Source organism: Arachis hypogaea, chromosome 10 (genome assembly GCF_003086295.3).
Source record: "Arachis hypogaea cultivar Tifrunner chromosome 10, arahy.Tifrunner.gnm2.J5K5, whole genome shotgun sequence".
In the NCBI taxonomy this organism is placed as follows: domain Eukaryota; kingdom Viridiplantae; phylum Streptophyta; class Magnoliopsida; order Fabales; family Fabaceae; genus Arachis; species Arachis hypogaea.
The window spans coordinates 7,663,900-7,734,728 of NC_092045.1; the positions used below are offsets into that span (position 1 = coordinate 7,663,900).

General features: G+C 33.3%; 6 protein-coding genes, 1 long non-coding RNA gene, 1 other non-coding gene and 1 pseudogene across 17 annotated transcripts; 5 read left to right on the forward strand and 4 right to left on the reverse strand.

The window, feature by feature from the left end:
* Positions 1–3,718: 3,718 nt before the first annotated feature.
* LOC112715029 (uncharacterized) lies at positions 3,719–6,575 on the reverse strand. Of its 3 annotated transcripts, XR_011866263.1 has the most exons (4): positions 6,325–6,575; positions 4,747–5,095; positions 4,311–4,672; positions 3,719–4,223 (listed from the first exon to the last, which is right to left on the reverse strand). XR_011866263.1 is itself a non-coding variant. In XM_072204004.1 (2 exons), the coding sequence occupies exons 1-2, from the start codon at positions 6,531–6,533 to the stop codon at positions 4,669–4,671; spliced, it is 1,791 nt and encodes a 596-aa protein (XP_072060105.1). In that variant the 5' UTR covers positions 6,534–6,575; the 3' UTR covers positions 3,719–4,668. The 3 variants fall into 3 exon arrangements, 1 of the variants encoding a protein (XP_072060105.1); XR_011866262.1 differs by having other exon boundaries at positions 4,747–6,575; XM_072204004.1 differs by having other exon boundaries at positions 3,719–4,672; positions 4,747–6,575.
* Positions 6,576–7,864: 1,289 nt separating this feature from the next.
* Positions 7,865–12,385, reverse strand: LOC112715030 (ATP-dependent (S)-NAD(P)H-hydrate dehydratase). Of its 6 annotated transcripts, XM_025766765.3 has the most exons (13): positions 11,599–11,742; positions 11,337–11,346; positions 11,036–11,187; positions 10,475–10,551; positions 10,253–10,362; positions 10,053–10,167; positions 9,482–9,544; positions 9,208–9,371; positions 9,006–9,067; positions 8,725–8,791; positions 8,404–8,469; positions 8,159–8,287; positions 7,865–8,073 (listed from the first exon to the last, which is right to left on the reverse strand). In XM_025766765.3, exons 3-13 carry the CDS (start codon positions 11,130–11,132, stop codon positions 8,046–8,048), a joined length of 978 nt encoding a protein of 325 aa, XP_025622550.1. In that variant the 5' UTR covers positions 11,133–11,187; positions 11,337–11,346; positions 11,599–11,742; the 3' UTR covers positions 7,865–8,045. The 6 variants fall into 6 exon arrangements, with proteins under 6 accessions (XP_025622550.1, XP_072060652.1, XP_025622551.1 ...); XM_072204551.1 differs by lacking the exon at positions 11,337–11,346 and having other exon boundaries at positions 11,595–12,385; XM_025766766.3 differs by lacking the exon at positions 11,337–11,346 and having other exon boundaries at positions 11,599–12,229.
* Positions 12,386–17,925: 5,540 nt separating this feature from the next.
* On the forward strand, positions 17,926–20,500 carry LOC112715034 (protein trichome birefringence-like 11). Its single transcript, XM_025766770.3, has 4 exons — positions 17,926–18,624; positions 19,211–19,600; positions 19,684–19,842; positions 19,917–20,500. Exons 1-4 carry the CDS (start codon positions 18,185–18,187, stop codon positions 20,257–20,259), a joined length of 1,332 nt encoding a protein of 443 aa, XP_025622555.1. The 5' UTR covers positions 17,926–18,184; the 3' UTR covers positions 20,260–20,500.
* Positions 20,501–20,538: 38 nt separating this feature from the next.
* LOC112715031 (3-dehydrosphinganine reductase TSC10A) lies at positions 20,539–23,415 on the forward strand. 2 transcript variants are annotated; one of them, XM_025766767.3, is made up of 4 exons: positions 20,539–21,352; positions 21,571–21,718; positions 22,246–22,536; positions 23,110–23,415. In XM_025766767.3, the coding sequence occupies exons 1-4, from the start codon at positions 20,816–20,818 to the stop codon at positions 23,130–23,132; spliced, it is 999 nt and encodes a 332-aa protein (XP_025622552.1). In that variant the 5' UTR covers positions 20,539–20,815; the 3' UTR covers positions 23,133–23,415. The 2 variants fall into 2 exon arrangements, with proteins under 2 accessions (XP_025622552.1, XP_025622553.1); XM_025766768.3 differs by having other exon boundaries at positions 20,624–21,352; positions 23,113–23,415.
* Positions 23,416–23,534: 119 nt separating this feature from the next.
* On the forward strand, positions 23,535–27,143 carry LOC112717258 (ATP-dependent (S)-NAD(P)H-hydrate dehydratase). Its single transcript, XM_072204075.1, has 11 exons — positions 23,535–23,973; positions 24,380–24,439; positions 24,683–24,692; positions 24,841–24,992; positions 25,471–25,547; positions 25,660–25,769; positions 25,855–25,993; positions 26,064–26,170; positions 26,424–26,489; positions 26,604–26,732; positions 26,819–27,143. Exons 1-11 carry the CDS (start codon positions 23,865–23,867, stop codon positions 26,844–26,846), a joined length of 987 nt encoding a protein of 328 aa, XP_072060176.1. The 5' UTR covers positions 23,535–23,864; the 3' UTR covers positions 26,847–27,143.
* A 4,367-nt stretch (positions 27,144–31,510) lies between these two features.
* On the reverse strand, positions 31,511–33,212 carry LOC112715032 (nuclear transcription factor Y subunit C-3). Its single transcript, XM_029289580.2, has 2 exons — positions 33,108–33,212; positions 31,511–32,415 (listed from the first exon to the last, which is right to left on the reverse strand). The coding sequence occupies exon 2, from the start codon at positions 32,385–32,387 to the stop codon at positions 31,668–31,670; it is 720 nt and encodes a 239-aa protein (XP_029145413.1). The 5' UTR covers positions 32,388–32,415; positions 33,108–33,212; the 3' UTR covers positions 31,511–31,667.
* Positions 33,213–46,448: 13,236 nt separating this feature from the next.
* On the reverse strand, positions 46,449–46,556 carry LOC112718544 (small nucleolar RNA R71). Its single transcript, XR_003160879.1, has one exon. It is a non-coding gene; the product is annotated as a small nucleolar RNA R71 (small nucleolar RNA).
* A 12,857-nt stretch (positions 46,557–59,413) lies between these two features.
* Positions 59,414–65,285, forward strand: LOC112715035 (U-box domain-containing protein 6-like; annotated as a pseudogene).
* A 2,196-nt stretch (positions 65,286–67,481) lies between these two features.
* Positions 67,482–69,145, forward strand: LOC112718155 (uncharacterized). 2 transcript variants are annotated; one of them, XR_011866264.1, is made up of 4 exons: positions 67,482–67,963; positions 68,059–68,133; positions 68,577–68,653; positions 68,737–69,145. It is a non-coding gene; the product is annotated as an uncharacterized lncRNA (long non-coding RNA). The 2 variants fall into 2 exon arrangements; XR_003160656.3 differs by lacking the exon at positions 67,482–67,963 and having other exon boundaries at positions 68,015–68,133.
* The last annotated feature ends 1,684 nt before the right edge of the window (positions 69,146–70,829 follow it).

Genomic DNA, 70,829 nt, shown 5'->3' on the forward strand with positions numbered 1-70,829 from the left:
ACCAGTGGAGGAAGAATGGAGGATAGAGCACGACCGGATAGGACAGCAGCTTTCCGACGAGTTCTCCTCCGACGGCGACCCAGCAGCTCAGCGACGAGCTCCTTTAGTGACGATGGCAACCACCGCGACAGCCCCAACAGTGACGGCAGCGTCACTGCTCTCTCTCTCTCTCTCTTTCCTTTGGTGTGCAACGACGACTTGGCGAGTTCGGCAGTGACGCAGCAGAGCGTGGTGGCGCGAAGCAGTAGCAAGGCGGCGACGGCTATGCGACGACAACTTGGCAAGTGCAGTGACGGCGGCGACGAGGCCCACCAGCGCTGCTGCATCTTCTCCTTTCTCTCTCTCTCTCTCTCTTGGATATCACTCTCTCAGATCTCCCTCTCTTCTCATGTCAACAGCGGCGGCGACGGTGGCAGTAACACCCACCGCGCCGCCTTTCTCTTCTCTTTTTCTTTCATTGGTCTCCCTTCACCTCTTCTCTCACCCTTTCCTTCTTCCCCTCTTCCTTTCTTTTTTTTTTCTTTCATTCTCAGCTGCTGCTATTAGGTGTGTGTGTGTGTGTGTTGCTGAAAAAGAAAGGGGACTAAGGTTTCTTTGGGGTAAAGGGATAATTGGGTGTTAATTAGGTTAGGGTTTGGTAAAAGAAATAAGGGTAATATAGGAATTTTAATAAAATTGGAGGGTTGGATAGTAATCAAAGAAATCAAATGTAAAAGTTTTTAAAAAAAATTCAGGACATTACACTTTGTGTAGATCCCTCCACACTAAAAGCTAGGAGCGAAGCCGAGCTGAGATTATAAGGCATGTTTTGTTTGGTTACTTCAGTCATAAAATAGGACTTTTTGTGCACTTAGAAGACTCTCGTCTCACTCAGATTCAGAACAATGGAAGAGATGTTGTGTATTGGAAGACCACCATAAATTTGTTTCTTGATGATTACAAGCCTGTTCACGGAGTCATGATTGCTCATTCCGGTCGTTCCGCGGCAACACTTTCCAGGTTTGGGAAAACATCTATGAGCCACACCAAAACAAAGATGGAAGAAGCATGGACACTTGATGATTAAAGATATTGCAAACTACACACTTGATCTTAGTTAAAAGGAGTCTTTGAACAATTACAGAAATATAAAAAAAAAACATTCATTTAATATGAAAAAGACATCCTAATACTTAACAAAAGAAATATCCAGTTATATTTTAGCAAAAATAATTAAATATCTATAAAATTTTAAAAAAATTATGAAATTCTTAAAGAAATAGAGACATTCATATTTGTAATAAAAAAAATTTTAAAAATATATAAAAGAACATCCATTTAGTATGAACAAGAAACATTCTGATACTTAGCAAAAGAAACATCCATATATATTAACTCGTAGAGATTTTGAATTCATACAGAGGTATTTGGCTGATTTTTTATTAATACCCTTTTGGTTCTTAGCATTGTTGTTATACAAATACAATAAACCGTTTGGATATCAATGTGTAAAATTAAAAGATTTCATCCATGTTGGTGAAAAAACTTCGTGACCTTCAAATTTTTTGCGGCTATTCAAATAGGTATTTAACAAAAGCAAAGTTTTGTTTTATATATGGAAAAGTAATGGTAAACAATGTGAACAATAGATATGTAGAATATTTAATTCAATAGGTATGCAAATGATTATATTCATTATTTTTAATTAGATGGTTATTTTTTTTAATTCGATTTACTTATGTACAGTTAGTAATAGTTAGATGTTCAATTTACTAAGTATGCAGATGGTTATCTTAATGTTAAAATTTATGAAGTAATTTAGGGATGAAGTGTTTTTTTTTATTTTATTAAGTTAATTTTAGAATCCATTGTTCATATTGTTTACAAAACTCATTGTATACCTAACAAAACTCTTTATATATACTAGCGGCTCAACAGGCACTATCGTACCTATTTAGCCACTTTTCTATTATTTTTTATTAAAATATTATTAATTTTTAAAATTTATTAAATAAGTATTTTTTTATTATTTTAATATTAACTAGCTTTATTTATATTATATTTTGTTAAAATTAAAATTATTATAAAAAATCTTTAAAATGTTAAATTATAAAAACACATAATTAATATATATATATATATATATATATATATATATATATATATATATATATATATATATATATATATATATATATATCAGACAAAACATAGTTCAACAAATAATGATAATATATTATCCTAATTCAAAAAGATTATATATAAACCAAAATATATATTAGTTATTTACAAAAGATCATTTTTATTTAAATTTTATAGATATTTATTTTTGTCTTCATATTTTTTAAGTGATAGGCCAAAATATGGATCTAAATCTAAAAAGGCCTTCATTTTCCTATAAATAATAAAAAACAGAAGAAATAAAAATACTTATTTTTTTCGTTTTTAAATATCAAACTATAAGAATAATTAATAAACAAAATAGAAGAATATAAAAATTATGTACTTGAGAAAAATTTTCATAATTCATCATACATCTCCTTATCAATAACTTTTTGAGTCTTGAAAAATTGTCAGATTTATTGACCATAAAAATAACTATATAAACGATTCAAGATTATTCAATTAAATTGATTCCTTATTATAGGATGAATTCAATTAATTATAGATTTGATAAAATAATTTAAAAATTAAAAATAAAAAATATTTAAAAAATATAAAAATTTTATAAGTTATTTAACTGTTAGGACGTTAAAATTTAAAAATTTAAATTAAATAAGATATTAAAAAATTTATTATGTTGTTATTATGTGTAATAAAATCAAGATAAATATTTCTAAAGTAATTATTATAAACATTATAAATTTTATTTATTTATTTTTTTAACAGTGTTTAATTTGAAGTAAAGATAAAAATTTAATTCAAAGTATTTTTTTAATTTTATATTCACTAGTGGCTTAACAGGCATGTTCAGTCTCTTTTCTATTGTTTTTTAAAAAATTATTTTTATTTTTTTATTAATATTTTATTCATTTTTAAAATTTATTAAATAAGTATTTTTTATTATTTTAATATTAACGTGACTTTATTTATATTATATTTTATTAAAATTAAAATTATTATAAAAAATCTTTAAAATGTTAAATTATAAAAACACACAATAAAAAGGTATATATATCAGAAAAAACATAGTTCAACAAATAATGATAATAATATTATCCTGATTCAAAAAGATTATATATAAACTAAAATACATATTAGTTATTTACAAAAGATCATTTTTATTTAAATTTTATAGATATTTATACTTGTCTTCATTTTTTTTAAATGATAAGCCAAAGTATGGATCTAAACCTAAAGAGGCTTTCATTTTTCTATAAATAAAAAAAAATAGAAAAAATAAAAATGCTTATTTTTTTCGTTTTTAAATATCAAACTATAAGAATAATTAATAAAAAAATAGAAGAATATAAAAATTATATACCTGATAAAAATTTTCGTAATTCACCATACATCTTCTTATCAATAACTTTTTGAATCTTGAAAAACTAACAGATTTATTGACCATAAAAATAACTATATAAATGCTTCAAGATTATTCAATTAAATTGATTCCTTATTATAGGGATGAATTCAATTAATTATAGATTTGATAAAATAATTTAAATAATAAAAAATAAAAAATATTTAAAAATAAATATAAAAATTTTATAAGTTATTTAACTTTTAGGACGTTAAAATTTGAAAATTTAAATTAAATAAGATATTAAAAAAATTATTATGTTGTTATTATGTGTAATAAAATCAAGATAAATATTTATAAAGTAATTATTTATAAATATTATAAAATTTATTTATTTATTTTTTTAACAATGTTTAATTTGAAGCAAAGATAAAAATTTATATTCAAAGTATTTTTTTAATTTTATATTCATAATTCTAAAAGATAAAAAATATTTTATTTTTAAATTTTATTTTCAATTTATTAAATTATCTCTAATTTTATTACTTTTATAAATTATTAATTTATACTTTTAATATATCTTCTTATTATATCACACACTATTATTTTTTATAGAAAGATGACCAAAACTGAGACTTATCATCATCATCAGCAACAGCAGCATCCAAAGGCTCTGTGCCTCCAAATATACCATCATGTGAGTAACTTTTTGTAAGTGGAGGTCCACAAAGATCAAGATTTCCAATGTAGCTGAGTGCACCAAAGCCTTGAAGTTGTGTCCCTGATGGGATTTTTCCTGTTAAGTTATTGAATGACAGGTTCAAGTAACTAAGAAAAGACAAGTTTGACACGCTCTCAGGAATTTCACCTGAAAGTTGATTCCTTGATAAATCAAGGACTCAAGTTCTCTCATGTTGCCAATTTCCTTTGGTATCTTCCCCACTAACTGATTGTGGGACAAGTTCAAGGAGTGCAATTCAGTGAGCCTAAACATTTGTGCAGGCATTGTTCCAAGCAGATCATTACTTGAAAGGTCAACAATGCGAATCAAATTCCAGTCTTCATATTCTAATCCTTTACTCTTCATAAGCAGCATAAGATTTTCTGGTATGATGTAACGCGTACCGTCAATATAAAAGATGTAGCCAATTGCAATGACTGAACGAACATGGACAACCATAGCTGTGATATTGTTTATGCAGCTTGGTATGTGTCCTGAGATTCTGTTATCTGCAAAATCCAAGATAGTGAGAGAATGCATTTGGCATATCTGTGGTGGAATGGTACCAGTGAATTGATTGGACCTTAGTTGGAGAGCCCTTGCTTTGTGTGGAAGCCAGTTTGGTATACTTCCTGAGAAGCGATTTTCGCGAACATTCAGGATCAACAAGGAGTGGCAATTTTGTAGTGAGAGAGGTATGTCTCCAGAGAGATTATTCTCATGCAAATGGAGTGATGTAAGATTTTCCAACAATCCCATTGATGGGGGAATCTTGCCACTTAGATCATTGTTTCCTAGATTGATATGAAGCAACGATTTCCAATTCGTCCAGTAATCTGTAAGCCCTCCAGATAATTTGTTGTTGGACATGTCCAAGTACTCCAAATTGCTTCTTCTGTCCATGTCATGGCACAAAAGGGGAACCATCGATCCTGATAGAGAGTTGTTGTCTACCATGAAAATGCGTACACTTGATGATAATCTAGGGAGACCACCTTTCAAATTATTTGATGATAGTTGTATGAAAGAAGAATTAAGCAACACATTTGACAAGTCCCCATCTATTGAGTTGCCCACCAATTGGAGAAGTTCAATTTTGGATACAAAACTCCAAAACTTGTCTCCAGTCTCAAATGAAAATTTTGAGTTCGCAAAACCAAGGGACTTGAGAGATGTCTGTGTATACAACCATTGAGGAGGTTTAGGGCCAACAGGACCCAAAAATACACCATCAAGTTGAAAAGGAGGTATCCAATGTAAGTCAAAATCAAAGATGATGTTTGGTGATTCCACAAACAAGAACTTTAAATTTGATAGATTTGTGAAATGTTTTTCAGACACAACTCCTGTAAAGTAGTTAGACCTGGCCTTTAAGGCAACTAAAGATGACAGGTTTCCCAAATTTATAGGAAGAGGTCCAGAAAATAAGTTTGAAGATAAATCAAGGTATGTGAGATGCTCAAGTTTACCTAAGCAATCTGGAATTGGTCCATTTAAATCATTGTTAGACAAAACCAAGTATTTCAAGACTTGAAAATTTGGCATTGCCTTAGGTAACTCACCTCTCAAAAGATTATTGTCAAGGTAAATATACGAGATATCACAAGTAAGATTGAATAACCAATTAGGCACCTCTGAGTAAATTGCATTCACGGAAAGATCAAGAACTTCAAGTGCAGTAAAATTAGCAAAATGAAGAGAAGGACTCATGTTATCAAGATGACAATCAACCAAGTACAACTCTGACAACGATGGAAGCATAGCCATTAACTGGACCCAATTAGTTTCCGTGCGAAGATCAATACCACTAAGGTCAATATATTTCAATGAGGAAGCACTAGAAAGCCATTCCAAATTGTGAATTAGAAGGTTTAAATTACCTAATAGATCAAGGTAATGAAGGCTTGAAGAGTTTCCACACTGATAAGGAAGATTACCTAATGAAAGGTTATTCATGGAATTATATGTCATAGCTAAGAAATCATGGTTACTCAAATCCAAGTGTTCTAAAAATTCCATTTGCAACAAAGATATGGGAATGTCACCTGAGAGACAGTGTGATTTATCAATGAAGTTATTATAACCATAGCCATTTATAAATGAACAAGGGAGATTGAGTTGTGTGACTCTACTGGTGAAGTTGTGACACACAACTACATACCAATGGCAGCAATCTTGTTGAGAGAACCATGTAGAGAGGAGGCCTGATGGATCTATAGCTCCATTTTTGAAGTTCAAAAGGATTTGCTTGTCTTTCTCATTGCAGTGGATCTTGGAATCGGAACTGTGTATGCAAGTGGTGAACATGATTGCACATAATGACCAAGCTAGAATGCTTGCATGCTTGAAATTGGAAGGAAAGGAATCCATGGAATTGATGAAGGGTCTAACTAGGGATAGTGGCTCAATGGCTTCAAGGAAAGTAGTTTACATGTTGTTCCTGAATTCAAAGTTTGTATTTATAATTCGAGTGGAGTCTACATTGTTTGTTTCTAATAGTGAATAACCTGTAAGTCAACACCATATTTTGACATAATATATACATCTAATATTTTTTAGATAAGGTTTAATTTGGTCTCTAAATTTTTGCTTTATAATTATTTTAGTAATTTGGACATCTAATACTTGGTGTGTGTAATTAACTACGAATATAGCATTTTAACGGTTAGTCTACGTGACACTAAGGGTATCTAAAAGTATCGAACTCAATTTGGTTTTTTAGGTGACTTAATGGCTCAATTTAGTCTATTGAAGGACCAATTGAGTCTCAAGCCTTTAATAAAATATCAATTAACTATTGAGCTGCAACAATTGCAGTTAATTATTGCACACATACATATTCTGTTAATTAAGTTAAAAACGAAATGATCGACTTGACTTATGGTTAAATAAGAAACTAAAACTAAACATGTTTAAAATTCAACCATCATCATGGAGTAAATCTAGCGTTGAAACTTGAAAATGGCATAACCAGTTGTGGTCCATAGGAGATAAGCAACCCATCAATTTCTATTGTTGTAACACTAAAAGTGACTTGAATGTAAAATTATCTTATGATGTCACCGCTAAATACTACGAACCTTCCCTCTAAAGACCAACAACAGATGCTTAGCTACTTGTGGTTCATAGGAGATAAGCAATCCATCACTGTCTATTGTAACACTTAAAGTGACTTAAATGTAAAATTATCTCATTATGTCACACTAAATACTAAGAACCTTCCCTCTAAAGACCAACATCACATTGCATGACTCCAGAAATTGATACATGATTAAAAAAAGGTTAACATTGACAATGTATTTTAACAATTTTACTTTCATTTCAGTAGACAAATAGATTCTCTCTGACTTTTTCGAGAAAATATTTAACAATTCACTATTAGAAGATATTCAAATTCTTGTAAGCTTATTCAGAAAATCCAACTATACTAATAATTTATACCAACAATTAAATTCTTACTCTTGCATCATCTGACATCTCTTTTCAGTTTTTAATAATCCAATTATAACTGAATACATTTTATTTGATTTTCTACCCATTGACACCATTATTTTACCATGTCATAAGTATAGTAAGCACCAAAATATATAAATAAGTAGAGGAGTTTCATTAGCAATCAACTTCTGCGATAGACACCGGTAGATATACCTAAATTTCCTCTACTCTGATCAAATCATTTTCTATGGATCCTTGTATGAATATGTGCCAAACTATATCATAATTGATCGGGTAATTCATATCTAGATACATTAATGTAAGGAAACACAAAAAAAAAAAACAGTAACAAAGAGAAAGAGTAATATCTTTTCATGGCTAGTTCAAACAAGGCCTTACTTTTTGGGCAAGACTAACAGTAATTTCACATGTCTTCACAAAACAGCATTAAGTGGCAGGGCAAATATCTTCCAAACTGCATGAAAGAATGCAAGAGCTTAAGAATTAAGATCATTGAAAAACTAAAAATAGATAATGTTTCTTTGTAGAAGACTCTCTACCTTTCCCCAAGGCACTCAATAATGTCACCAGTGACTGTTGATCTTTTCTTATGGCAGAATGCAAGTGAAGCAGCCTTCCTCATCATTGCAGACCCAGCAACGCATCCCAGAACAGCTGGATTTTTACAACTGAAAAAGGAATTTAAAAAAAAAAAGGCTTAGGTTAATAGGGTTGGCCACTGCACCTAAGAAAAAATGAAAACATGATTCATTGTAGATTCGTAGGTAAAATAATGGCATATAACCTGAGATTTGAATTTGGATCAGCAGCTATGATATGTTGGCGTGCCCACGACAAAAAGACAGCGACACTGCAACAATGAAAAGAAAGGGTGTACTTTTACTTCAAAAATCTTGAATTTTGATCTTAAGGCCTGTTTGGTATGTTTGATAAGAGCTTATCCTATCAATTATTTTAATGTTTCTTCAATTTTAAATAGCAATAATTAATTACCTGGAAATAAAACTGATATAGTGATATCAATAAATGCAGGAGCCATCTAAAGATACAACACATTCTTTCATGAGAGGAATTTCACAAACACCATGAGCAAAGAATTACATACCTTCCAGAAAGGATATCACCTTGGCCGCCGCATCGTCTAGGAGAACCATATATGCTCACCGATTTGACTGCATGCATAATAACCAGAATCAAAAGAGTTACAAACATCTATGAAAACAGTAATATGGAGTACCAGAAGAACATCACATTCTTGATTGGTACAAGAAAATGTTGTTCAAGCAAAAGAAGGATGAACGATAAAATAATCTTCATCCTTTCAGCCGCCCTACGTTTCCGCAAAATTAAGGAACAACAAGGATTTCCTATATATCAAAATTGCACCTGTATCACCATCACTTATCAGATCAGATTTTTCTTTCTTTAAAATAGTAACGCCACCAATCCTGCCAAAGAAGAGTGGATAGTAGCATTTAACTGGTGTAATTAATAGCAAATAATGATTAGTCACTAAAATCTATCTGTAAATACACAAGGATCAATTGCCAGAAAATTGGTGATGTTCTAGTACAAACCAATGGCTTACTTTTTGGCAAGAGAGAGCACTTGCTGAGTAGCATCTACATCATTCACTTCTGAACTCAATACTTTCTCCACAAGACGCTTGTATTCATTGACATTTGGGGTTAGAACAGCTAAGCCATAACCGCTAACAAGGTCAATATTATTTGTCACAAGGAAAAGTCCATCCTGAATTTCCCCAAAAAAGTTGTTGAGGATAATCAATCAAATATATACAATCTTAAACGAAATCAGTCATATGATCATATGTTCGTAAGTCTGAACCTCAGTAGACATACCCCATCAATCACAATTGGGACATTTGTCTGTCTTGCATGTCTCATTATTTCACTCACACAATCCTAACAACATTGTGCAAACGTTAGAATTAATGATAATGAACAATGGCAAGGGGCAACAGTTAGATTGCACAGCATGCAATTTCATATAACATCAATGGGAAAAAACAATTCCTACATCAGAAGGGCAAGTACTAAGTAGAAAACAGTATGCTTCACAACTACTGAGCACATCTTAAAGCTATAAAATCTATGTACAAGACGTATAGTTAAAGCTTGTAGGATAGTGCAATTCTTTGAAATTACACCAAATTTGTTTAACCAAGGTGAGCTTGTTCATCTTTGCTATCTTCGACTTTATTACCAGAAAGCAACATATATTTTTTGAAATTTATGAAATTATGCTTCATCACATTTGAAACCAAATGAGCCTTCATGAGTAAAACATGTCTTATGGGTTTGTCTTAGAATGACTAGTTAATTGACAATCTTTAGGCCATAGTTATCCAATTAGAATCACATGAATCACATGCATACTGGAAAAGAAAAGTCACTCCAGGAGAAAGCATACTAGAAGGAATGGATCTCTTCCCAGGCCTGGACCAATGACAAGACAATCAAATCTTTCCATCCATTTGTCAACTTCGGCAAGAACCTTGCGAGATATGGTTTTCTTGTCCTCCTCCCTGAAATCAGTCTCTGGTTACAAACAACATCCACATAGTTCAGAAATGTGCATGGAGTAAGATGAAGGTTACATAGAAGCTGTACCTGACACTGTATGATTCTTCCAATACAGGGTGCACAATCAACTCTGGACTGTAGCTTTTGATGACAGGAGCAGCATCTTTTGTACAAAAAACATGGGACAGATCCGCACCCTGCGTGGGCAGAAAAATGGTTGGCATAGCATAAGTAATATAACCAACAAAACTAGGTTGAAAATTAAATGAGCAATAGAAGGCTAACGTAAGCACAAGTGCAGGTACCCACAATTTTTAAAGCCGAAATAGCAGCAAAATATGGAGCACCTGTGTATTCACGGCACCCTCCAATAACAGCTATTTTTCCTTATTTAAACCATAAGAAAAGAAAAATCAGATCTTTCTTATTTATTTGTCCAGCCACAAACATAAATATAAATATCACAGGATTAGTCCTCTAGTCATAAATGACATGTGACAACATAATTCTTTCTGAATTTTCTTAGATTGACATAACTCATCTCAAGATAGTAAAAGTTTAAGGCATATTTGCAATAGCTAAGAATCATTTTGTTACACGGTTTGTCTAGAAAGTAAAAGGTAAGAAATTAAAAGAAAGAACATATATACGTGCATATGAATAACAAGTCCCAATCGGATCACTGACATTCAAGACCTATTACTAGAAATCCAACTAATTGATCCGACTTGAGTGAGGTCTGAATAAGGTTTTCCAGTGAGGGTTTTTTTCATTTCCAGGTTAGAACCCTGAAACCTCTAATTCAAAGAAGGCATACTAATATTATTATTCTTATGATTATGATCATATGGAATAACAAGAAATGTGTACCTGCCTGGCCTTTATGTCTAGTAGGATCAAGGGCAGGAGTAATTGATCTAATAACACTCTCAGCATCAACCTCAACAGATCTTAAGTCTTGCTGCATATTTCTAGAATGGTCAATGCCACCTCCCAGAGACCTTATCAAGAACTGTTGCCTTCTGTAAACAGATGAAGAAGCCATAAGCATGCAAGTGTTTGCATAGCTCAACAAGGATAACTGTTGGGAACTCATCACATGTTTCATCAACACCATCCCCTATTCACAACCCAACCAACAATATTATTCAAAACCTCCAAAGCTTCTTACCTGCAAATGCCTAAAAAAATGCACCAATTTTCAATCAATCCATTAGAAATTAGAAATTCTGATACAACTCAGCTCTAAATTTCGTAATATAAATGCAGATAAGACTCAAAGGTCCAAACTTTTTAGTTGACGCAACACATTAACACAATCATCAGTGAATAAAGGAGTTAATTTTTTTTACTTCTTATTTTAAATGAATCAATTGAAGGAGAAGGCATGGAGAAAACAGTGGAGAGAGCAACATAAAGCACAACGCACCAACCTGAATGGTCAAATGCGGAGGAGGGCGTGGTTTGAGGAACACAGAAAGCTTCAAGACATCTACAAATTCAAAGCCACTGGTTCAGAAATCAGCGAGCTTTAGATGATCTAGCTTAAAAGTCAGTAATTAATATAACTGAAAATTGAGAAAATTTTCTTTCTTTCTTTTTTTATATTTTAAATTTAGCTGGTTGTCGTTATTGGATGAGTGCACGTGTTCCCAATTCGGTAGCGCTTAATAAAACGACGTGTCGTTTTGCAACATTTGTTATTTTCTGTTCCACTCGCCAAAGTTGTATTCTTTTTCAATCCTTCTCTCTCTCGCTCTCTCTTTCTGTGTGGAAGATTCGAGCTTTCTCAAGTTGAAGAGGCATGGCTCCACCAAGGGCAGATATGAAGATGAACGCAATTAGGTCAGGGATAGTAGTGTTGGGAGCGTTGGCATTTGGATACCTCAGTATACAGATTGGTTTCAAGCCTTACCTCGAAAAAGCTCAGCACCAAAACGCGCTTCTCCAATCTGATTCTGAACCAGAACAACCACCCTCTTCGCCTTCTCAGGAATCCTTCTCGTTCCCAGAACGAAGTTCATAGAATGCGCCTTTCGTTGCCCCAATTGGATTTTGGAAATCAAACTACTCTGATAGGGAAGCCACTTATTTAAAGGGTTTTTTTGTTTCAATTGAGGGTTTAGGGTTTATGGTGATAATCATTGTGCTATATGTATGTGTTTGGAGTTTGGATGAGACGATGTTTGTGCTCCTTACTTGACTAGTATATTTGAATTTGAAATGAAATTTAGCCTGTCGCATATTATGTTCATTAATTAGGATTAGGAGTATGATTAGTGCTTTATGAGTTATGTAGAAACTTTGATATTCTTGGCTAGCTAACCTCAAACAATTGCATGAGTCGTCGATCTTTATGGTTGCCATTAGTCTCTTAAAATAAGTAATTCAAGTTGTTCGAGTGATAAGTTAATTCATAAGTGTTCAGGAGTTTGAATTTTAACTTGTGCACATAGTAATTTATTGGTCAATGATAGATTCAGTTTTGAGGTAGGAACTTTTGCTGCAGTATGGAGTAGAAGAAGCTGGTGGATATGGAAATTAGGATCACTTTGAGCCTCATGGATTCAACTCAGTTGGCTGTGATTACTTGTCATTTAGATTAAGAATGAGTTTAATTTTGCATTGCACTAAAGATGAACAAACGAGCAAGGTGAACTAGTTACCTCTTTCCCTGGTTTTAATGTAATATTTAAAGAAAGATACTAAGATAGAAATAGACAGAGTTTAATCACTAACTACTAGTCTATTACAGATTTTAGGTTGGTTTGACTCAGCCTTGACTAAGATTAACACTGGATTCATCTGCCCAATCTTAACGGTAGCTTTGATAAGAAAAAACAATAGAAGTTCTTAATGTTCCAAACTTCATTTTAAACATATTTCTTAACTACCAAATAGAAGACACAAGTGAAAGTAGCAATTATATCATTTCCTCTAAGTAAGGCTTGGTTTGGTAAAGCTTTTCGAAGAGGTGCTTGTGCTTTTTAAAGCCTAAGCTCCTCATTTTGTGTTTGGTAAATAAAAAAGATCATGTGTTTGTGCTTGCAGCTTTTAAAAGATCGGGATACTTTTGAAAGTACCTAAGATAGAGCTTTTTAAAGCTGGTTTGTGCTTTTCAAAATTTAAAAGTCTAATATAACCTCATATGTTAACTAATTTTTCAAATTTAATGCTTGCATTTATGTCTATTATAGTAATTTTAAATTTTTAAAGCTATTTTACCAAATGCAATTGTTATTGCTTGTGATTATTAAAAGTAATTTTTAATTTGATTTACCAAACATAAATGTTACAACTTTTAAAAAGCCATCTTTTAAAAGTTAGCTTTTATAAGCTACTTTTGAAAAGTAAAAGCTTTACCAAACTAAGCCTAAGTCACATATGAGACGTGTGAACTTCGAAGATACCATGATCTGCTTCCTACATTTGATCATACATTTTAATCATTGAATTGTTGCACTGCATGACCATATTATTATCTCTTCCAATGTCAGGTGAGTCCATCTCATCTTCAAGTACTTAATCATAATAAAGTACTTTACCATGCTCCAAATTTGGAAGCGTGAACCCACGTAACTACGTGTCATTTGGTTGAATATCTCCCCCATTTTTGTTTCTTTTATTTTTTAATGTCTTGTGATTAAGCTCCTCAAATTTTACCGTGTGTTATTTGGTTGAGATAAATACAAATTTTTGTGATGTTCATTCATTCATTTTTACTAAGTGTTATCTTTTATTCTTTTCTCTTTATAGCTTTATCACTTTTTATTTTCATAACTCATTTTAGAAGCTACAATCAAACAAAACTTGGGATATCAATGATCATATGTTCAAAAGATTTAACTTCTTGAGTTGATCATATATTTTCATAACTCATTTTGTTCTTATTTTTATTTTGAATAAAACCCTAAAATAGTTGTTCTTATTTTCCTCCACCCTTTTATTTTTCGCTAAAAAATTTTATTATCAATAAAGACAGTGTGTTATTCAATTATGTTGGTTTTGCATATATTAATTTTTTAGTATGGGATTATGACATGTAACTGGTCCGTCCGTTTACTTTGTAAAAAAATTTCTAAAAAGCTTTTAATATTAAATCAGAGGATCCGTTTTATTTGTTATAATTTTTTTATTTTAAAATTCACAAATTGAATGATTGGATTTCTGTTTTTAAAAAATCAAAAAGTCTAATTTTTGTCCTCCCAATAATAAAAAAATCTAGTTTTTATATTTTAAATCAAATAATACCATATTTAAGATTAACACCCATACACAGTGACGGACCCAAAAAAATTTAGTTATGGGGCAAAAATATAATAAAATTTAGGTATAGATATATTTTTTTTCCTATGATACCCAACAAATTAAGGATTAATTATCAAAAATTTAAATTTTATTTAACAGGGCCAATGAGTTACTATATATACGAGACAAAATTCAAACTCACAACACTTTCTTAAGTAAACGACTAAGCTAATATAACTTAATTTAATTATCAGCTAATTAAATAATATAATAAAATTAATTATCATTTTTTTGAGTTTATTTATTTATTTAATTTTTTATTTTATGCTAAATCAAATTTAACAATATAATTATTATTAAATGTTAAATTTAACAAAATATTTTTTTAACATAAAACATAAAAATTATTTATATTTTATTTTAAAATAAATATAATATAATGATATATATATATAAGTATTAATTTTTCTTTAAAACTTGTGGGGGGCAAATGCCCCCTCTTCCATCAACGTAGGTCCGTCCCTGTCCATACATCCATAATAATGAAAAATATTATTCTCACTTTAATATAAAAAATAATTTGCGCCATTTTTTCTTTATACCATGCTACTCGAGTACTCCTACATGTGGGATGTCAATCCTTCCTTGCAATAACTATCATTTATTTAATTGAGATATTTAGTTTTTTTTTATTAATAGTTTAATAACATCTATATTTAAACTAAAATCAAAATTATAATAAAAAACAAAATGTTGTAACGTTACTAAAATCTTTTGAAGTTATAAACTTTGAATTTAAATATTATAACATTACATTCTTTTGAATATTAAATTTTGACAAATTCAAATAAAATAAGTGTATTTATTACTTTTTATTTTTTATAAATATTATAAAATATTATTTAATTTAAAACGATTATTACGTTTTAAAAAAAATAATTTTTTATCACAAAATATTTAACTATTATTTATAAATATCATTTATTTAATCTTCTTTCTTTTATATAACAAAATAATATCGTAATAATTTTATCTATTAGTTTACTAGTAATTTAGTTTTGAGGAGTGCTGGGGAGCGATATATTTTGTGATTTGTAATTATCAATTAGTTATTATTAATATTTTTAATGGTGTGAGATTACATATAATGATGTGAGACTATTTTTTTTTATTGGTCAAAAATTGGCCAAATTTTAATAAAAATGTTACCGCAAAACTTTTTCTTTAATTTTTATGAATCATGATAGGTATCCTGTGAGATCTTCTAATTAAATTATTCGCACAAATATATAAACTATGTTTTTTAATATATGCATTTAATGATTAAATCATCTAAAATAGATATGTTAGTAATTATTAAGATTCTTTTTTGTATTTTCCTAAATCAATAGTTCTAATATAGACGTTATTTTTGGAAAATACTATATATTAAATTATTAGATTTGTTAATATTTAATAATTGACTATAATGACATTAAATAATAATTATAATAGTCTATATCATATTTTTTTTCGTAATTACATTAATTCTTTCTTATATCGTTATGAATATTATATATAAAGTGTTTTATTTACTGTTTATAAATGCAAATTTTAGAATTAATTTTTTTATTTAGTTTTTTTTATTTTCTTTTCTTTTTTAACTATTTTATACAATAATAATGCATTAGGCATTTTGTTTATGGAAATTAATCTTATTAAAATATAAATTAGAATTTTGCTATATTTTTATTAACTAATTCTTACTTTTATTTTTTTTTATTTATACAATGACTGTTCTTACTGAATTTTTTTTTTCGTTTGACTTTGTAATGTAATTACCTTTTGTCATAATCATTTGCAGTTCATTGTATCAATTAGGTTCAATCTCAAATTATATACATTGATCTGAGTGTTAATTACACGAGAGATTTTAAATTGTGATTAACCTATTATTTAAAATATTTATCTTTTCCTAAATATGTTAATAAAATCTAAATATTTTATAATTTCTTTATCTTCTAATATTTTTTTGGAGGTTTATATTATATTTTTTTAAATCAAGTTTTGATATTTTTCTCCTGCAAAGATAGATCAAGGCATTTTTTATTTTAAAAAAATTAAATTCTATCTATATAAAGTTGTTTGAAATATTTTATTCAATATTTTATATTATTTATAATTTTTTATTTATTCTACTAAATTATATTCAATATTTTTATTTTATAGGATTTTTAATCCTTCTTTCTTTTCAATAAAAAATATTAATATTTTCTTCTTTTATATTTCATATTTTTTATTTTCTTTTATATTTTCTCTGTCCTTGATATTATTTTGCATGCAATTTATAAAATTTTTATTTTTTGTTCTACTACATATAAAGTTTTTATTTTTCTTTTATCTAAATTAAGTTTAGAATTAACTTTCTAGTGATATTGTGATTAAATTTTTTTTATTTTTATTATTTATGTTGTTGACTATTGCTTATATGAATACTTTAAAAGGATTTAAAAACGGAGCTTATGTGGTATAATAGTCTAAATTTATAGTGAGTTGAATTGTTTAATTATATACAGAGGCGGATTTAGGGGACCATCCTAAATTTTTAAAACTTAAAATATATTGCATATAATGTCCAAAACTTTTAGCAATATACTATTTAGTTCAATGGTTAGTGGAAAATATTTTATACTTCAAAAAGCATAGGTTCAAATCCCATATTATACATTTTAAATTTATTTTCTTTTGTTCTTTCAATTTTTTTTTTGTAATTCTCCTATTTATTATTATATAAAAATACTTTTATTTTTATAATAATTTCTAATTGAATGTAATAAAAAAATATATACATAAAAATAAATTAGATTAAATTTTATTTTTTATGATATTAAAATCAAAATATATTAAGTGAATTATTTACTAATATGAATATATCTTATATATTATATTCATTAATTTATTTTAAATACATATATTAAAAGTATTAAAAAAATAAATTTATATTATTTATGTTATATCTTTTATAATAAGGATAAAAATTTAATTTTTTTTGTAATTTTTTTATCTATTATTATATAAAAATATTTTAATTTTTATAATAATTTCTAATTGAATGTAATAAAAAAATATATACATAAAAATAAATTAGATTAAATTTTATTTTTTATAATATTAACATCAAAATATATTAAGTGAATTATTTATTAATCTAAATATATCTTATATATTATATTCATTAATTTATTTTAAATACATATATTAAAAGTATTAGAGAAACAAATTTATATTATTTATATTATATCTTTTATAATAAGAATAAAAATTAAAATTTTATGAAAAAGAATTTTGATATAAATGACTTTTTTAAATTAATTTTAATTTAAAATAATATTAAAATATATAATTATTTTTTTATTAAAATTATCAGTTTTAGTATGGCACTTTTAATTTTTTTAATTTTCGGCCCTCTTTATAAGTTTTTTGGATCCGCCACTGATTATATACCTATATTAAACAAATTTTTTAGTTTATGTGGCATTAAATCAAATATTAAACTCCAAATAAAAAATAAATATATATATGTTCCATCCATTCATCCCTTGCTTCTTCGGTTCTTCCACACCCAAATGTTGTTATTTTTTCTCTTTGCCTTTCTATCAAAATCCAATATTTAAATTTACCAAAGTGACCCACGAAGCAAGGCTTACAAAACATGCTTCCCTTGAATTCAGGGCCATGAACATGAAAGAAGAAAAACCGAAGAGAAATTAAAGTCCCATACATGTTCCTTGCATGCCACTCTTTCCAACTTGTTCTTGTTCGAATTCTCCCCAAGAAACCATGCCGATTTCCGAAGCCTTTCGAAGAGTCAAACTTATGAGGCTGTTGGAACCTTCTGTTTCTGTTGGTCTTGCTGGATTCTTTCTACTCATCACGTGCTGCTTCTTCTTCTACTTTGACTACACACCATTCGGATTCTTGGCTCAATCACAAACCCTTGCTTTGCCTCCGGTTTCGGTTTCGGAACACAGAGATAACAGCGTTGATGAGTTTCTTGGAGAAAAGGAGTGTGATTTTTTTCAGGGTAAGTGGGTTTGGGATGAGAGTTACCCTTTGTATGACTCAAAAGATTGTAACTTCCTTGATGATGGCTTTCGTTGTTCTGAAAATGGTAGACATGATTCCTTTTACACAAAGTGGAGGTGGCAACCCAAACATTGCAACTTGCCAAGGTATGTTTTTCACTCTCTCACTCATTCTCTTATCAGATTAAAGAGGAGAAAAAGTCCCATTTTTGCATTAAATCAAGAACTATAACCAACAATGGTCATTGGTTTAATCATTTTTTGGCAGCGGAGAAAATAACGATGGAGGTTGGAGAGGATAAATTGATGAGAGTCTAATAATTATTTTTTGTGGAAAAAGTCATAAGCTATTATCGTGTTGACTTGTCAGCAAAAAATTAAGTTGCTGATATTAATTTTGAGAGCAAGAAATTTGAAAACAACATAATAATATTAAAAATCTCAATAGGGGTGTGTCTCTGAACATACCTTATTTAGCATCTTTTGAGGGGGACCCAAATGGTGGCGTATCCTTTGTATACTTGTGTCACATATACAATATTCTCTAAACATATCAGCTTTGTGAAAATGACATTATGAACCTTATTGGATGATGAGAACACTTTCAATTAATTTGAATTACTTAATGACACTATGAACCTTATTGGACTTTGAGAGATGATGTTATTTGAACCAAGAAATAATTCCATTAAACATATTGGTTTGCTACTGATGTTTTAAAAAAATATTACAGATTCAATGCAACAATGATGTTGGAAAAACTGAGAAACAAACGCCTAGTGTTTGCCGGGGACTCAATCGGAAGAAATCAATGGGAGTCATTCTTATGCATGCTGTCTTCTGTAGTCACTAACAAGAAATCAATCTATGAAGTAAATGGCAACCCAATCACAAAGCACAAGGGGTTCTTAGTTTTCAAATTCAGAGACTTTAACTGTACTGTAGAATACTACAGAGCTCCATTTCTTGTATTGCAAAGCCGGCCGCCGGCCGGCGCTGCTAGAAACATTAGGACAACCTTGAAGGTGGATAAAATGGATTGGAACTCTTTGAAGTGGAGAGATGCACATGTCTTGGTTCTTAACACAGGACACTGGTGGAATCATGAAAAAACCATAAGAGGGTAATTCATAATTCATTCCTATGTTACAATTGTATATGTGGTTGTGTTTTTTCACCAAAGAAGTAACTGTTTCATATTTGCTCAGGCTGTTATTTCCAACAAGGTATGGAAGTTAAGATGGAAATGAAGGTGGAAGATGCATATAGGAAGTCTATGGAGACAGTGTTGAATTGGATACAAGATAATGTAAATGTTAACAAGAGTCAAGTTTTCTTTCGTACATATGCACCCGTGCACTTCAGGTTTGTAATTTGTTGCAACAATTGTTATGATTTATTCAAGTTTTGCATATATTTATCCAGTAATGTATGAACAGAAGTGGAGATTGGAGAAGCGGTGGAAGTTGTCATTTGGAAACACTGCCAGAGCTTAACATGTCATTAGTGCCTAATGATAACTGGTCACAATTCAAAATAGGCAATTCATTGCTATCATCACACAAAAATAGCACTCAACTTGTCAAGTTGAAAATATTGAATATAACAGAGATGACAGCTCAGAGAAAAGATGGGCACTCATCAATCTACTATCTTGGTCCGAATGGCGGCACGGCGGCACTCCATCGGCAAGATTGCAGCCACTGGTGTCTGCCTGGTGTACCTGATACATGGAATGAGCTGCTTTATGCAATGTTCATGAAACATGAAGGCTTCTCATAGCAAGGAACTTCAAAGAGTCATGGAATTCTTTTTTATTTGTCTTGGGCAGCAAGGACTCACAAATTGTTCTCAACAGTCTCAAAAAGACGCTAACACGTTACACAGTACAAGACTTGAATTTTGGAGTACATATATACAATCATAGATAAAAGCCTTTGATTGTGCAGATATTTTGATTAGTGTTGTTATGAACATATTTCTTCTTTTATGTTATTACCGGGAATATAGTTTTGAGGCAAAACTCACACAATCAAACCTTCTCACATTAAAGAGGGTACAATATTGCTAGAGTATAACATAGGCAGTGCAATTAGGTATTCTTTTAACATGGTCTTTTATTTAACTTTTAGAAGAGAAAAAATAAAAAGTAAATAACTCTCTTGATGTTTTGATTTCTCTGACAAATTATTTTTGTCTTTAATTCATTTATATTAAAATATATTTTAATAATTTTGTTTTCTAAAATTATAACATATGTAAATATATTAAGACAAAAAGAAAAATGTTAGTTGGTTCATAGCTCGTAACGACTTTCCAATCGAAGGAAGTTTCAGCAATGGCGGATGCGTACTTCTCTCTCTTCACCCTCATCGTTCTCATCCCCTTAGCCCTCATCGCCTTCGTCTACTTCCTCGTGCGCCCTCGCCCCGTCAAGATCCCGATCAAGAATCGCCACGTCTTCATCACCGGTGGATCCAGCGGCATCGGCCTCGCCCTCGCTCACCACGCCGCCGCCCAGGGCGCCCGCGTCTCCATCCTCGCCCGCTCCCGCAACAAGCTCGAGGAAGCGCGCAATGCCGTCCGCCTCGCCACCGGCATCGACGTCTCCGTCTTCGCCGCTGACGTCAGGGACTACGACGCCGTGAAGCGCGCGGTGGACGAGGCTGGGCCGATCGACGTGCTGCTGCTTAACCACGGCGTGTTCGTGGCGCTCGAGCTGGAGAAGCAGGAATTGAGTGAGGTCAAGTTCACGCTGGACGTTAACCTCATGGGAAGCTTCAACCTCATCAAGGCGGCGTTGCCGGCCATGAGGACCAGGAAGGACCCGCAGCAACCGGTTTCCATCGCTCTTGTCTCTTCGCAGGCCGGTCAGGTATAAATCTTCTACACTCTGAAGTTTTGCATGAGACTCTGCTGTTGATTGAAAGAAAGCTCAAATTCAGTGGAAATTTTGAATCTAACAGTCTTTTAGGGTTTTGGATTTAAAATTGGTTTGGATATGCTGGATATTTTGAGTGTAAGAGGAATGAACATCTGGTTTAGTAGATTACTGTTGACTGATGTGGAATTTATGTTTACATATACTTTTAGGTGGGAATTTATGGTTATGCAGCTTATTCTGCCAGTAAATTTGGCCTCCGTGGTTTAGCAGAAGCATTGCAACAAGAAGTTATAGCAGATAACATTCATGTCTCTCTGATCTTCCCTCCGGACACGGATACTCCCGGATTCGCCGAAGGTAATGAAGTGTGTGCTTTAGCTTATTTCTTTATGCATATTAGTTTTGGTGATATACATCTAGCTTCAAATTTTGTGTTGATGAGAGAAGTAGTATTCCTTGTTGAAGCATTTTCCATGAATTTGAACTTGCTACTTTAAGCTCGTAATATATGTGAAAAGAGGAAAAAGCTACAGATTGGAGTGCTTAATTCTATAGTGTATAACCTACACTGAAGTTATGTTTTGCTACCAAGAATTGGTGCATTGATTACCAGATTTCTTTTACTTGTAACTCAATATACTGTTGACTTAATCATTTCCAGCTTCCTCATTAAGTCATTATTGTATTATCTTTTTAGTATATGATCTCATGCATTTGAACTTATTGTCAAATGTTATAACGTTGATCCTGATTGGAAAATTATAGACAGTCAATAGCTCAAGATAATTAGATTTATAAAATGAGATCCGTTGATATAATCTCCTGGGAAGTTTACTTATTCCTATAACATAGTGGTAGTACAAACTGAAATGTTACTTTTACAGAAAACAAGAGAAAACCAGAGCTCACCAAAATCATTGCATCCTCTTCTGGTGCAATGAAACCTGAGGAGGTTGCTCAGAAAACTTTTGATGGCATAAAATCTGGGAGCTTCATCATTCCTTGCAATTTGGAGGGAATTGCACTGTCATTAGCAACTGCAGGTTTATCCCCTCAAAGGTCATTCTTAATGGCCACAGTTGAGGTTCTTGCGGCTGGAATACTGCGTATTGCAGGACTATGTTTCCAGTGGACTTGGTACACAAGTATAGAGAAGTGGCACAACCAAAGAAAAGGTAAGTGCTTGGCAGGAATGGGAGAACATTTCTTACCATTTTCTAGTTTAATAAATAAAGTCCTGGTTGAGATAAATCACAGAAGACCAATAAAGGTTTACTTATTCATCACTATTGTCCCTATTGTTTACCTAGCTTTTAGTCTTTTAGATCACCTTCTTTTCTTTTCTTTTCTTTATTTATTATTTACTTTTTCGCCTGATTGGCTCTCATTTATGACCAAAATTTTTCACATCTATCAATTTAGTGCTGTCGAGGCAAATGGTGTGGTTGTGGCAACCACTAATGGTTGCTTACAGTTAGTTGGTCATGACGGAGAACCAAATTACAAATGTTTAATAAATCTAAGGACCAAATAAAACTTTCAGGCAACAGGAAATAAAAGTCAAAATCGAGTAAAAATATGGGGATCTGACGAACAAAATCATTAAACCATTAATAAACTTGAATAGTCGTTTACTTAAGCTTTACATTAATGTTAACAAGGTGATCATTTTATGCTAGCACAGTCTTTGAAATTAGCTAGAGTGAATTGGATGTAGCTTTTGTGGAACTGATGATTTCTACTTCTAGCAGGTTCACCTCAAAGGAGCTGAAACACTTTGAGCTCGGTCCTTGTTTTAGGAGACTTGTAGCGGATATTGCAACGTAGTTTTCTTCAAATCTGCTCTACACTGATATATGGGGAATTTTGATTGATTGTCAACTATGTGATCTCGATCAAAGACATACATTCCAAATTTGTAGTTTCTGACATAGAATCCTTAATATATTTGATAGAGAAAGTGAAAAACGAAAATAAAGTTACATCTAGTTTTTCAGGTCTGTCTGTCAGTTTTGTTTTATTAAGCAAATGAAATGTTTTGCAATTCTGAATCATTCATTTTCCACGGTCCTACTTTCAACTTTACCAACTTCACCTTTTCTTTTTTAGTAAGAGGTGTACGCACTACGCTTCCATCCTTAATTAGTTATTTTAAGAGACTAATGGCAACCATAAAGATCGATTCATGCAATTGTTTGAGGTTAGCTAACCAAGAATATCAAAGTTTCTACATAACTCATAAAGCACTAATCATACTCCTAATCCTAATTAATGAACATAATATGCGACAGGCTGAATTTCATTTCAAATTCAAATATACTGGTCAAGTAAGGAGCACAAACAATGTCTCATCCAAACTCCAAACACATACATATAGCACAATGATTATCACCACAAACCCTAAACCCTCAATTGGAAAAAAAAAAACCTTTTAAACAAATGGCTTCCCTATCAAAGTAGTTTGATTTCCAAAATCCAATTGGGGCAACGAGAGGCGCATTCTATGAACTTCGTTCTGGGAACGAGAAGGATTCCTGAGAAGGCGAAGAGGGTGGTTATTCTGGTTCAGAATCAGATTGGAGAAGCACGTTTTGGTGCTGAGCTTTTTGGAGGTAAGGCTTGAAATCAATCTGTATGCTGAGGTATCCAAATGCCAACGCTCCCAACACCACTATCCCTGACCTAATCGCGTTCATCTTCATATTTGCCCTTGGTGGAGCCATGCCTCTTCAACTTGAAAAAGCTCGAATCTTCCACAGAGAGAGAAGGATTGAAAAAGAAAACAACTTTGGCGAATGGAACGAAAAATAAATGTTGCAAAACGACACGTCATTTTATTAAGCGCTACCGAATTGGGAACACGTGCACTCATCCAATAACGACAACCAGCTAAATTTAAAATATAAAAAAGAAAGAAAGAAAATTTTCTCAATTTTCAGTGTTATTAATTACTGAATTTTAAGCTGGATCATCTAAAGCTCGCTGCTGATTTCTGAACCAGTGGCTTTGAATTTGTAGACGTCTTGAAGCTTTCTGTGTTCCTCAAACCACCGCCCTCCTCCGCATTTGACCATTCAGGTTGGTGCGTTGTGCTTTATTTTGCTCTCTCCACTGTTTTCTCCATACCTTCTCTTTCAATTGATTCATTTAAAATAAAAAGTAAAAAAAAAACTCCTTTATTCACTGATGATTGTGTTAATGTGTTGCGTCAACGGAAAAGTTTGGACCTTTGAGTCTTATCTGCATTTATATTACGGAATTTGGAGCTGAGTTGTATCAGAATTTCTAATGGATTGATTGAAATTGGTGGGTTTTTTTTAGGCATTTGCAGGTAAGAAGCTTTGGAGGTTTTGAATAATATTGTTGGTGGGTTGTGAATAGGGGATGGTGTTGATGAAACATGTGATGAGTTCCCAACAGTTATCCTTGTTGAGCTATGCAAACACTTGCATGCTTATGGCTTCTTCATCTGTTTACAGAAGGCAACAGTTCTTGATAAGGTCTCTGGGAGGTGGCATTGACCATTCTAGAAATATGCAGCAAGACTTAAGATCTGTTGAGGTTGATGCTGAGAGTGTTATTAGATCAATTACTCCTGCCCTTGATCCTACTAGACATAAAGGCCAGGCAGGTACACATTTCTTGTCATTCCATATGATAATAATCATAAGAATAATAATATTAGTATGCCTTCTTTGAATTAGAGGTTTCAGGGTTCTAACCTGGAAATGGAAAAAACCCTCACTGGAAAACTTCAAACCCACTCAAGTCGGATCAATTAGTTGGATTTCTAGTAATAGGTCTTGAATGTCAGTGATTCGATTGGGACTTGTTATTCATATGCACGTATATATGTTCTTTCTTTTAATTTCTTACCTTTTACTTTTCTAGACAAACCGTAACAAAATGATTCTTAGCTATTGCAAATATGCCTTAAACTTTTACTATCTTGAGATGAGTTATGTCAATCTAAGAAAATTCAGAAAGAATTATGTTGTCACATGTCATTTATGACTAGAGGACTAATCCTGTGATATTTATATTTATGTTTGTGGCTGGACAAATAAATAAGAAAGATCTGATTTTTCTTTTCTTATGGTTTAAATCAGGAAAAATAGCTGTTATTGGAGGGTGCCGTGAATACACAGGTGCTCCATATTTTGCTGCTATTTCGACTTTAAAAATTGTTGGTACCTGCACTTGTGCTTACGTTAGCCTTCTATTGCTCATTTAATTTTCAACCTAGTTTTGTTAGTTATATTACTTATGCTATGCCAACCATTTTCCTGCCCACGCAGGGTGCGGATCTGTCCCATGTCTTTTGTACAAAAGATGCTGCTCCTATCATCAAAAGCTACAGTCCAGAGTTGATTGTGCACCCTGTATTGGAAGAATCATACAGTGTCAGGTACAGCTTCTATGTAACCTTCATCTTACTCCATGCACATTTCTGAACTATGTGGATGTTGTTTGTAACCAGAGACTGATTTCAGGGAGGAGGACAAGAAAACCATATCTCGCAAGGTTCTTGCCGAAGTTGACAAATGGATGGAAAGATTTGATTGTCTTGTCATTGGTCTAGGCCCGGGAAGAGATCCATACTACTGTTTTATTGTTCATCCTTCTTTTACTTGAACAACATTTTCTTGTACCAATCAAGAATGTGATGTTCTTCTGGTACTCCATACTACTATTTTCATAGATGTTTGTAACTCTTTTGATTATGGTTATTATGCATGCAGTCAAATCGGTGAGCATATATGGTTCTCCTAGACGATGCGGCGGCCAAGGTGATATCCTTTCTGGAAGGTATGTAATTCTTTGCTCATGGTGTTTGTTAAATTCCTCTCATGAAAGAATGTGTTGTATCTTTAGATGGCTCCTGCATTTATAGATATCATTATATCAGTTTTATTTCCAGGTAATTAATTATTGCTATTTAAAATTGAAGAAACATTAAAATGATTGATAGGATAAGTCTTATCAAACATACCAAACAGGCCTTAAGATCAAAATTCAAGATTTTTGAAGTAAAAATACACCTTTTTTTTCATTGTTGCAGTGTCGCTGTCTTTTTGTCGTGGGCACGCCAACATATCATAGCTGCTGATCCAAATTCAAATCTCAGGTTATATAACATTATTTTACCTACGAATCTACAATGAATCATGTTTTCGTTTTTGGTTAGGCGCAGTGGCCAACCCTATTAACCTAAGCCTTTTTTTTTAAATTCCTTTTTCAGTTGTAAAAATTCAGCTGTTCTGGGATGCGTTGCTGGGTCTGCAATGATGAGGAAGGCTGCTTCACTTGCATTCTGCCATAAGAAAAGATCAACAGTCACTGGTGACATTATTGAGTGCGTTGGAGAAAGGTAGAGAATCTTCTACAAAGAAACATTTATCTATTTTCAGTTTTTCAATGATCTTAATTCTTAAGCTCTTGCATTCTTTCATGCAGTTTGGAAGATATTTGCCCTGCCACTTAATGCTGTTTTGTGAAGACATGTGAAATTACTGTCTTAGCCTTGCCCAAAAAGTAAGGCCTTGTTTGAACTAGCCATGAAACGATATTACTCTTTCTCTTTGTTACTGTTTTTTTTGGTGTTTCCTTACATCAATGTATCTAGATATGAATTACCCGATCAATTATGACATAGTTTGGCACATATTCATACAAGGATCCGTAGAAAATGGTTTGATCAGAGTAGAGGAAACTTAGGTATATCTACCGGTGTCTATCGCAGAAGTTGATTGCTAATGAAACTCCTCTACTTATTTATATATTTTGGTGCTTACTATACTTATGACATGGTAAAATAATGGTGTCAATTGGTAGAAAATCAAACAAAATGTATTCAGTTATAATTGGATTATTAAAAACTGAAAAGAGATGTCAGATGATGCAAGAGTAAGAATTTAATTATTGGTATAAATTATTAGTATAGTTGGATTAATATTTTCTAATAGTGTATTGTTAAATATCTTCTGGAAAAAGTCAGAGAGAATCTATTTGTCTACTTAAATGAAAGTAAAATTGTTAAAATACATTGTCAATGTTAACCTTTTTTTAATCATGTATCAATTTCTGGAGTCATGCAATTTGATGTTGGTCTTTAGAGGGAAGGTTCGTAGTATTTAGTGTGACATCATGAGATAATTTTACATTTAAGTCACTTTAAGTGTTACAATAGACAGTGATGGATTGCTTATCTCCTATGAACCACAAGTAGCTAGGCATCTGTTGTTGGTCTTTAGAGGGAAGGTTCGTAGTATTTAGCAGTGACATCATAAGATAATTTTACATTCAAGTCACTTTTAGTGTTACAACAATAGAAATTGATGAGTTGCTTATCTCCTATGGACCACAACTGGTTATGCCATTTTCAAGTTTCAACGCTAAATTTTTACTCCATGATGATGGTTGAATTTTAAACATGTTTAGTTTTAGTTTCTTATTTAACCATGAGTCAAGTCGATCATTTCGTTTTTAACTTAATCAACAGAATATGTATGTGTGCAATAATTAATTGCAATTGTTGCAGCTCAATAGTTAACTGATATTTTATTAAAGGCTCGAGACTCAGTTGGTCCTTCAATAGACTAAATTGAGCCATTAAGTCACCTAAAAAACCAAATTGAGTTCGATACTTTTTGATACCCTTAGTGTGACGTAGACTAACTGTTCAAATGCTATACTAGTAGTTAATTACACACACACAAAGTATTAGATGTCCAAATTACTAAAATAGTTATAAAGCAAAAATTTAGAGACCAAATTAAACCTTATCTCAAAAATATTAGATGTATATATTATGTGCAAAATATGGTGTTGACTTACAGGTTATTCACTATTAGAAACAAACAATGTAGACTCCACTCGAATTATAAATATAAACTTTGAATTCAGGGAACAACATGTAAACTACTTCCCTTGAAGCCATTGAGCCACTACCCCTAGTTAGACCCTTTATCAATTCCATGGATTCCTTTCCTTCCAATTTCAAGCAAGCAAGCATTCTGGCTTGGTCATTATGTGCAATCATGTTCACCACATGCATACACGGTTCTGATTCCAAGATCCACTGCAATGAGAAAGACAAGCAAATCCTTTTGAACTTCAAAAATGGAGCCATAGATCTATCAGGCCTCCTCTCTACATGGTCCTCTCAACAAGATTGCTGCCATTGGTATGGAGTTGTGTGTCACAACTTCACCAGTAGAGTCACACAACTCAATCTCCCTTGTTCATTTATAAATGGCTATGGTTATAATAACTTCATTGATAAATCACACTGTCTCTCAGGTGACATCCCCATATCTTTGTTGCAAATGGAATTTTTAGAACACTTGGATTTGAGTAACCATGATTTCTTAGCTATGACATATAATTCCATGAATAGTCCAAGTTGTCATAACCTTTCATTAGGTAATCTTCCTTATCCGTGTGAAAAATCTTCAAGTCTTCATTACCTTGATCTATCAGGTAATTTAAACCTTCTAATTCACAATTTGAAATGGCATTCTAGTGCTTCCTCATTGAAATATATTGACCTTAGTGGTATTGATCTTCGCACGGAAACTAATTGGGTCCAGTTAATGGCCATGCTTCCATCATTGTCAGAGTTGTACTTGGTTGATTGTCATCTTGATAACATGAGTCCTTCTCTTCATTTTGCTAATTTTACTGCACTTGAAGTTCTTGATCTTTCCGTGAATGCAATTCACTCAGAGGTGCCTAATTGGTTATTCAATCTTACTTGTGATATCTCTTATATTTACCTAGACAATAATCTTTTGAGAGGTGAATTACCTAAGGCAATGCCAAATTTTCAAGTCTTGAAATACTTGATTTTGTCTAACAATGATTTAAATGGACCAATCCCAGATTGCTTAGGTAAACTTGAGCATCTCACATACCTTGATTTTTCTTCAAACTTATTTTCTGGACCTCTTCCTATAAATATAGGAAACCTGTCATCTTTAGTTGCCTTCAAGGCCACGTCTAACTACTTTACAGGAGTTGTGTCTGAAAAACATTTCACAAATCTATCAAATTTAAAGTTCTTGTTTGTGGAATCACCAGACATCATCTTTGATTTTGACTTACATTGGATACCTCCTTTCCAACTTGATGGTGTATTTTTGGGTCCTGTTGGCCCTAAACCTCCTCAATGGTTGTGTACACAGACATCTCTCAAGTCCCTTGGTTTTGCGAACTCAAAATTTTCATTTGAGACTGGAGACAAGTTTTGGAGTTTTGTATCCAAAATTGAACTTCTCCAATTGGTGGGCAACTCAATAGATGGGGACTTGTCAAATGTGTTGCTTAATTCTTCTTTCATACAACTATCATCAAATAATTTGAAAGGTGGTCTCCCTAGATTATCATCAAGTGTACGCGTTTTCATGGTAGACAACAACTCTCTATCAGGATCCATGGTTCCCCTTTTGTGCCGTAACATGGACAGAAGAAGCAATTTGGAGTACTTGGACATGTCCAACAACAAATTATCTGGAGGGCTTACAGATTGCTGGACGAATTGGAAATCGTTGCTTCATATCAGTATAGGAAACAATGATCTGAGTGGCAAGATTCCCCCGTCAATGGGATTGTTGAAAAATCTTACATCACTCCATTTTCATGAGAATAATTTCTCTGGAGGCATACCTCTCTCACTACAAAATTGTCACTCCTTGTTGATCCTGAATGTTCGCGAAAATCGCTTCTCAGGAAGTATACCAAACTGGCTTCCACACAAAGCAAGGGCTCTCCAACTAAGATCCAATCAATTCGCTGGTACCATTTCACCACAGATATGCCAAATGCATTCCCTCACTATCTTGGATTTTGCAGATAACAGAATCTCAGGACACATACCAAGCTACATAAACAATATCACAGCTATGGTTGTCCATGTTCGATCAGTCATTGCAATTGGCTACATCTTTTATATTGATGGTATGTGTTATATCATACCAGAAAATCTTATGCTGCTTATGAAGGGTAAATGATTAGAATATGAAGACTGGAATTTGATTCGCATTGTTGACCTTTCAAGTAATGATCTGCTTGGAACAATGCCTGCACAAATGTTTAGCCTCACTGAATTGCACTCCTTGAACTTGTCCCACAATCAGATAGTGGGGAAGATACCAAAGGAAATTGGCAACATGAGAGAACTCGAGTCCCTTGATTTATCAAGGAATCAACTTTCAGGTGAAATTCCTGAGAGCATGTCAAACCTGTCTTTTCTTAGTTACTTGAACCTGTCATTCAACAACTTAACAGGAAAAATCTCATCAGGGACACAACTTTAAGGTTTTGGTGCACTCAGCTACATTAGAAATCTTGATCTTTGTGGACCTCCACTTACAAAAAGTTGCTCACATGATGGTATATTTGGTGGCACAAAGCCTTTGAATGATGATGATGATGATTCTCAGTTTTGGTCATCTTTCTATATGGGCATGGGGGTTGGTTTTGCTACCTGCTTTTGGGGAGTGTGTGATGTCATATTCTTCATTAGAAAGTGGAGATATGCTTATTTCAAATTTTTGTATGACTTAAAAAATCGGCTCTATGTCATGGTGGTCACAAAGATGAACAAACTTTTCAAATAGCCCTCAAAGTAGTGTTTTTCAAGTTTGTCCTGCTATTACAATATATATTAATAGTGCAACCAAATTTTGTGTTTTAGATTATTAAGTTTCTTTATTGTCATGAATAATATATCAATGTTACAAGTGTGGGGCAATACTTTTATTACAAATAACCTAACTTTATGAGTACTTATAATTTATTATATTTATCTATTTTAAAATGTCATTTTCTTATGAATTTAAAGGATTAAGTTCCTCTAAAGTGAAGAAGTCATATCTAATCACCCTTAAATCAAGTTAGTGAGTGTGGGATTCACACATAATAGAAGTTACAAATGTAAGGGTGATTAACATCTTTATTAGTTTACAAACTTTCTCACTTTAGATTATCTTTTTCTACTGTTAAAATGTTGATAGATCTAGTAATCTGTAAAATCCAAAGTATGTCCTTATCTTGGACTACATATTTACAAAAAATAAAAAAATCTACATTGTTGTTTCTGAAATTGCTATTGAAAAATAGATTCATATTTTATAATTTATACTAAGATGAACAACAATAAAAGGATAGCATATATAAAAAGAAAGAGAGAATTCTGACTACTTAATACACTTTTCTGGCTGAAGTCAAAGCTGAATAAATACATGCATCTAATAGCTATGTCCTCACTATTATATATTTTCTCCAAGTGACCATTACTTGCTCCTCATTCATCTGAATCTGAAGAATGATTTTGCTCCTTTGGACACACAGCATGAGTAGTATTTTCACTATTTTGCTGCTCGTCAGTATTATCTTGATTAGGAACATGTCTTCCCACCAAAGGCATTCTTGGAGGACCATATGGTGGTGGACCCATAACATGTTGAGGTGGCACATAATAGTTGCAAGGAACAATATTATTATTGCATCCACCTCTTCTTATACCAGCATATAAACTAAGGTCCACGGTTTCATCTCTAGGGACAACATCAACATGAAAATCAAACACATCAGTTTTTGTGACTGCAGCAGCAATGTCATTCTTCTGAAGTGTTCTCCTTTTGTTCTCTTCAGCATTATTCCAAGCCCTCATTGTCAATTCCATGATGAACATTTCACAATCCTTGGAAAATATAATAGGAGCCTCTGCTGATATCATTTTTACATTTTCATCAGCCTTCATGATCTTCTTGATTCTAGCCAAGGGTAAGTTGTGGATCCTGAAATCGGCCGCTTGTTCAATTTTACGGTACTGATTGTCCCAAAAGTTGTGAAGTTTTTGGTGAAATTCTTCTTGTTGTAGGTGGTGGTAGTGGATGTAATGGTGAGAATGTTGATGATCTCTTAAGAGAGGTGAAGGAACAGAAGGACCAGCTACTACCTTGGTGTGTGATGGAGTGCTTGTCCCTCTTGTTGCAGATTGATCACTCTCTTTTTTATCCATAGTTTTGTTTTATGAGCTTCAAATTATTCTATGAACAAACAGTGTATATCATAAGAAATAACATTAAGAAGAATACATTTAAACAATTAATAAATCTTAATTAAACATGATAAAGAAAACTGCCATTAGTCCCAAAAAAAAAAAGTATATGATACATGCATCATGATTGATTAGTCAAGAAGGAAGATGCAAAGTTTGCAATGATATGTATCCTTCAATTTGCACTTAAAAAGTATAGTTTTGTTACTTGAATAGCAAGCTATGTGAAATCATTCTGAGGTTGGTGTCTCGGTGACATTGTATATGGACTTATATGTTATATCCATTCACATAACAAATTTACTTATTTTCTCTTAATTTCAAACATTGATGAGATTGAATCAAATGTTCCATATCTTGACTTATGTGATGTATGAGAAAAGTTCCCTTAATTTTTTAATTTTCACAATGAAAATAATCCGAACAAACATTAAATGGAAAGAGAAGGGGAAAAAATACAAGTCATTTATAAGTATAGTATTCTAATCAAGTGTATATAATACTGCATTTGTGGGTCATCCTTGCATGCAATGTATACAAAAATGTAAATATATATCCAGAACTATAAAATCCACCATAGAACCAACTACATGCTTCATGCACAAACATTTTTATGATGTATGAAATTGAACTGAATATGAATACAATAAAGAACACAGAGAAAGCGATAGAGATACATACCTCAACTACAATTAGAGATTTCAGTTCTGTGGAGAGAGGAAAAACTGAAAAAGAAATGTAAGAATGGTGCTTATAACGCATGATAATATTTTTTGTATGACGAAGTTGCCCTTGCCTTAAGTGGTTTATTACATGATGATATATACGCATTGAAACAAGCTAAGGTTGCGTTCGTAAGCTGCTGTGTTGGAATATACACAAATGGCAAAAGGAAATTAAATAAGAAAGATGAAGATGCATGTAACTTGTGCTAGTTGCGTTCATTCATATCTCTAAAGTAGTTAAGTAGAGATGTTCCATGCATGTTTACATTTATAAGTTACTACTACTAGCTTGCTAGTTACAAAATAAAATCAGCAACATGCCATATAGGCCCAAGAAATAGGTAACTATCATAACCAGAAGTCCAGAACCTCAGCACTAGCTAGATCATGTGAAACTCTAACGATATTGGGCATTTTATTGGCCCAATAAATAGGTTTATTTCAGTCTAGGTAGTGCAAACAGAACACAATAGGCCCAACAACCAAACTTTCAAGGTCCAAAAATAAGATACACTTAGGGCTTGACATATATATCCAATGTTATTCTACTGGACAAAAAACAAGGTGGAAATAATTAATTAAGATGTTGCAATGTGAATTAATTAAAAATTTAAAGATGATGGATTTGAACAACTTGCATTGTTATGAAGCAGGAGAGAGTTACCGAATCTGAGTATTGAAGTGCTGAGATCAAACTCCAATATCCTATCCTCCATTTGATACCCTCCAATCACTATTCCAGTCTTAGTTTCTTTCCCACCATCCACAAATGCCAGACACATCACATCCTTATTCACTTCAACCATTGAGTTGTGTCCATTTATCTCATAATTCACTCCTTGATTCTCATCCAATACCAGACTGACACCTGGCACATCCGGTACCCCATTCTTGCTTCCAATGCCTTTTTCATCAAAGCACGCTCCAAAAGGCTTCACTGCTTCAACTCTCTTCATCTTCATTGCTATAATATCACAGTTTAAGAAAAAATATTTAGTTTATTCTTATTTAAAAAAATATATTTTATATTAAAAATGAAATCAATCGATTTTACACCCACAAGCAAGGTTGGATGTAAAGGTGAATCCGTGAATGAGTTGTGTTCCAAAGAAATCATATTTTACCCAAAAGTAGAAATATCTTAAACAAGGAAGAAATCTATCAATTAGACTATATAAATTAAAGTTTAACAAATTCTTCCTATCTTCTAATGAAACTTTCACTTTTTTAATTAATATTTAAAACACAATACGATCTCGACTCTCGTGGATATAGGAATGTCAATAGGGTAGAGCAGGGGCGGGAGATGCTTCTCTGCTCCCCATTCCTTTTCTCAGATTTATTCTCTGTCCCCGTTCCCATTTTTCGCTATGGAAAAATATTGCTCCCCATCTCCATTCTCCACGGAGTCCCATTCTCCGCGGGAACCTCATTTCCCATCTATTTGATAGTTCTAACTAATTATTAATTTCCATATGAATAGAGATTTAAGTATCCATTCTATACAAAAATAACAAGATTTTATACAATGGATAAGTATGATTTTGGTCCCTAAGGTAAAGGCTGAAAATTTATTTCGTTCTCCAACTTTTTTTTGCTCTAAAATGGCCCCCAAGGTTTCAGTTTGTTTTAAAATCGTCCTTTTTACTAATTTCATTTTTTTTATTACCAAACTACCCTTCATTAAAAAATTATAAAATAAAATAAATTAAAAAAAAAAGAAAGGGATAGATACAGAGAAGGGGGGTGGGAAAAGAAAGAAAGGGGTGGGGGCGAGAAAAAGGGGGCAGGGGGAGGGGGAAGGGGGAAGGGAAGGGGACCGCCGCACCACCGCACCGCTGCCCGCCGTCCGCCGCTTTGCCACCCTGCACCGCACCACCACCTTCTTCTTCTTCTTCTTCTTCTTCTCTCCTCGCCGCCGCCACTGGTCTTCCTTACCGCCGCCGCTCTTCGCTGTCGCCACCACTCTTTGCTGCCGCCGCCGCTCTGCTCTTCGGGGAAAGGGGGAAGGGAACGCGAAGGGAGAAGAGGGGGGAGTGGGAGTTTCGGGAAGAAGAGGAGAAGGGGAAGGGTCTTCGCCGCCGCCGCCGCTCTTCGCTGCCGCCGCCACCGCTGCTCCTCGCCGGTTTCTGGTTTCTTGTGGTTTCTTCTGGTTCTGCTGCTTCTGCATGCTTATGATTATCAATCTGGTTTCTGTGTTGTTGTTGTTCTTTTGATTCCATTATGATTATCGTTTTTCTGATTTTGGGTTCTGAGTTTTGACGATGACGATGATTTTGAGTTCTGGGTTGTTGTTCTTCTATTGTTGTTTGTTTGAGTTCAGATGATTCTGAGTTTTATTGTTGTTTGTTTGAGTTCAGATTATGATTTTCTGAGTTTTGATGATGATGATTTTTCTGAGTTTTGATTTCATTAGTGTTGCTTCTGCTTCTGTTTTGCTTCAGCTTCTGGGTTCAGCTTCAGCTTTTGGGTTTAACTTTGTTTGCTGCTGTTCTTCCGCTTCTGCTTGTTGTTCTTCTTATTTTCAATTTTGTTAATGGTTCTGATGATAATGATAATGACCATGATGATAATGGTGGTGGTGGTGGTGGGTTATTCTGATTTTCAATTTTGTCATTGTTGTTATTGTTATCCATTGTTGGCTGTTTTTCTTTTCTGGGTTACGGAAGAAGAGGGGTGTTGAGGAAGAAGATGGGAGGGGAGGGGAGGGGAGGGTATTTTCGTCCGAAGGACGATTTTAAAACAAACTGAAACCTTGGGGACCATTTTAGAGCGAAGAAAAGTTGGAGGACGAAATAAATTTTCAGCCTCTACCTTAGGGACCAAAATCATACTTATCCCTTTTATACAAAAAATCTAAATGATAAGATGGCGACTTCTTTCGAAATGACGCAGTGGGGGAACGCAATGGCGAGCCAGAGGATAGAGAAGTGGACAAAGTGGGAGACGCGGTAACAGAGAGAAAAATGAACACGACGACAAAGTTACGGAAAGGAACGCCGCAAATAGAGAGCACGACGCAGTGAGGATCATGGCAAGATGAGGTGTAACAATGCGGTGAGAAGGGAAAGCGGCGAGAGGGTGGCTGCAGAGGGGTTGGATAGAGTATGAACAGCATTAATGATTTCTGAATTGAAGAAGAGTTATGCAAATAAGGATTAAAAGTTTTGGGTTTATATATATATATATATATATATATTTGTGTGTGTAAAGTGAATATGATGAGTATAAGTATATATACACCAAAAATAAATATTAACTTAGTTATTAATATAAAATATGTAATAAAAAAATAAAATTTATATTAAAAATATGTTAAATAAAAAATATTTTTTTTTCAGCATGAATAAAAAGCTTATTTAGAAACGAAGCTATTGCTAGATTAAGTTTGTAATGTCTTCTACTATTAGCATCTTTAATTCTTTACAAGTAAAGTTGCATTTGAATAAAAGATTTTGCACCCAACAAAAAAAAAAAAATAATGCGACTGCGACGCCCACAGATTGAAAACGTTCCTTTTGGGGTTGAATTATTGGGAACCTTTTTTTTTGTCTCACGTTTGGACTAAGCTATTATTGAATCTTAAATTAAATATCATAAACTATACTTTATGATTACGTGCGTTTCGCTTTATATTGAATTCTTAATTCTTAATTACCTTAGTTAATTATCCTTAACTATTTCTCCATCATAAATTTGTCCTTCATATTTGTAACTTGTAAAGAAGCGGTATCACTAGTGAACTGGGTCCAATTATTATCCAATCAAAAGAACTATTAGTTTTCAACTTTTCATTGTCACTAGTTATTAATTAATTAATTAAACCAGACAATCTTTTAGTAAGTTGTAATATCCTAGTGTATACATTTCAATCTTCCTTCGTTTTCCTTAAAACAATTCAAATAAAATTTATATTACAAAAATTTACAAAAATAATTGAATATATAGATAGTTATAATTCAAGCGTGACATATATATTTGTTTATACATTCCCAGTTGACTTATCAATTCATAAGTTCAGCTGTAATTAATGCAAATAGAAGGTTGAATTGAACCCTCAAACAATTTGGTGAACCATCTCTTTATGTCTGTTGGTATGTATGCAATTTTTTTTGTTAATATTTTAAACAGTAATTATTTGGTGGTATATAACTTAAGTTCAACTTCATTATTTAACTTTTTTTCCCTTGACTCAGCATAGAAAGGAACTCCATCATTTTTATAACTTATATTATATTATTATAATAATGCATAAACCTCCCTCCTAATTGGATGCTTGACATTATTGTAAATAACACCATGACAACGATATCTATGGAGTTAAACGTCCCTAACACTATACCATTTCTTTCCTATGAGTGATGAGTGAAGAAACTTGCAAGAATAAAAATAGAATGCAAGTTGCGGTAATATAATATTTAAAATAGAATAAAGTATATTTTTTATCTTCAAAGTTTGGTAAAAGTTTCAAAAATACTTTTAAGTTTTATGTTGTTTTAATTTTGTCTCAAAAGTTTTTTATTTGCATCAAATATATTTTTAATGGCTAAATTTTTAAAAAATTTAACATCAATCTAATAATAATACATGAAAATTATGCTTAATTTGCTTGTGTTGAAAGTTATTCTTATAAAATTGTTGTTGAATTGATTTTAAATTTTTTAAAAAATTAGTCGTCATAGGTATATTTAATGCAAATCGAAAACTTTTAAGACAAAATTGAAACAAAATAAAACCTAAGAGTATTTTTGAAACTTTTGTTAAACTTAAAGAACAAAAAATATACTTTACCCTTTAAAATATTTAATAACAAAAAAATATTAATAAAAAATTAATAAAATTTATTATTTTTGTCTATATATATATATATATATATATATATATATATATATATATATATATGCCCATGGGATCTTCACTGAACTATAAAGTGTGTGTTTGGATTTCAGTTTGCAAAAGTGAGTTTGCATAAAATTGATTTTACAAAATTGATTTTGATGAAAAGTAAGTTTGTGTTAACGTGATTTATGTTTGGCAATATTTGTATCAAAATTGATTATAGCAAAATAAATGTTGCTTGGATTATACTACTCAAAATCACTTTTAGATAAAAAATTACTAAAAGAGACATCAATTTATTTTTTTATGTACATGCAAATACAGAATCTAACAAAAATAATATAAAAAATATTTATTATATAAATAAATAAATATAATAAAAAAATATGAAAGAGAGTACTATAAATTTTATAATGTTAAACAAAAAAAATATTCTATATTTTTTCTAATATTACCTGTACTCTTTAATTTAGTATTATTTTGAACTATAAATTTTCATTATTTATGGCTCTATTGTTACTTATAATTAATTTTTTATTTATTTTATCCTTTTTTATAGGATCATAGTTTATATTATACAAAATTTGGATAATAAACGTAGTATATATTAATTACAATTACAAATTTTTACAAAGTCAAAATAAAAAATAAAAAAATTAATATAAAACAAAGATAGAGTACATCAAAAAATAGAAAAAAAATCATACAGATAAAAAAATAATAAAAATTTCATAAAATCAACCACATATATCATATGAACAAAAAATACAATAAAAACTAAATAAAATACATATGAATAAAATAAATAAAAAATTTCATACATAATATAAATACAATGTAGTAAAAGATAGAAAAAAAAAATTCATATGAACAAAAAATAATAAAAAATCATAAAAATTAATAAAATATCTGAAAAATTATAGCACTATAAAAAATAAAAAAATCAACAATATTTGTCATATGAATAAAAAAATACAATAAAATAAATAAAAAATCATATAAATAAAGTCAAACAAAAATAAAAAAATTCATAAAAAAATATACATATAAAAAATAGTATAGAAAATGATAAAAAAACTCATATAAAAACATAACATCATAAATCATAACACTAAAAATTAAAATATGAAAATGAGTACTAAAAATAATAAAAAATTAAAATATTCAATTTACTAGTGATCGAAACAAATCTGAATGATTTTGATGAAAAAAAATAGAAGAAAGAACTATGAAAAAGTAGAAAGAACTACACAGTGAAACTTATAGTTATTGGTATCCTTCTTATAGAAGAAAATAAAGGGTAAGGTTGGTAAAAAAGAAAAAAATTTCTCACTTAATTTTCTAAAAGTAATCAGCAACCATGAACGTGAAACGCAGAAGCTACAAATTTTAGCTTCTTCTCAACGTGGGTTTAGAGGCAAAATCGTTTCTGCGTTTAAAAAGAAAAAAATTGCCAAACATAAAAGTAAAACTTTCAAAAAGCTCAAACGCACTTCTTTCTTCACCAACGTGTTTGCCAAACACACCCAAAGTACTCTGAATTGCTTCAACGGCCACTAAAGGAGAGAGATCTAATCTAACAATGAATATGTATATATACAAGTCCTCTCATCATGATAAGCTATCAAAGTTCTTATCATATATTAATCTATCTAATAAGGTATTATAGACACAAAAAATAATAAATTACCCCAACCTCCTTGACATTGATATCTACATTAAATATCTATATGAACTCACCATTAATATTTATACCTTAATTTGTTCTCTTTTACATTTCTTAAATAAATATGATGGAACCTTGGCCTTCATATATACTAATTGAACCACTATTCCTAGTTGAATTCAAATAGTCATGTGAAAGAGTTTTCAGGTTTTGATTCAAATATCAAATTTTTCAATTATAATACAATAATCCAAAAAGAATTAGCTTACCTTCTGATTCACTGATCCGAAAGAAGAACGAATAACTCAATTATGAAATAGATAAATGTAAAACGTCAGAATAAAAAAAATGTAGATTAATTATTCATAGAAAATATAAACAGAACTCCTAACCTTTTGACAGAAAATTAATTACCCATGAAGAAGTAAGAAAAACAAGAAGAAGAGAAGTAGTCCGAGGACTTGATTTGAATCCTAAGATCCTCCTCCTGGATTGCCCTCTCTTGTGAGCTACGCTCACTTATTTATAGCTGAAGTCTAGAATTCAAATTCAAACTAAACTAATCTTATCTTTCGGAGAGAGATAAGATAACTAACTTACTGACTTCAGTTTCAAATTCAAAATAATAATTCAAATTAAATCATAACAACCAAATCTTTTATGTTTTAAGAAAGAATTAATAACTAATATTCTAGAGTCTTGAGTGTTTTGAATGTGATTAAGACTTCTAATGATATGGGTAATTAAGGTTGGGCCTTAATTATTACATCTTGAGAGTTGGAATACGTTGGACTTACATTTTGAGTTGTCTGAGGCACTGTTTTTTCGTGTTTCAAAAATGATGGTGGTATGTGGCTGAGACTAAATGTCCACTATAAATATATGAATATCATTTTGAAGCTCTAGACGTTAGCATTCTAACGCAACTGAAACCGCATCATTTGGACCTCTATAACTCAAGTTATTACCATTGGAGTGCGAAGAGGTCAGAGCTGGTGGACATGTACGCCAGGCATATGGGTTTTGGGTTTTAGTTTCCTTCCCTTTGGGCACACTTTTGTTCCTTAGACTATACTTCTTGGGCCATGCTTCCTAGGCCATGCTTCTATTTTCTTTGTACTTTCTTTGTCAAAAAGTGTTGATTCTTACTACTTTTTAAACCAAAACTCCTACATACCTAAAAACACTATTCCAATTCCAAATATTTGATTATTTATTAAATTCTATTAGAAATTATAAAAAATTTAATTAAAAATCTAAGAAAATAAAAAACCTAAAAATTGTTTAAGATGACGTGTCATCAATAATTTTACATACAATTTTGCAGGTAGCATTTGCGCTATATTCACTACCATTAGCTAGGCAATTGTAAACGTCAGGCAATGTGTGTGCAGTCACATTTTTAAATCATTTCACAATTCTTATCTGTGTTATAGATTGCCAGAAAAAATGTTCTAGAAGGTTAAAAATGGTAAAAAATTTGGAAATCGTTTAAAAGGGTAAATATAATTTTTATCTATTTAAAAAAAACCCTAATTTGAGACATGATTGTTTTAAAAATTAATTTGATAGTGACAAAGACTATTCTAATTGGGAAGTGTTAGGTGTTAAGTGTTAACCCACCCAAATTTAAACTTCAGGCGAATCCTCCTATTTTCAAAAAATCTCGACAGCATCTCCTCTAAAACTTGGACTTCTGCCATCCTTGAAGGGTCCCAACCACCAAACCAAACACCTCTCAGTCATTCAAATCATTTCCAGTATCAAATTATTTCAAAATCAATATCAAGCATTTTCATCCTATACTAAATACTCTCCAACCTTTCCAACATCTAAACATTATTCAAACTTCCTTTTCTCAACCTTTATTCAATAATTCCCATCCAAATGCATCAATTCCAATTATACTCATTCTAAACATACATCATCATCAATCAATATCACACCAACAATACAGTACCCAATCATACATATCAATAATCATCAACCTCAAAATCACCAAGCCTCATAAATACCAACAAATATCAATCCTCACAACATGAACAATCCAATCCTATCTTACGGTCAACTAACTAACGTTTTCACGACACATTATATTTTAGTTACGAGAAACCGAAATTATACCTTGACCAATTTCTTCCTAAGCTCAAAATGCCTCAATCATCCACCGTTTCTCAAGCTCCAAAGCTCCAACTCCTCACCAACTGAATTTTCAGCTCCCACGATTCAATTTCAAGCTTCCAATATCTACCAATTTAACTTCAAAACACCAAATTCAATCTAATACCATCCAAATTTAGTATAATTAACATAGAGTTTTCTAATTAATGATTCATAGAGAGTTAAGTGGTTTCTTACCTTATCCACTCAAAATTAGGGTGAAACCCAACAATTATCCACCGCTAGAGTACCCTTAAACCATCAAAATCACAAAAAATTTCAATTTCCAAAACCTAAATCACGAACTGAAAAGGGGGAGAACTAGGCATGAAATAAGAATTTTCTTACCAAATTGTTGGGTGAATTTTGTAGAGAATTCCGAGATGAACGCGTGGCCATTGACGGCTCGTCAATCGGAACACTAGATTGAAAGTTACATGAATTTAAAATTGGACCAAGGGTTTTGTTCTTTGTTCCATTTCCCCTTTTGTTCTTCAACTTCCTTCATTGGTTTGAAGGAAGAGAAGATTTGAAGCTAATGAGCGGATAATTTATACGCTTTTTGGCATTGTTTTTATGTAGTTTTTAATAGGATCTAGTTACTTTTAGGGATGTTTTCATTAGTTTTTATGCTAAATTCACATTTTTGGACTTTACTATGAGTTTGTGTGTTTTTCTGTGATTTTAGGTATTTTCTGACTGAAATTGAGAGACCTGAGCAAAACTCTGACAAAAGGCTGACAAAGGACTGCTGATGCTGTTGGATTCTAACCTTACTGCACTCGAAATGGATTTTCTGGAGCTACAAAACTCCAAATGGCGCGATCTCAACGGATTTGGAAAGTAGACATCTAGAGCTTTCTAGCAGTATATAATAGTCCATAGTTTATTCGAGATTAGATGACGCAAACTGGCACTCAACGCCAGTTCCATGCTGCATTCTGGAGTCAAACGCCAGAAACACATCACAAACCAGAGTTAAACGCCAAAAACACGTTACAACTTGGCGTTTAACTCCAAAAGAAGCATCTGCACGTGTAAAGCTCAAGCTCAGCCCAAGCACACACCAAGTGGGCCCCGGAAGTGGATTTCTGCATCAATTACCTATTTCTGTAAACACTAGTAGCTAGTCTAGTATAAATAGGACATTTTACTATTGTATTAGACATCTTTGGATTATCTTGGATTGTATTTTGATCCTTTGATCACGTCTTGGGGGCTGGCCATTTGGCCATGCCTGAACCTTGATCACTTATGTATTTTCAACGGTGGAGTTTCTACACACCATAGTTTAAGGGTGTGGAGCTCTACTGTACCTCGAGTTTTAATGCAATTACTACTATTTTCTATTCAATTTAGTTTATTCCTATTCTAAGATATTCGTTGCACTTCAACATGATGAATGTGATGATCCGTGACACTCATCATCATTCTCACTTATGAACGCGTGACTGACAACCACTTCCGTTCTACCTTAGATCGGGCGCATATCTCTTGGATTCCTTAATCAGAATCTTCGTGGTATAAGCTAGAATTGTTGGCAGCATTCATGAGAATCTGGAAGGTCTAAATCTTGTCTGTGGTATTCCGAGTACGATTCAGGGATTGAGTGACTGTGATGATCTTCAAATTCACGATTGTTGGGCATGATGACAAACGCAAAAGAATCAATGGATTCTATTCTGACATGATCGAGAACCGACAGATGATTAGCCGTCCTGTGACAAAGCATTTGGACCATTTTCACTGAGAGGATGGGATATAGCCATTGACAACGGTGATGCCCTACATACAGCTTGCCATGGAAAGGAGTAAGAAAGATCAAAGGAAGGCAGTAGGAAAGTAGAGATTCAACAGGGATAAAGCATCTCCATACACTTATCTGAAATTCTCACAAATGATTTACATAAGTATTTATATCCTTATTTTCTGTTTATTTATTATTATTATTATTATTCGAAAACTCCATAACCATTTATTATCCGCCTAACTGAGATTTACAAGATGACCATAGCTTGCTTCATACCAACAATCTCCGTGGGATCGACCCTTACTCACGTAAGGTTTGTTACTTGGATGACCCAGTGCACTTGCTAGTTAGTTGTGCGAAGTTGTGAAGAAAGTGCTGAGTTAGTAGATGCGCACACCAAGTTGAATGCCATTGTTAGAGATCACAATTTTGCCTACTAAGTTTTTGGCGCCGTTGCCGGGGATTGTTCGAGTTTGGACAACTGACGGTTTATTTTGTTGCTCAGATTAGGTAATTTTCTTTTTGTTTTATTTTCAAAAAAATTTCAAAAAAAAATTCTTTCAAAAAAATTTTTACTTCTGTTTTCGAAAAATTATTCTAAATTTTTAAGAATGAATTCTAGTGTTTCATGAAGCATGTTGAAGCTTGGCTGGCTGAAAAGCCATGTCTAACTCAATTGGATTGAGGCTTCCCCTTATCAGTATATGAAGTTGGATGAAGTATCAGCTGTTGTATGTCTGATTTATATGCTAAAGCTTGGCTGGCCATTGGCCATGTCTAGTGTTTTGGACAGAAGCTTTCACAAAATGCTTGGCTGGCTATTAAGCCATGTCTAATTCTTAGACCGAAGCTTTAGACTAACATTGCAAAGATTCCTGGAATTCTTATTAAAAATTTTGAATTTCTTATTTTATTTTTCCTATATGTTTTCGAAAAAAATAAAATAAAATACAAAAAAATTTATAAAATCATAAAAATAAAAAATATTTTGTGTTTCTTGTTTGATTCTTGAGTTAATTCTTAAGTTTGGTGTCAATTGCATATTTCTTAAAAAAAATTTATGCATTTTTCGAAAATTCATACATGGTGTTCTTCATGATCTTCAAGTTGTTCTTGGTAAGTCTTCTTGTTTGATCTTGATGTTTTCTTGTTTTGTGTCTTTTGTTGTTCTTCATGTGCATTTTTTGCATTCATAAGTGTCTAAGCATTAAAGATTTCTAAGTTTGGTGTCTTGCATGTTTTCTTTGCATCAAAAATTTTTCAAAAATATGTTCTTGATGTTCATCATGATCTTCAAAGTGTTCTTGGTGTTCATCTTGACATTCATAGTGTTCTTGCATGCATCATTGGTTTTGATCCAAAATTTTCATGTTTTGGGTCAAATTTGTGTATTTCTCTCTCATCATTAAAAATTCAAAAATAAAAATATATCTTTTCCTTTTTTCTCATAAATTTCGAAATTTTGGGTTGACTTAGTAAAAAATTTTTAAAATTAGTTATTTCTTGTTAGTCAAGTCAAAATTTCGATTTTAAAAATCTTATTTTTTTCAAAACTTGTTCAAAAATCAATTCTTTTTTATTTTTTTACTATTTTTCGAAAATTTAAAAATATTTTTTTCAAAATCTTCTTCTTAATTTTATTTCAAATTTTCGAAACTTAACTAACAAGTAATGTGATTGATTCAAAAATTTGAAGTGTTACTTTCTTGTTAAGAAAGATTCAATCTTTAAATTCTAGAATCATATCTTTTAGTTTCTTGTTAGTCAAGTAATTAATTTTAATTTTAAAAATTAAATCTTTTTCAACCATATCTTTTTAATCATATCTTTTTATCATATCTTTTTAAATCATATCTTTTTCAAAAATTTGATTTCAAAATATCCCTTCTAACTTTTTATCTTCTTATCTTTTCAAAATTGATTTTCAAATCTTTTTCAACTAACTAATTGACTTTTTGTTTATTTCTTATCTTTTTCAAAACCACCTAACTATTTTTCCCTCTCTAATTTTTGAAAATTCCTCACTCTTTTTTTAAAAATTCTTTTTAATTAATTAATTATTTTAAATTTTAGTTTTAATTTTATTTCCCCTTTTAATTTTCGAAAATCACTAACTCTTTTTCAAAATTTATTTTCGAATTTCTCCCTCTCTCATCTTATTCTATTTATTTATTCATTTACTAACACTTCTCTCCATCTCAAGAATTCGAACCTATCCTCCCCCTTGTGTTTGGATTCTTAACTCTTCTCCTTCTCCTATTCCTTTCTCCTTCTACTAACATAAAGGAATCTCTATACTGTGACATAGAGGATCCCTCTTCCTTTTCTTTTCTCTTCTTTCTCATATGAGCAAGAACAAGGAAAAAGGCATTCTTATTGAAGCTGATCCGGAACCTGAAAGGACTCTGAAGAGAAAACTAAGAGAAGCTAAAATACAACAATCCAGAGACAACCTTACTGAAATTTTCGAACAAGAAAAGGATATGGCAGCCGAACCCAATAACAATAATGTAAGGAGGATGCTTGGTGACTATACTATACCTACTTCCAAGTTTGATGGAAGAAGCATCTCAATCCCTACCATTGGAGCAAACAATTTTGAGCTGAAACCTCAACTAGTTGCTCTAATACAACAGAACTGCAAGTTTCATGGACTTCCATCAGAAGATCCCTACCAGTTTTTAACTGAGTTCTTGCAGATCTATGAGACTGTTAAGACTAATGGAGTAGATCCTAAAGTCTACAGGCTCATGCTTTTCCCTTTTGCTGTAAGAGACAGAGTTAGAACATGGTTGGACTCACAGCCTAAAGATAGCCTGGACTCATGGGATAAGCTGGTCGCAGCCTTCTTGGCTAAGTTCTTTCCTCCTCAAAAGTTGAGCAAGCTTAGAGTGGATGTTTAGACCTTCAAACAAAAAGATGGTGAATCCCTCTATGAAGCTTGGGAAAGATACAAGCAGATGACCAAAAAGTGTCCTTCTGACATGCTTTCAGAATGGACCATTCTGTATATTTTCTATTATGGTCTATCTGAGTTCTCTAAGATGTCACTGGACCATTCTGCAGGTGGATCCATTCACCTAAAGAAAACGCCTGCAGAAACTCAAAAACTTATTGACATGGTTGCAAATAACCAGTTCATGTACACTTCTGAGAGAAATTCCGTGAATAATGGGACGCCTTAAAGGAAGGGAGTTCTTGAAATTGATGCTCTGAATGCCATATTGGCTCAGAACAAAATGTTGACTCAGCAAGTCAACATGATTTCTCAAAGTCTGAATGGATGGCAAAATGCATCCAACAGTACTAAAGAGGCATCTTCTGAAGAAGAAGCTTATGATCCTGAGAACCCTGCAATGGCAGAGGTAAATTACATGGGTGAACCTTATGGAAACACCTATAATTCTTCATGGAGAAATCATCCAAATTTCTCATGGAAGGATCAACAAAAGCCTCAACAAGGCTTTAATAATGGTGGAAGAAATAGGCTCAGCAATAGTAAGTCTTTTCCATCATCTTCTCAGCAACAGACAGAGAATTCTGAGTAGAGCCCCTCTAACTTAGCAAACATAGTCTCTAATCTGTCTAAGGCCACTTTAAGTTTCATGAGTGAAACAAGGTCCTCCATCAGAAATTTGGAGGTACAAGTGGGCCAGCTGAGTAAGAAAGTCACTGAAACTCTTCCTAGTACTCTCCCAAGCAATACTAAAGAGAATCCAAAAAGAGAGTGCAAGGCCATAGACATAATCAACATGGCCGAACCTAGGGAGGAAGGAAAGGACGTGAATCCCAAAGAGGAAAACCTCATGGGACGTCTCTCAAGCAAGAAGGAGCTCCCTATTGAGGACCCAAAGAGATCTGAAGGTCATATAGAGACCATAGAGATTCTATTAAACCTCCTTCTACCATTCATGAGCTCTGAAGACTATTCTTCCTCTCAAGAGGATGAAGATGTAACTGGAGAGCAAGTTGCTCAATATCTAGGAGCCATCATGAAGCTGAATGCCAAGTTGATACATGGGTTCAACAAACTTTACCTCAAAAGAGACAAGATCCTGGCAAATTCTTAATACCCTGTACCATAGGCACCATGACCTTTGAGAAGGCTCTGTATGACCTAGGGTCAGGCATAAATCTTATGCCACTCTCTGTAATGGAGAAGCTGGGGATCATTGAGGTACAACCTGCCATATTCTCATTACAAATGGCAGACAAGTCAGTAAGACAAGCTTATAGATTGGTAGAGGACGTGTTAGTGAAGGTTGAAGACCTTTACATCCCTGCTGATTTCATAATCTTAGACACTAGGAAGGAGGAGGATGAATGCATCATCCTTGGAAGACCCTTCCTAGCCACAGCAGGAGCTGTGATTGATGTTGACAATGGAGAGCTAGTCCTTCAATTAAATGAGGACTACCTTGTGTTTAAAGCTCAAGGATCTTCTTCTGCAACCATGGAGAGGAAGCATGAAAAGCTTCTCTCAATACAGAGTCAAACAAAGCCCCCACAATCAAACTCTAAGTTTGGTGTTGGGAGGCCACAACTAAACTCTAAGTTTGGTGTTAAACCCCCACATTCAAACTCTAAGTTTGGTGTTGGGAATCTACAACATTGACTTGATCACCTGTGAGGCTCCATGAGAGCCCACTGTGAAGCTATTGACATTAAAGAAGCGCTCATTGGGAGGCAACCCAATTCTTATTTATCTAATTTTATTTTTATTTTATTGTTCCTTTGTGTTTTATTAGGTTCATGATCATGTGGAGTCACAAAATAAATACTAAAATTAAAAACAGAATAAAAAATAGCAGAAGAAACAGAACACCTTAGAGGAAGGGCTTACTGGCGTTTAAACGCCAGTAAGGAGCATCTGGCTGGCATTCAAAAGCCAGAACAGAGCATGGATCTGGCGTTGAATGCCAGAAACAAGCAGCATCCTGGTGTTTAAATTCCAAGAATACACCCTGAGGAGACCTGGCACTGAACGTCAGAAACAAGCTGTAAATGGACGTTGAACGCCCAAAACAAGCATCAATCTGGCGTCTAAACGCCAGAATTGCATAGAGATGGTGTTTTACACGCCTAATTGGTGCAGGGATGATAAATCCTCGACACCTCAGGATCTGTAGACCCCACAGGATCACTGACGAACGAATTTCCTGTCGGTAAAGAAATTCACAAATGTAATCACGTTGTAAGTATAGCTTCTAAACCAACAGAAAATCCTTTCGTACAAACGTTTGGTTGTCACAAGTAACAAACCCAATAAAATTTATAAACCGAAGTATTCAAACCTCGGGTCGTCTTCTCAAGGAATTGCAGGGAAGTATGATTTATTATTGGTTATGGAAAACCGTATTCTGGGTTTTGAAAGGGTTTTGAATAGGAGAAAGAGATTGCAGGAATTAATAAATTGATAACTAATAAAACTCTTGGCAAGGTATAAAAACTGGAAGTCCTATCCTAGTTATCTTTATCAATGGTGATGAAAATTATATTTTTGCTACCACTAAGTCAACCTCTAACTATGAAGGTCAGTTAAGTGGACAAATTAATTTAACACCTAAAGTCCTAGTCAACTCCTTAAGGAAAGACTAGAGTTATAGGAATCTAAATTAATCAGCAAAGGTAACAATTATCAATCATGATGAGTTTGACAACTCAAGAGTCACCAATTAATCAACCAAAGCCAAAAGAGAAAAATCTAAATTATTTATATAATAAGTAGAAGAAACAAATTATAGATTTGAAAATACCTCAAATTATATTAAATAGAATATTCAAATCTAACATGGAAAATTTCATAAATTAAATTGGGAAAATAAATAAAAAGAACATTAAACCTGGAACTCAGAAGAAATTGTAAGTTGAAATAATAAGGAATCCTAAATCCTTTAAGAGGAATCCTAATCCTAAATCCTAAGAGAGAGGAGAGAACCTCTCTCTCTAAAAACTACATCTAAATTAAGAAAAGTGAATTATCAGTCTCCTTTTATTCCTCCACTTTGTAGCCTTTAATCTGTGTTTTTTGAGCTTAAAACTGGGCCAAAAATAGCGCAGAAATCGCTAATTTCGAAGTCTGGTACGTATAGGCCGCGGGAAAGTGACGCGGAAGCGTCGTCCGCGCGTTTGCGTGGATTGAAGTTTGCAGATGCGACGCGGACGTGTCATTCACGCGTTCGTATTGCTTAACTTCGGGGCATCTATGACAAATTATATATCGTTGTGAAGCCCCAGATGTTAGCTTTCCAACGCAACTAGAACTGCATCATTTGGACCTTCATAGCTCAAGTTATGGTCATCTTAGTGCGAGAGGGTCATGCTGACAGCTTTGCAGTTCCTTCAACTTCTTGTATTCCTTCCACTTTTGCATGCTTCCTTTCCATCCTCTAAGCCATTCTGCCCTGTAATCTCTGAAATTATTTAACACACATATCAATGCATCTAATGGTAATAAGAGAGGATTAAATAAAAGAAAATAAAAGCCAAAGAAGCATGTTTTCAATCATAGCACAGAATCAGGAAGGAAAATATAAACGCATGCATTTAGTATGAATAAGTGTATGAAAGATTGATAAAATTCACTCAATTAAGCACAAGATAAACCATAAAATAGTGGTTTATCAATCACCTCAGGATCTGTGGACCTCACAGGATCCCCACCTACCTCAACTCACCCTCTCTCTCTCTCTTTTTTCACACAATCCAATAAACACTCTTCCCCAAAAACCCTTCACCAATCACCTCAATCTCTTTTCCCCATCACCTCTTCACCACTCACATTCATCCACTCTTCCCTATAAACCCCACCTACCTTCGAAATTCAAAATCCATTTCCCACCTAAATCCACCCAATATGGCCGAACCTTAACCCCTCTCCCTCCACTATATAAACCCCTCCATTCTCCTTCATTTTCATACAACACAACCCTCTCTTCTCCCCCTTGGCCGAATACTCATCTCTCCCTCTCCTCCATTTTCTTCTTCTTCTCTTCTTTCTTATCTTGCTCGAGGACGAGCAATATTTTAAGTTTGGTGTGGTCAAAGCATAGCTTTTTTGTTTTTCCATAACCACCTATGGCACCTAAGGCCAGAGAAACCTCTAGAAAAGGGAAAGGGAAGACAAAAGCTTTCACCTCCAAGTCATGGGAGATTGAGAGATTCATCTCCAAAGCCCATCAAGACCACTTCTATGAAGTTGTGGCCAAGAAGAAGGTGATCTCCGAGGTCCCTTTCAAACTCAAGAAAAATGAGTATCCGGAGATCCGACATGAGATCCAAAGAAGAGGTTGGGAAGTTCTGACCAACCCCATTCAACAAGTCAGAATCCTAATGGTTCAAGAGTCCTATGCCAATGCATGGATTACTAGGAACCATGATCAAAGTATGAACCCGAATCCAAAGAATTATCTTACAATGGTTCGGGAAAAATACTTAGATTTTAGTTCGGAAAATGTGAGGTTGGCATTCAACTTGCCCATGATGCAAGGAGATGCACGCCCCTACACTAGAAGGGTCAACTTTGATCAAAGGTTAGACCAAGTCCTTATGGACATATGTGTGGAAGGAACTAAATGGAAAAGAGACTCCAAAGGCAAGCCGGTTCAATTAAGAAGACTGGACCTTAATCCTGTGGCTAGAGGATGGTTGGAGTTCATCCAACGCTCCATCATCCCCACTAGCAACCGATCTGAAGTTAATGTGGATCGGGCCATCATGATCTATAGCATCATGATTGGAGAGGAAGTAGAAGTTCATGAAGTCATCTCTCTTGAATTCTACAAAATAGTCGAAAAGTCCTTCACCATGGCAAGGCTAGCTTTTCCTCATCTTATTTGCCATCTATGCTACTCAGCTAGAGTTATCATAGAAGGAGACATCCTCATTGAAGAGGACAAGCTCATCACTAAGAAGAGGATGAAGCAAACAAGAGAGCCCACTCATGGATCCCAAGAGACGCATGAGGAAGCTCATTACCAAGGAATCCCTGAGATACCTCAAGGGATACACTTTCCTCCCAACAACTATTGGGAACAACTCAACACTTCTGTAGAAGACTTGAGTTACAACATGGATCAATTAAGGGTGGAACATCAAGAGTACTCCATCATTCTCCATGAGATTAGAAAAGATCAAATAGCAATGAGGGAAGAGCAACAAAGGCAAGGAAGAGACATAGAAGAGCTCAAGGACATCATTGGTTCTTCAAGAAGAAAGTGCCACCATCACTAAGGTGGACTCATTCCTTGTTCTTATTTCTTTGTTTTTCAGTTTTTAAGCTTTATGTTTATCTATGTTTGTGTCTTTATTACATGATCATTAGTGTATAGTAACTATGTCTTAAGGCTATGAATAATTCCATAAATCCTTCACCCCTCTTAAATGAAAAATGTTTCTAATTCAAAAGAACAAGAAGTACATGAATTTTGAAATTGTCCTTGAAATTAGTTTAATTATATTGATGTGGTGACAATACTTTTTATTTTCTGAATGAATGCTTGAACAGTGCATATTTTTGATCTTATTGTTTATGAATGTTAAAATTGTTGGCTCTTGAAAGAACGATGAACAAAGAGAAACGCTATTGATAATCTGAAAAATCATGAAATTGATTCTTGAAGCAAGAAAAAGCAGTAAAAAAGCAAAAGCTTGCAAAAAAAAAGTGGCAAAAAAATAGAAAGAAAAAGAAAAGCAAGCAGAAAAAGCCAATAGCCCTTAAAACCAAAAGGCAAGGGTAAAAAGGATCCAAGGCTTTGAGCATCAATGGATAGGAGGGCCCAAGGAAATAAAATCCAGGCTTAAGCGGCTAAATCAAGCTGTCCCTAACCATGTGCTTGTGGCATGCAGGTCCAAGTGAAAAACTTGAGACTGAATGGTTAAAGTCGCGATCCAAAGCAAAAAGAGTGTGCTTAAGAACTCTGGACACCTCTAACTGGGGACTTTAGCAAAGCTGAGTCACAATCTGAAAATGGTTCACCCAGTTATGTGTCTGTGGCATTTATGTATCTGGTGGTAATACTGAAAAACAAAATGCTTAGGGTCACGGCCAAGACTCATAAAAGTAGCTGTGTTCAAGAATCAACATACTTAACTAGGAGAATCAATAACATTATCTGAAATTCTAAGTTCCTATAGATGAAAATCATTCTAAACTTCAAAGGATAAAGTGAGATGCCAAAACTGTTCAAAAGTAAAAAGCTACAAGTCCCGCTCATCTAATTAGAACTAATATTCATTGATATTCTGAGATTTATAGTATGTTCTCTTCTTTTTATCCTATTTAATTTTCAGTTGCTTGTCTGTTCTCTTCTTTTTATCCTATTTGATTTTCAGTTGCTTGGAGACAAGCAATAATTTAAGTTTGGTGTTGTGATGAGCGGATAATTTATACGTTTTTTGGCATTATTTTTAGGTAGTTTTTAATAGGATCTAGTTACTTTTAGGGATGTTTTCATTAGTTTTTATGCTAAATTCATATTTTTGGACTTTACTATGAGTTTGTATGTTTTTCTGTGATTTTAGGTATTTTCTGGCTAAAATTGAGGGACCTGAGCAAAACTCTGACAAAAGGCTGACAAAGGACTGCTGATGCTGTTGGATTCTGACCTCCCTACACTCAAAATAAATTTTCTGGAGCTACAGAACTCCAAATGGCGCGCTCTCAACGGTGTTGGAAATTAGACATCTAGAGCTTTCCGGCAATATATAATAGTCCATACTTTATTTGAGATTAGACGACGCAAACTGGCGCTCAAAACCAGTTCCATGCTGTAATCTGGAGTCAAACGCCAGAAACACGTCACAAACCAGAGTTAAATGCCAAAAACACGTTACAACTTGGAGTTTAACTCCAAAAGAAGCCTTTGCACGTGTAAAGCTCAAGCTCAACCCAAGCACACACCAAGTGGGCCCTGGAAGTGGATTTCTGCATCAATTACCTATTTTTGTAAACCCTAGTAGCTAGTCTAGTATAAATAGGATATTTTACTATTGTATTAGACATCTTTGGATTATCTTGGATTATATTTTGATCCTTTGATCATGTCTTGGGGGCTGGCCATTCGGCCATGCTTGAACCTTGATCACTTATGTATTTTCAACGGTGGAGTTTCTACACACCATAGATTAAGGGTGTGGAGCTCTGCTGTACCTCGAGTTTTAATGCAATTACTACTATTTTCTATTCAATTCAGTTTATTCCTGTTCTAAGATATTCGTTGCACTTCAACATGATGAATGTGATGATCCATGATACTCATCATCATTCTCACCTATGAATGCATGACTAACAACCACTTCCGTTCTACCTTAGACCGGGTGCATATCTCTTGGATTCCTTAATCAGAATCTTCGTGGTATAAGCTAGAATTGTTAGCGGCATTCATGAGAATCCGGAAGGTCTAAATCTTGTCTGTGGTATTTTAAGTAGGATTCAGGGATTGAGTGACTGTGATGCGCTTCAAACTCGCGATTGTTGGGCGTGATGACAAACGCAAAAGAATCAGTGGATTCTATTCCGACATGATCGAGAACCGACAGATGATTAGCCGTGCTGTGACAGAGCATTTGGACCATTTTCACTGAGAGGATGGGATGTAGCCATTGACAACGGTGGTACCCTACATACAGCTTGCCATGGAAAGGAGTAAGAAGGATCAAAGGAAGGCTGTAGGAAAGCAGAGATTCAACAGGGACAAAGCATCTCTATACACTTATCTGAAATTCTCACCAATGATTTACATAAAGATTTATATCCTTATTTTCTGTTTATTTACTATTATTATTCGAAAACTACATAACCATTTATTATCCGCCTAAGGTTTATTACTTGGACGACCCAGTGTACTTGCTGGTTAGTTGTGCGAAGTTATGAAGAAAGTGCTGGGTTAGTAGATGCGCACACCAAGTTGAATGCCATTGTTAGAGATCACAATTTCGCCTACCAGAAGCTCTTTAATACAAGGGCAAATGGGTTGGGCTTTGGGCCTGTTGTGGGTCCAGTTCATTCGGTTCGGTCTGTTTAGTCCAATTTTTGGCCAAATTCTTTAAAATTGGTGTCAAAATTCATATTTTAATTACTTATACTTCTTTAAATTATAAAATTTAAGTTTCTAGTTTCTTTAAATAATAATTAATTTATTGGTTAATTAATTACTAATTACGCGAGTTTTACAACTCGGACTTTTGAGAAACCAAATCAGCATCAAGTTTGATCATTCGAAGAGAAGATTGAATTCTTGTGGGGGATTCGGTTCTTCCCACTTGACTAGTTTCTACTGCACAACCTGTTAGGACTGCACGTGGAAAAGAAGAATTACTACCAACATCCACCAACTTAATGTAAAGCTCCATCACTTGTTCAGTCACAATCTTTCTATGGCAACAAACATAGCTCGTATGTGATCAGCATCCTTTAGTCAAAATACCTTATACTGAATATTTTGCATGGCGTCCAATGAAGTATATTGATACTCAATTTTTTGAACGTGTTTAATTTCAAGCATTTTTCTATTGACCAAAATCAAACCTTTAAGCTCTGCCAACGAATGCAACTGCCAAGTATGCATAACAACAAAATCACTGCATTCAAAATATACACTATCAACTTTACATGATATTGTTACATTCGGATAAACAATAATAACTATACACTCACTAGCCATTGGATGAAATTGTCTTTGTGAAAAAAAGAAAGAATAGATTAAAGATGAAAGCAAGGTGAAAGTTATTGGAAGGATCTAATATATAGCAATCGTTGGTGACAATGAGCGAAAATTGAAACTCACGGATATCAGCAAATGCACCGGATCGCACAAGTAATACCACGGTGAGTGGATATCATTCCCATAAGGATTAAAGGATTGGGCAAGAAAATATCAAATTAAATTTCTAATTAGATTAATAAAACCTTATTGATGATCGAAGAGAACAAGATTGAGTCTTGTTGAGAGCTTGAGAATCTTGAATGTTGATTTGAGAAAAGATTTGAATGTTGAATTGAGAAAGACAATGATGATGAGAGTCAAGGGTTTTGGAGATGCTTATGCTCTTAGGATAACCAATCTTGTTTATTTATCCTAAAGTTTACAAAGATATTTCACGACAAAACCTTTAGTAACTGATTTTCAATTCTTTGGTTTCCCAGTTTCTCAAGCATTAATTAGGCATCACTTTAATCAATCAAGAGATTAAGCACAAAAACTGATTTTAGATTCAAATAAGATTTAAAAGTAGTCCTTAAGTCAAATTATATATCACGTATTCAAGTTAGCCATGTCCAGTTAAATCTTAAAAGAAAACATATTTTTTAAAAGTTGTTCTAATTCGAATTATATGTCACTCATTCAAAATTAGAGTGATTGAAAATTATGTATGTATCGCATACTAATTGAACCACTATTCCTAGACGAATTCAAATAGTCATATAAAAGAGTTTTCAAGCTTTGATTCAAATATCAAAATTTTCAATTATAATATAATCATCCAAAAAAAATTAAAAATTAGCTTAACTTCCGATTCACTAATCCGAAAGAAGAACGAATAACTCAATTATGAAATAGATCAATGCAAGACTTCAAAATAAAATAAACGTAGATTAATTATTCATGAAAAATATAAACAGAACTTTTAACCCTTTGACTGAGAATTAGTTACCCATAAAAAAAGTAAGAAAAACAAGAAGAGAAGTAGTTCGAGGACTTGATTTGGATCCTAAGATCCTCCTCCCGGATTGTCCTCTCTTGTGAGCTACGCTCACTTATTTGTAGCCTAAATCTAGAAGTCAAATTCAAACTAAACTAATCTTATCTTTCGGAGAGAGATAAGATAACTAACTTACTGACTTCAGTTTCAAATTCAAAATAATAATTCAAATCAAATCCTAACAACCAAATCTTTTATGTTTCTAGAAAGAATTAATAACTAATCTTCTAGAGTCTTGAGTATTTTGGATGTGATTAAGGCTTCTGATGAGATAGATAATTAAGCTTGGGCCTTAATTATTGCATCCTGAGAGTTGGAATACGCTGGGTTTACATTTTGAGTTGTCTGAGGCGCTGTTTTTTTGTGTCCCAAAAATGATGGTGGTATGTGGCTGAGACTAAATGTCCACTATAGATATATGAATATCATTCTGAAGCTCTGGATATTAGCTTTCTAACGCAACTAAAACCGCCTCATTTGGACCTCTATAACTCAAGTTATGACTGCTAGAGTGCAAAGAGGTCAGAGTTAGTGGACATGCACGCCGGGCGTATGGGTTTTGGGTTCCAGTTTCCTTCACTTTGGGCACACTTTTTGTTCCTTAGAGTATGCTTCTTGGGCCACGCTTCCTAGGCCATGCTTCTATTTTCTTTGTGATTTCTTTGTGAAAAAGTGTTGATTCTTACTACTTTTTAAACAAAAACTCCTGCCAATGAGCCTTAGCTCACACAGCATTTCGCCCCCTCCCCATCTCAAAGGTCTTGGGCTCAACTCCTACCAACTGCATCCGAGAAAAAAATTGGTAAGTATATGAGGAGTGTGTGGGTGAAAAAAAAACCAAAACTCCTGAATACATAAAAACACTATTCCAATTCTAAATATTTGATTATTTATTAAATTCTATTAGAAATCATGAAAAATTTAATTAAAAATCTAAGAAAATAAATAAAAAACCCTAAAAATTGTTTAAAATAATGTGTCATCAACAATTGAAAAAATTGGTAAGTATATGAGGAGTATGTCGGATTGTCCAACCAAAAAAAAAACTAAAACTCCTGAACACATAAAAATATTATCCCAATTCTAAATATTTGATTATTTATTAAATTTTATTAAAAATCATAAAAAATTTAATTAAAAATCTAAGAAAATAAATAAAAAACTCTAAAAATTATTTAAAATGATGTGTCATCAACAATTTTACATACAATTTTGCAGGTAGCACGCGCGCTATATTCGCTACCATTAGCTGGGCAATTGTAAACTTCAGATAATGTGTGTACAAGGCAATGTGTGTGCAATCGCATTTTTAAACTATTTTATAATTCTTTTTCCCAAGATAATACTTTTATTGCAATTAAATGATTCAATTACAATATCCACACAAACAGGGATAAGCATATACAATAATAAAAATTTGGGGAACTCCCAAAAACAATAATACCAAGCTAAAGCAGTAGTGATTAAAACAAAAAGGACAAGCTATTCTCTCCTCTTTAGTTTCAGTTGCTATGCCTCCCAAGTCGCCCAAATTCTTCCGCAAATGTCAAAGTTTGGGACAGAATTTTTCCAACCTCAACTCTGCAATTTTCAAAAATGAGAGCGTTCTTGGACAACTAGATCTGCCATAGAAGGTAACCCACTTGACTGATTTTTTCTTTTGAGTCTCTTCTTCTTCTCACCGCTTCCATCAACTGACACCACCACTCCCATGGTTCCATAGTCGGATCTCTGGGAATCACACTTGTTACTGGTGATTGATTCCAGACTTGCACAACTCCCGGACAGAAAATCAGAGCATGGAGGTGCGTTTCTGGCAGTGAAGAACATCGCGGGCATAAATTGGGGATCTGAGGTATCCTCTGATGAAGTTTGTCTTCACTGCTAGCCCTTCGTGAGCAAATTTCCAAAGAAATGCCTTGATTTTTGGTTGGCATCGAACCTCCCAGATGCTCCTCCATAGTTGTCTACTTTGAAATCTGACACGAAGATCTTCCATAGACTTATGAAAAAACTTGTAAGCTACTTCATATCCCGTTCTAACATTGTACTGACCTGAATCATGCTTTATCCACCTGACTGAATCTTCACCTTCTTCAATGTCTATTTGGCAAATTTGTTGTGCTATGTTGGGACTGAACTTACTATGAATGAGCTGTGTATTCCAACCCCCTATCTCATTGAATAGTTGTCTTAGCCAGATCAGATTTTCATCACTGCAGTCTTCTTCCTGTACTCGAACGGGAGGTAAGTTACCAAACCATGGTTCTTCTTTGAATTTTACTATACCCTGTGTCGTGACTTTCCATTTGGTATCCTGTTCGAGTACTTTTTTGCCTTCCAATAAGCTCTGCCAAGCCCGAGATGGTCTCAGGCCTGGTTTCGCTCCTAAAAAAGAGGTAAGTCTAAAATATTTGCTTTTAAAGACTTTATAAATAGAGAATTTGGTTTAGTCATTAGTCTCCATCCCTGTTTTGCCAGCATTGCCAGATTAAACGTTTTGAGATCTTTAAACCCCATACCGCATTCCTCTTTAATTTTGCTCATTGTATCCCAGCTGATCCATTGGAGTTTTTTTTTTCATTTTGTTTTTGACCCCACCAGGATTGCATCATCATTTTGTGAATATCATCTAATAGTGATTCGGGCCGTTTGAAACAACTTAGAGCATAGACAGATATAGTACACCCCACAGTTTTAATTAAGATTTCTCTTCCACTTACTGACAATAGTTGACGCTTCCAACCTTGTAGCTTCTTCGACATCTTATCCTTTACATAAACAAATGTCTGACTTTTAGATTTATTAACAATAGATGGGAGACCCAAATATTTGTCTTGTGCACCAATATTAAGGACTCTAAAAAAAGTAGCGATTTCTTTCTTAATAGCACGAGGTATATTCTTATTGAACTATTTTATAATTCTTATTTGTGTTATACATTGCCGGTAAAATTGTTCTAGAATGTTTAAAATGGTAAAAAATTTGAAAATCGTTTAAAAGGATAAATATAATTTTTATCTATTTAAAAAAACCGTAATTTGAGACATGATTGTTTTGGAAATTAATTTGATAGTGACAAAGACTATTCTAACTGAGAAGTGTTAGGTGTTAAGTGTTAACCCACCTAAATTTAAACTTTGCAAAATTCGGTTTCCTGCTTCGGCTCAATACCACTTCCACCCCTTGACAGTTAACACACACACACAAGGAAAGAGAAGAAGAAAGTGAGAAATAAGAATAACCAAATCTCGTCATCTCCCTCCACATTTCTCTCTCTCGCTTGCTCTCTGCTGTCCTCGTATGCTTCCTCCGAACTACTCGCTCCTTTCGGTCTAAACCTCATTAGTCATTACCTCTCTGTCTCTCACATTAAAGATTAAACAGATCCTCACAACCCTTAAAAAAAAAAAACAGTTCTTCTTCCTCTTTTTTCTTTTTTCTTTTTTCATTTTTTTGTAATTATTTTTTTTTCGCTCTAAAAGAATTCCATTTCTTAATGAACAAACCCTCCAGCACCATCTCTTCTTCTTCTCCTCCTCCTTCTTCTTCTTCTTCTCTGGTACGTTATTTCTTCTTCTCAAACCCTAACCCCGCATCTCACATTTCTCACATGCTCATTTTGCCTTTCAATGCTTCCTCAATCTGATTTATTTTTTTCTCTCTCTAAGAAAATTTCCGTAATTTTTAATCCTTTTTTATGTGTTGTTGGAGTGAAGATCTCAGCTGGGGATTATGTTCTTTGCGATCGCTTTGTGCTTATTTTTTGTTATTGCTTATTGGCGTTTATTTTTAGGATCGTGAAGCTGTTAAATAAGAATGCGTTGATTAATTTGCTCTCTGTGAACATGTTTTTGGAAAGAGAGAAAAAATAACCGAAAAATCAGCATTTTCTTCTTTCATTTGATTATTTATACCATGAAAAATGGACAATGTCCAAATTGATTTGGTTACTTTTCAAATTTTGTCTTAATCTTTCTATTGTGAAGATTTGTCACGGATGTCTTTGTCTTTTCCAATTTAAATTACTATAATTTTTTATTGTGTTAATTGGAAAACCCTTTTCTCCTCTTTGGTTGGAGAAAAAATGTTGAAAACTAAGAGATAATAATTTGAATTCTTTCTCTTAAAAAAAACAAAAAGAGAGCATTGTAAATCCAATGCCTACCGAATTGACTTTATGTTAGGTTTGCTTACAAGGTACTTTTCCTTTTGTTGTATGTTTAGAATATTTATACGCAAAAAGAGAATATTGATGCAGTTTACGTTTTGCATGTAAAACAAGTTTGAAGTCATTGTTTTATTTATTATTTATTTGTTTGATTGATATAAAGAAATTCCCAATAAATAGAGTCACTAAATTTTTATGAGTATTTTCAACACGCTACTTACCTTTCTTGGGTAAATTAAACGAAATGAAACTGAAGCATGGTTGGACTTTTAGTTTATTGCAGCATGGTCTAGTCACATGCATTTTTTTTTTTAATTTAAAAATTCTGAACTGGTAGCGACATTTTTCTTTACCACTACTTTGCTAATTTTATTTGTTTCCTGATTTTGATCATCGTTAAATATAGTTGGGATCATTTAGCATCTAAGTTTTCACAGTGAATTTGAATGATGGATGTTGCTGAGCTTGAAGAAAATCTTTTTGCAGCAAGTGATGCCAAGGTATGATGACATGTCTTAAATTATTGGGATAACTGTTAGAAATTCTTCCTTTAATCCTTTACTTTACTAATAATGATAAATTTGTATTCATTCGTCAATTGTAATTGCTCCATAATTCCTGTAGTACTTAATATTCAAGTATAATTATCGAGTCTTTTTTTTTTTCAGGTAAAGTATGCTTGTTCCTAATGTTTACAATTTTCTTCAAAAGTACCCCTAACATTTAATTTCATTCAATTTTGTCCCTAATGTTTTCGATTTACGTCAAAATTACCCATGGACGTTAACACCATCTAAAACGTTAGGGACAAAATTTAAAATGTCCAAGGGTAGCTTTATCAAATTGGTTAGGGACAAAATTGAATGAATAAAAAATGTTGAGGACAAAATTGAATAAAGTTAAATGTTAGGGGATATTTTTGAAGAAAATTGCAAGCGTTAAGGACAAAAAGTGTTCTTTACCCTTTTTTTTTTCATATATATAAATATGTTTATTTATATATGTATATATATTAGTTGCATATTTTCCTTTTCCTATTCTTTTTTTTTTTGAAGTAAAAGTAACTGTCCTCTCTTTGAACCACATTGAATTATTTTCTTTTACACAATTAACACTGCTGCTTTTTAAAGAAGGTTTAGAATTGCTGGCCGAAAAAAAAAGTAAGAGAGTAAATTTTATGTATAGTTCTCTTGCTCTGGTTTTTTGGGCTATTTTTCCAATTCTTTCATTCTTTTTTAATTGTTAAATTCTCTATTTTCAGCTGACAAAGAGTGTTTGGTATCTTGTGCAGTTACATGGAGAAATGTGCAGGACTCTTTCTGCAATATATTGTAAAATATTGACAATATTTCCTTCTCTAGAAGCAGCTAAGCCTAGGAGCAAATCTGGAATACAGGCATTATGTTCACTGCATGTAGCTTTAGAGAAGTCGAAGAATGTTCTTCAGCACTGCTCAGAGTGTAGTAAACTTTACCTGGTACAATTTTTGTTATTCTTGTATAGTTTTCAATTCTATTTTCCGATAGTGTACCATTATGTAGGGTGGATTTAGTTACCTAAGCCCTTTCAACAAGTTATTTATAGCCCATTAGGTTATCTGATTTGGAATACTACTTGTGGAACATCTTGCATATAATATCACTTATGACACAGGCAATAACTGGCGATGCCGTACTTCAAAAATTTGAAAAGGCTAAGTCTGCACTTGTTGACAGTCTTAAACTGGTGGAAGATATTGTTCCTCAATCTATTGGGTGTCAGGTGATAATCTTCAACGATATGGATGTATAGCTTACTTTTCCATGTTTCAGTTTCTCTTGTTCTATTATGTGGAGGCCCATACACAGCCTTGCTACTTGCTTTCTGAATGAGTGAGGGGTGGTCTATTTTTTATGTTTCATTTATTTCCAAAATAACTCAATGCCACCTTGTTTGCTATATTCTGAACTCAGTTTTGTACACTGAATCCTGATCATCATGGACAACCCCCCCCCCCCCCCCTCTTTTTTTTAATCACACTTGACATTTGATTTTTGAGCAGGTTGAGAAAATTGTGGATGAACTTGCAAGTACGGTTTTTGCAATTGAGCCCTCAGAAAAACAAGTTGGCGACGATTTAATTGCATTGCTTCAGCAGGGAAAGAAGCTTGACAACTCTAATGACAGTAGTGAACTTGAATGTTTTCATCAGGCTGCTACTAGACTTGGAATTACATCTTCAAGAGCAGCTCTTACTGAACGAAGAGCTCTCAAAAAACTCATTGAAAGGGCTCGGGCTGAGGAAGACAAGCGGAAGGAATCAATTATTGCATATCTTTTACACCTCATGAGGAAATATTCTAAGTTGTTTAGAAGTGAGTTCTCAGATGATAATGATTCTCAGGGCTCCCAACCCTGTTCACCTACTGTTAATGGATATGTTGAGGATGGTGTTCAGACTCAAGCGTTTGATAGAGTGTTTTCAAAACTTAGTTCCATTAACTTAAAGCCGAATAATAGAAAATCAGGCCCGATGCCCCTTCCCCCTGAAGAGTTGAGGTGTCCGATATCTCTGCAACTCATGAGTGATCCTGTTATAATTGCTTCGGGTCAAACATACGAAAGGGCTTGTATAGAAAAATGGTTCAGTGATGGGCATAACACCTGCCCAAAGACTCAACAGAAACTTCCACATCTTTTATTGACTCCTAATTACAATGTCAAGAATCTTGTGGCTAGTTGGTGCGCACAGAATGGAATTCCTATTCCTGAAGGCCCTCCTGAATCTCTTGATTTTAACTATTGGAGATTGGCTTTATCAGATACCAATTCCACAAATTCAAATCTGTTAACAGTGTAAATTCTTGCAAGTTGAAAGGTGTGAAAGTGGTTCCAGTAGAAGAGAGCAGTATGTCAGAGCAAACTGGGGTAGCTGGAGCTGAAAGCGTGTCTACACAAGAGGACGATAATGAACAGTATCTTAGTTTTCTGAAAGTCTTAACAGAAGGGAATGACTTACAGGGGAAGTGTAAGGTTGTACAAAGGTTAAGGATGTTGCTAAGGGATGATGAGGACGCCAGGACATTTATGGGTGCCAATGGATTTGTTGAAGCACTTATGCAGTTTCTCCAATCAGCTTTGCATGAAGGAAATGCAATGGATCAAGAAAATGGAGCTATGGCCCTGTTCAACCTTGCTGTGAACAATGACAGGTGTGTATTATTGTTTGTATGTATTATTGTTTGTAGTTTTTGTAGTTTTTAACCATAAGGTAAAACTGCTTTTCCATTTTATTAGGAGACTTAAACAACATTTGCTGATTGAAAAGTGATGCTCTTGCATTTAGCCAGAACCACAGTTACTTGGTTATGTTGTAGTAACAAAATATTCATAATTTAATCGCAATGATCTGATCATCATGTACCTCTTCAAGAGCTTCCATCATTTTGTGGAAAAATAAATTGCAAGTTGTATGTATTTATTTTTTGAAGCCTCTCTCTTATGATGTATTAATCCCCCACTCCCCTTCTTGAAATGGACACACAGGAGAAAGAAATGAAGACAATGTGCTTACTGCTTAGTGCAACTCGAATTTGAAAATTGATTATTTTGCTTGTTAAATTATGACATTGACATTATTTCTTCAGTCTAATGCCTGGGATTTTTTATATAGGAAAAAATAGACAGATTTATGCTCCAATAATAATTGAGGCTGAAATTTCTGATGGAGGTGCAGAATAAATGTTCCAGATAGCAATAGTTATTACCTTTCTTTCTCCAGTTTTCCAAATCATTGCATACTCACACTCATTTGTTCCTTTTTCTTTTCAACAGAAACAAGGAAATGATGATATCAGCCGGAGTCTTATCCTTGTTGGACGAAATGATCTATAAACCTACTTGCTATGGCTGTGCAACTGCCCTCTATCTAAATCTCTCTTGCCTTGAAGAAGTCAAGCCTATGATTGGTTCGGGTCAGGCTGTCCCATTCCTAGTCAAGATTCTTAAATCCAGCTCTGATGTTCAATGCAAGCTAGATTCGCTCCACACTCTCTATAATCTTTCTACCGTACCCACCAACATTCCATACCTCCTTTCATCTGGAATCATTGTTGGCTTGCAATCCCAGCTTGTAGGCCAGGGTGATAGTATGTGGACCGAAAAATGCATAGCTGTATTGATAAATTTGGCGGTTTCTCAACTGGGTAGAGAGGAAATGGTGTCATCTCCAGCAATCATAAGCACATTGGCGTCGATACTTGACACTGGTGAGCTCTTAGAGCAAGAGCAAGCCGTCGCATGTCTCCTAATTTTGTGTAACCGGAGCAAGAAATGTTGCGAGATGGTCCTTCAAGAAGGGGTCATCCCTGCCTTGGTCTCAATATCGGTAAATGGGACGTCAAGAGGCAGAGAAAAATCTCAAAAGCTGTTGATGCTCTTCCGAGAGCAACGACAAGAAGAGCATTCCCTGACCAAGCCACAACGCCGACCAGAAACCAGCAATTCATCTATGCCTAAGCCTGAGATGAAACCACTATGCAAGTCTACATCTAGGAGAAAGGTGGGGAAGGCTTTAGGCTTTCTGTGGAAAAGCAAGAGCTATTCTGTTTACCAGTGTTAGGTCTCAATGCAAATCTTTCGATGCTTAGCTTCTATTAGCCCTGGTTTTTATCCTAAGCTCAAGTCCTGTTCCATTGGGTGCTCCGGCTGGTTTTTCCAACGCGTAGAGATGTACATGCATGTGTAATTTTGTGGATTCTGTTAATTCTTCAGTTTCTTTCCTCATTGTAATATCAGTCAATTCTTAGTATTAGATATTTATTTAATTTTTGGTAATATATAATAGGTGTTCCACGTTTTAAATTTACTTTTGAAAGGTCGAGTTAGAAACACACAGAAATGTTTCTCTATCTTATTTAATAGTTGGATATTATTTTTCAAACCACAGCTGCCAGCGGTTAGATTGCCGTTGTCAGCTACTGGATCGTTGCTGGAAAGTAATTGGCGGCCATCGGTGCATGTTCTACGGCAATGTGGTACGTACTTTTGTCTTTGAATTTTGTTTCTACTTTACGGAAGTTCTCAAGAATTCTGTTTCAAGACAACTAACATTTAGTCTACTTGTTCGTGTTTACACTATTGATCATGTTTTTGTCCAAGGACATGAACCAAACAAAGCATGGAGATGTTTTGTTTATACACCCAAAATTGAGGTAATCATTAACACCTAATCCAAATTATGAGTAGATTACCGTTTTGGGTGTTGAAAAATGGGTATTAGAGCAAGTATAGATGCAATATACAAGTGGTGTTGAAAGAACTTTTATCGATTATTACAAAGCAGATAGTTAGGAAGGTATGGCTACTCCATCCTATGTTGGCGAGTAACATTAGCCATCCCATTTGAAATAGCAAAATGGCCCCTTCTTGCTTTTATAATGTAGGGCTTATATAATTTTTATTTACAAATTGAGCCCTTGACCTATTGTTTCTTGTTCCTTATGCCACAATAAAGTCTGGAGAACTTGGAGAAATGAGCTTCAGATATTGAACCTTCTATTGTATTCTTTTGAAGCGTAAGTCTTCCAAATTGGATAGCTGACCAAACCCTTCATATGAGTTCCCTTCAATTCATTGCTATCAAGTCCTAATACTTGAAGAGAAGAAAACCGAGAAAGGTTTGTCATCATAATAGTAATTTGATTCCTTCCCAAATCCAAAGTAGGCAATGAATGCAAGGAGAAAATGCATGAACGACCTCGTCTTATTGTTAGATAGGTCTAGTTCACTCAAAGTTCTACCACGTACTTGGCTTTGAAGGAAGTTATCTGCAAGGTATAACTGCTGTACTAAATTTATGAAGACATTGATCAATCACTACATTTAATTTCTCACAATTTGTGCACCAGTATTGTACTCAACAATGCTTCTTACCACCACCCTTTTTCCCTTGTTTCCCTTTACCTCCTTTCTTGGTCCCTTTACTAGACATTGATCTTGATGTTGATGTTGACGGTGCTGAATTTAGCAAATGCCTCACATGATCACATCCAGTATGCCATTTTTAAAGTGTAATGTTAGGAAGCTATTTTTTTTGGGATAAAAGTTATTTATTTATTTTAAATTCTAGATTCTAAATCATAAATCCTTAATTCTAAATATAAACCCTAAAATAAAGTTAGTTAATATATATTGGCTAACTAAAAATTGGCTTCTTATATTTTCTATTTCTAAAGCAGCCTTTCATATAAGACGGGCATGCTGGCCCATACAGAGCATATCTTTCTATTTACATCTAAATGAGATTAGGACTAAATCTGGAAAGATTCCATCCTAATTCTTGTACCTCTTTGGTTAAAATTTTTGTGCGTTAAAGTCTCTTACAAGTATTTTCACATTCGGTTCATAGGATGATATCCGACTAGAATTATGCATCCATGTTATTCTTCCTAACAACTTTTAAACTCATTTTAAGTATATTAGTAAAGAATAAAGCTAAACACGCCTACACGAATTGTATTTAAATGTGTCTAAAGATTTTTTTTTTAATTAAAGCACAATTGGAAATGTCTTACAAATATGGTATTTGAAATATATTTGATATGTAACGCGACAACTCAACAATCTATCTGTGACAAATTAAAGTTATGTTCCTGTTTTTGTGGCATAATGAATAAATTTAAAAAAAAGGAAAAAAATGAAAAGGAGAGAGAAGGGGGAACCGGATTCGATTCTCTAGTGAGAATTTTATGCCACAGCCTAAACACAAGGAAACTAAGATGATAGAGATAAGGAGAATAAATATTCATAGTAATCCCTGAAATTTGCGCAAATAGTCAATGTAATTTTCAAGATCCTTATTTTTCTATTATAGTCCTCCAGATAGAGCTTTCAGTACTCAAAGTGGTCCCTAGGCATATTTCTGGTGATGAGTCATCACCAGAGCGCTGACGTGGCGTTGTTTTGCCAGGTTGAAGCTGAGCTGACTCATTTTCAATTTATATCCACATTGGTCCCTCGCAGTTGGTGTCATTGTACAAATCCCCACTCATGCACCCTTGGCTCTCCCTCTTCCTTGTGTTCTTTATCGCATTCTTCGGACTCCCAATTCTCTTCCTCTACGCTCTCCAAACCTACATCCACCTCGATGCCCAACCCTCCACCTCCAACGGCCTTCATGCTACCATTTGCCGCCCTAGCGCCCCCAAAGGCCTTGCTCCCGACCTCAGAAAGCGCTCCAAGAATAAGGACAAACTCGATTTCGACGAGAAAAATGCTTAGATCTTCAGGCTCAGACAATTATTATAAATTTCTTTTTGCTTATTTTGTATAGCGAAATATATTGATTGACAACAATTATTATTTAGTATCTTTTTTGTTTATGTTTTTGCAGGATGTTGGCAAAATTTGTGAATAGTTACCTGCTTTGCAGGATCTCAACTTATCTAACAGCTTAATGTCACCATATACATCAGAACTTCCACCACTGGAAAGCATTCGTTTTCTAGTTTTAAGTGATACTGGTGTAGAATGGCAGATTGCCAGGTTCCTTTCTATATCTTTCCCCAACTTATATTTGCTACTTAAATTCCCATTATGTTTGTTAGGAGCCACTAAATATTTCATGTTTAACTGGGCAGGTTGAATGGTTTAGACAATCATTGACAGCTATTGAAGAGCTACATCTTATTGGAAACAATATAAGCAGAGTACTGGTACATTTTGTTTTGGTTCATTATTCTCATTAAACTATGGAGAGCAGTTGAATAAACATTAGAAATTGAACCATTTGATCACACTGCAAGATTTCTCTAAAAAGTAAAAACTATGTACTGAGTATTTTTTGAGCATGTCTTTCATGTTTGATTGAATTATTGTGTCTCTTACTTCTTGTAAACACATTTTATTTTTTGGTGTATACTCCTATGGAACTGCTTTCTTTACATCACATGGATTTATTCAGATTATGAATTTATAATTTACCATAACCCCAAGACTGACCCTTGAGGCTGAAATTTATTTATAAACAAAAAATTTACCATCACATAGATGTAGTCTGATTGAGTTATTGTGCATTTGATCCTTTTTTGAAATAAATAAATAAATGGAAAAATCCTAAACTTGTGATATTTTATTAACTTGATATAGGGATATGCAGGTATCACTTTGAAGTGTGTTGGAGCATCCATGGGTGAGAAGCAACCGTTGACAAAGAAGCTGCCAGCAACAACTACGGTTAAAAATCTATTCTTTTATTAATGTAATGTTCACCCTGTTTAGACCTAACACAGTTTTTCTAATTAACTTGTTTTTCTCAGGTTGGTAAGCTGATAAAAAAAAAAAGAAATAGCACGTGTGTTCAAATCACGATTGCCTGATTCAGTTACCGGCGACTTAATCTTGAAAATCATTTCATTTTCCCTTGATAGAAAGATCAGAAATTGAAGAGGTTCTCTTGTGCTGAAATTTCTACCTCGTTCTGATTAGCTGCAATTAATTTTAAAAGTTGGCTTGCAAAGGAATGTATTTTGAAGTGGTAAACCGATTCAGTGTGGTTACAAGCCAACATTAGATGTGTCATGTGTGTTTGAGGCCCTGCTGAATTGGATGTTCTTTACCCTTTCATGCCACAAATCTTTTCTGATTCCATTGCAAACAGATTTGGATCTTGCACGCCAAAAAAGAATAATGGCATTATTTGGAAAATGAGCTCAAATCTATTACAAATATGTTGTTTATGGAACATTTATTTTTGCAATGCAGATTCGGATTAGTCCCTCAAAAAGTATTGTTGTTTCTGTTTAGTTATTGGATTAGTTGGCATGGAATATAGGATAAATAGAAGGGTTAAATGGAAAATTTGTGATATCTTAAGGGACTCTGCGTTATGCTTGCAGATCCCATCAGAATGTGGATTTAACCACATATGCTGCTAAAGAGCTTCTAAAGTTAGATAGAGAGCCATGAATAAGAAGAAGAAATGAAGTTTACGAAAATTTGAAAATTTAGGATTAGATATAAAGAGAGGGACCAACGTGGATATAAATTGAAAATTGGCTAGCTCAGATAGTTGTTGGACTCTTTCAGCGTGACAAACAAAAGTCACGTCAGTGTTCCGATAATGACTCATCACCAAAATAAAAAAATCGAGATATTAAAAATTACATTGAGTATTTGTGCCAATTTCAGAAATTTCAGGGACAACTATGAATATTTACTCGAGATGAGGAGCGTTTGGAGGAAGTGCCCACGAACTCCATTCTTGAATCCCAAAACACAATAGCACCAAACAGGTGTTAGCTCGGGGGTTCAAGTGATGCCGCAATCAGAAAAGTCGTTCAGTAACAAACTTCCAATAATCTGTATGTGGTGCCTTTATTTTTTTTTAAATTTTTAGTGCTATATATTATTATGTTATTATTTTTAGAGTAATTATCCAAATCAGTCTCTGAGATTTTAAAATTGAACATTTTAGTCCCCAAGAAAAATTAATACACAGATTAATCTCTAAAGTTTTACTTCGGCAGACAAATTAGTCTCCAGTTCATTTTCCGGCAGTCTAATTACCCAGATCAGTTCCCAAAGATTTTAAAAAGACATTTAGTCCCCAAGAAAAACTAATGTACAAATCAATCCCCAACGTTTTTCTCTGTTAGACATAATAGTCCCCCGTCCAAAAATAAAATAAAATAAAATAATTATTATTAATTGCACAATAATATTGTACTATATTTTTTGTATTTTTTGAACAAAAATAATGATAAATTTATTCATTAAATTCTTTATATATATATATTGTCACTCAATAATAATAATAATAATAATAAAATTATTAGAGATTATTTTACAAAAAATTTAAAGTTAAAATCATTTGATATTTTTGTATTTAATATAATCAAAAGATGTCCTATGTAAAAAAAATATATATGTTTGTATTAAAAGAAAATATTTTAATTTAAATTTATATTAAATACATTTTTTTAATACAAACATTTTTTTTAAAATAGTACATCTTTTGATTATATTAAATATAAAAATATCAAATAATTTTAATTTTGAATTTCTTGTAAAATAATCTCTAATAGTTTTATTATTATTATTATTATTGAGTGACTATATATATATATATATATAAATATATATATAAAAATCTAATGAATAAATTTATCATTATTTTTATCTAGAAAATACAAAAAATCATGGTATAATATTATTATGTAATTAATAATAATAATAATAATAATAATAATAATAATAATAATCAATAAAATTATGATGAGATTATTTTATAAGAAATTCAAGGTTAAAATTATTTGATATTTTTATATTTAATATAATCAAAAGATGTACTATTTTAAAAAAATGTTTGTATTAAAAAAAATATGTATTTAATATAAATCCAAATTAAAAT

Coding starts and splice junctions, on each gene's coding strand:
- LOC112715029 (XM_072204004.1), bottom strand. CDS start 6,533: ATGGATTCCTTTCCTTCCAATTTCAAGCATGCAAGCATTCTAGCTTGG.
- LOC112715030 (XM_072204550.1), bottom strand. CDS start 11,282: ATGGTGTTGATGAAACATGTGATGAGTTCCCAACAGTTATCCTTGTTG. Junction 10,552..11,035: donor TAGACATAAAGGCCAGGCAG/GTACACATTTCT, acceptor GGTTTAAATAAG/GAAAAATAGCTGTTATTGGA. Junction 9,372..9,481: donor TCCCAATTGTGATTGATGGG/GTATGTCTACTG, acceptor GGGGAAATTCAG/GATGGACTTTTCCTTGTGAC.
- LOC112715034 (XM_025766770.3), top strand. CDS start 18,185: ATGCCACTCTTTCCAACTTGTTCTTGTTCGAATTCTCCCCAAGAAACC. Junction 18,625..19,210: donor AAACATTGCAACTTGCCAAG/GTATGTTTTTCA, acceptor AAAATATTACAG/ATTCAATGCAACAATGATGT. Junction 19,601..19,683: donor CATGAAAAAACCATAAGAGG/GTAATTCATAAT, acceptor TCATATTTGCTC/AGGCTGTTATTTCCAACAAG.
- LOC112715031 (XM_025766767.3), top strand. CDS start 20,816: ATGGCGGATGCGTACTTCTCTCTCTTCACCCTCATCGTTCTCATCCCC. Junction 21,353..21,570: donor TCTCTTCGCAGGCCGGTCAG/GTATAAATCTTC, acceptor ATATACTTTTAG/GTGGGAATTTATGGTTATGC. Junction 21,719..22,245: donor TACTCCCGGATTCGCCGAAG/GTAATGAAGTGT, acceptor TTACTTTTACAG/AAAACAAGAGAAAACCAGAG.
- LOC112717258 (XM_072204075.1), top strand. CDS start 23,865: ATGAACTTCGTTCTGGGAACGAGAAGGATTCCTGAGAAGGCGAAGAGG. Junction 23,974..24,379: donor TGGTGCTGAGCTTTTTGGAG/GTAAGGCTTGAA, acceptor TTGAATTTGTAG/ACGTCTTGAAGCTTTCTGTG. Junction 24,993..25,470: donor TAGACATAAAGGCCAGGCAG/GTACACATTTCT, acceptor GGTTTAAATCAG/GAAAAATAGCTGTTATTGGA.
- LOC112715032 (XM_029289580.2), bottom strand. CDS start 32,387: ATGGATAAAAAAGAGAGTGATCAATCTGCAACAAGAGGGACAAGCACT.